Source organism: Peromyscus leucopus, chromosome 13, assembly GCF_004664715.2.
Source record: "Peromyscus leucopus breed LL Stock chromosome 13, UCI_PerLeu_2.1, whole genome shotgun sequence".
Taxonomy (NCBI): domain Eukaryota; kingdom Metazoa; phylum Chordata; class Mammalia; order Rodentia; family Cricetidae; genus Peromyscus; species Peromyscus leucopus.
The window spans coordinates 56755756-56827844 of NC_051074.1; the positions used below are offsets into that span (position 1 = coordinate 56755756).

At 43.2% G+C, this 72089-nt stretch overlaps 2 protein-coding genes and 1 pseudogene across 4 annotated transcripts in view; all 3 read right to left on the reverse strand.

Annotated features, from left to right (window-relative positions):
* Positions 1-13509: 13509 nt before the first annotated feature.
* LOC114704811 (MOB-like protein phocein) lies at positions 13510-42218 on the reverse strand. 3 transcript variants are annotated; one of them, XM_028886291.2, is made up of 9 exons: positions 42085-42216; positions 34978-35040; positions 25853-25953; positions 20342-20384; positions 20075-20161; positions 18417-18496; positions 16252-16363; positions 15336-15487; positions 13510-13978 (listed from the first exon to the last, which is right to left on the reverse strand). In XM_028886291.2, the coding sequence occupies exons 1-8, from the start codon at positions 42142-42144 to the stop codon at positions 15356-15358; spliced, it is 678 nt and encodes a 225-aa protein (XP_028742124.1). In that variant the 5' UTR covers positions 42145-42216; the 3' UTR covers positions 13510-13978; positions 15336-15355. The 3 variants fall into 3 exon arrangements, with proteins under 3 accessions (XP_028742124.1, XP_028742116.1, XP_037066303.1); XM_028886283.2 differs by having other exon boundaries at positions 13510-15487; XM_037210408.1 differs by lacking the exon at positions 34978-35040 and having other exon boundaries at positions 13510-15487; positions 42085-42218.
* Positions 42219-47716: 5498 nt separating this feature from the next.
* LOC114704840 lies at positions 47717-47946 on the reverse strand (annotated as a pseudogene).
* Positions 47947-70105: 22159 nt separating this feature from the next.
* Hspe1 (heat shock protein family E (Hsp10) member 1) overlaps positions 70106-72089 on the reverse strand; it is a 2669-nt gene continuing 685 nt past the window's right edge. Inside the window, exons 2-4 of the mRNA XM_028886311.1 lie at positions 71869-72033; positions 70616-70705; positions 70106-70347 (exon numbers count right to left, since the gene is read on the reverse strand). Of these exons, the coding sequence (XP_028742144.1) occupies positions 70297-70347; positions 70616-70705; positions 71869-72033 (306 nt within the window). The 3' untranslated portion in view covers positions 70106-70296. The remainder of the gene's footprint in view (positions 70348-70615; positions 70706-71868; positions 72034-72089) is intronic.

Below are 72089 nucleotides of genomic sequence, written 5' to 3' on the forward strand. Positions count from 1 at the left end.
CCTTCTACAACTGTTAGAAAAAATTGTGTTTTTATCTTGACATGGTAAACCTGGAAAATATTGCAACCCAGAATTCTCAGTTCTGCCGGAGCGGAGAGGGGTTCACAGCCCCCAAGATGTGTGGGGCACCGACCTACTCCAGGCCCGACACCAGGAGGGTCTTTATCTTGCACCAGTCTTTACCCAGTAAAGATTAATCTTCTAGAGAACAGGGGACTTTCATTTACATATGAAAAGCTAACCTCCAAAAGAATTACAGTCGACTATGCCATTAAGCAACTCACATATTATATATTTTTATTGGCTTGATGTGGACATTGTGAGTCATTTGAATAATAAACTATTTGTTATTAAGCTATTGTCTTAGTGAACACAAATACTCCCATATTTTGTTTTGCTTTACTTGGTTTTTTTTTTTTTGGGGGGGGGCGGCAGTGTTGAAACAGGGTTTCTCTGTGTAGCCCTGGTTGTCTTGGAACTCACAGATCCGCCTGCCTCTGCAGCCCAAGTACTGGGATTAAAGGTGTGCGCCACCCCCGCCTGGCCCGCACTTTGTTTTTTGAGATAGTGTCTTGCTACATGTAGCTCTGGAACTCATAGCAATCCTCCTGCCTCAGCTTCCTTAGTGCTGAGATTACAGGTCTTATGCCACCATACCTGGCTTTCATATGTTGTACATAGAGGACAGATACGTATTATGTGCTATCAAATATATAGTGTACGCAAACTAAGCCACTCTCCATGAGTTTCTGTGACGTCACAAGAATGACCGCACATCTGTTGTGTTGAAGCCTGACTGTACACAGGGCATGTTGCTTGGACTTCTCTGTAGACATATCTGTCAGTGCTATGTGTATGGGGTTGCCTTCTTTTTCAGATGAACCTGGGTCACATATCCAGATTGGCAGGTAGGGTACAGTGGTGCACACCTGCAATCTGAGCACTTGGGAAGCAGACACAGGAGGAGCCAAGCTTTTCGTTGTGTTTGTTTGTGAGGCTTGCCTGCGCTATAATGAACAGCTGGTGGACTTCTGAGGAAAACGCTCATTACTTCAAAACTCTGCAACGTGTCTGGAACTCGGAAACATAGGACATGCTCAGAAAGACAACGTGGCGGGAGAGAGGCTTTTATACTTCTGTTGGTGTACAGACACGATCCGAAGCATTAAGAACAGAACATGCAGCAAGCAGTGTGGATGGTGGAAGTGGAGGGCAGGAGAATAAGAATAAATAAACCGGGCAGTGGTGGCGCACACCTTTAATCCCAGCACTCAGGAGGCAGAGGCAGGTGGATCTATGAGTTCGGGGCCAGCCTGGTCTACAGAGAGAGTTCCAGGACAGGCAGAGCTGCTCAGAGAAACCCTGTCTTGGGGATTGTCGGGCAGGCATTCCCCAGCACTGGGAAAGTAAGAGACAGCAAGATCCTAAGTTTAAGGTCATCCTCTGCTACATAGCAAGTTAGAGGCTAGCCTAAACTACATAGGTCCCTGTCTCAAAAAAAGAAAAGAAAAAAGAAAAAGACCCAGGTGTAATTGGTGGCATACCTGTAATCCCAGAACTCCAAAGGCAGAGACGGGGATTCAGGAATCCAAGGTTGTCTTTAATTATTTGCTAAATTCAAGGCTGGCCAGCCTAGGCTATATAGCCTTGTCTTAAAACAAAAAAAAAAAAAAAAAAAACAAAAAAAAAGGAACAGAGAGATAGAAATTTACATATATAACTGAGGGAAAACTTAGAAATGTGTCAATTACTTTAAATTTTTTTTTAATTTGTTCAAGCAGCCAGCAGAGTGGCTCATGCCTTTAGTCCCAGAACTCAGAAGACCAAGGGAGGCAAGATCTCTGTGAGTTGGGGGGTAGCCTGGTCTACTCAGTGTAACCCTATCTTAAAAAGAAAACTGTACAAACACACATTGTTACTTTTTAAATTAAACTCAGGATCTTGCTTCTTAGCCCAGGGTGTCCTTTAACTTAAAATCCTCCTGCCTCTACTTCCAGATTTCTGGGACGACGGGAGGGCTCCATCACACCAGGCTTGCACACTTCTTTTCTGATTTGCTTTAAGGGCCAACAGGACGGCTCAGCAGGGAGAGGCGCCTGCTGGTGGCCTTGACAGCCTGAGTTCAGTTCACAGGACCCATGTAGCGGAAGCAGAGACCTGACTCTGGCAAGCTGTCCTCTGACTTGCACACATTATAGAGACTCTATGTAATAAGAAAGGAAGTAAGGAAGAAAGAAAGAGGAGGGGGCAAGCAAACTGGGCACAATGCCTCACACCTGTTATCCAACTACTTTGGTAATGGAATCAGAGGCATCTGGAGTTCAAGATTAACCTTCCCTACACAGAGAGTTCAAGGTCAGACTGTGCTACATGAAATGCTCTCTCACAAAACAAAACAGAAAAAGCACCCCACGTGCCAAGTGTTTTTGAAATGGACATAGTGGCCTAGGCCTGTAATCCCAGCTAGAAGAAGGCTGAATTGGAGAGACAATGAATTCCAGGTCAATCTGGGCTGCAGACAAAAACCTCCTTTTTTTAAAAGAAAATCTGCCATATTAATTAGAATGTCAATAATTTTGAAAACAAGTTGTTGAGCTTTTCTCATTTTAAAGGAACTTCCAAGAATATGTTATGATCAATGTCTGTAACAGAGTCCAATTCTTTCTTTCTTCTTTTTTTTGGGGGGGGGCAGTAAATTTATTTATTTGTTTGTTTGAGACAGGGTTTCTCTGGTAGTTTTGGTGCCTGTCCTGGATCTCACCCTGTAGGCCAAGCTGTCCTCAAACTCACAGAGATCCGCCTGCCTCTGCCTCCCGAGTGCTGGGATTAAGGATGTGTGCCACCACCACCCGGCTTAAATTTATTTATTTATTTATTTATTTATTTATTTATTTATTTATTTATTCATTTATTCATTTATTTATTTATTTATTTATTTTTATTTTCCCAGAGCTGAGGACTGAACCCAGGTCCTTGCGCTTGCTAGGCAAGCACTCTTACCACTGAGCTAAATCCCCAACCTCTTAAATTTATTTTTATGTGCATTGACATTTTTGTCTGCATGTATGTCTGTGCAAGGGTGCCAGATCCTTTGGAACTGGAGTCACAGACATTTGTGAGCTGCCATGTGGGTGCTGGGAATTGAACCTGGATCCTGTGGAAGAGTAGCCAGTATTCTTAACTGATAAGCCATCTCTCCAGCTCAATTCTTTTTTTGTTTGCTTGGTTGTTTTTGTTTTGTGACAGAGTCTCACTATGTAGCCCTGGCTGACCTAGAACTCACTATGTAGACCAGGCTGGTTTCAAACTCACAGAGATCCACCTACTTCTGCCTCTCTAGTGCTGGGATTAAAGATGTGAGCCACCAGAGATGGTTTAACATACAAAAATCTGTCCATGTAATCCACCATATAAACAAACTGAAAGAAAAAAAGCCACATGATCATCTCATTAGATGCTGAAAAATCCTTTGACAAATTCCAACACCCTTTCATGATAAAGGTGTTGGAGAGATCAGGGATACAGGGAACATACCTAAACAAGAAAAGCAATATACAGCAAGCTGACAGCCAATACCAAATTAAATGGAGAGAAACTCAAAGCAGTTCCACTAAAATCAGGAACAAGACAAAGCTGTCCACTCTCTCCACAGCTATTCAATGTATTATTTGAAGTTCTAGCTAGAGCAATAAGACAACTAAAGAAGATCAAGGGAACAGAAATTGGAAAGGAAAAAGTCGACGTATTCACAGATGATATGGTAGTATACATAAGCAACCAAAAAAAATCTACCAGGGAACTCCTACAGCCGATAAACACCTTTAGTCAAATGACTACGTATTTAAAAAACAAACAAACAACAAAAAAAAAACAGTAGCTTTCATATATACAAACGATAAATGGGCTGAGAAAGAAATCAGGGAATCAACACCCTTCACAATAGCTCAAATAATATAACTCTAACAAGCAATTGAAAGACCTGTATGACAAGAACTTTAAAACTTTGAAGAAAGAAATTGAAGAAGATATCAGAAGATGGAAAGATCATCCATGCTCTTGGATAGGTAGGATTAACATAGTAAAAATGGCAGTCTTACCAAAAGCAATCTACAGATTCAATGCAATCCCCATCAAAATGGCAACACAATTCTTCACAGACCTTGAAAGAACAATACTCAACTTCATGTGGAAAAACAAAAAACCCAGGATAGCTAAAACAATCCTGTACAATAAAAGAACTTGCAGAGTTATCAACATCCCACTGTCCTGTTGCCTTCTGGACTGACACCTTCTTACCATGGTGTCTCCATATCTGAGAACTGGTATTCAGTTAAAATAATGACTCAGTCTCTCCCCTGCCCTAAAAGTTGACATCTTATTCAGAAGCAGCAAACCCTGTTCATTCCATGCAAAATTCCCAGACCAATTTCTAACGACTGAATGTCCCCCCCCCACTCTAAAGCAGTGATTCTCAACCTGTGGGTCGTGACCCCCCAAAGAGCATCGGAAAACACAGATGTTTATATTACGATTTATAACAGTAGGAAAATTACAGTTATGAAGTAGCAACAAAAATAATTTTATGGCCGGGGTCACCACATGAGGGACCGTGTTAAAGGATGACAGCATTAGGAAGGTTGAGAACCACTGCTCTAAAACAGCGCTTGAAGAACCTCTTCAGCCAGGCAAATGCCTATACCCCTTGTGCCCTGGTGGTGAGGCAGGAAGTTCTGATGTTCAAAGCCGGCCTAGGCTACACAGCAGAGACCTCGCTCAGAAAAAGAAGAGGAAAAGGGGAGGAGGGGAATGGGGGGTTAGAGGAAGGGAAGAAAGGAAGAACAAAGGAAAAACACCTCCCGACTCCTCCAATCACTGTTAATGACTTGAAATCATATTGTATTAACATATTTAACTGTGTTCAATTATACAAAATAACCACACATAAATACAGTATTAAGCCAGGTGTGGTGGTGCTAGCCTGCAATCCAGTACTTGAGAGGTTAAGGAAGGATTGCCTCAGATTCAAGGCAACCTGGGCTGCAGTGGGGGACTGTCTTCAAAAAAACAAAACCCAAAACACCAGGCATTAATCCCAGCACTCAGGAGGCTGAGGCAAGTGGATCTCTATGAGATTAAGGCCAGCCTGCTCTATACATGGAGCTCCAGGACAGCCAGAGTTACATAGTAAGACCTTTCTAAAAACAAACAAAACACTGTAGGAAGATCTTCATTGACTTCTCAGTAGTCAAGCTGTGAAGACATCCATGGAAACCCTTGACTTGAGTCAGGGTCTCCCAGCATTGCTGCTTAACTCACCGTCTTCCTTCTCAGCTTTCTGAGCAGACAGAACTAGAGGCCCTCCAGGCAAACGCAGCACCAGGCTGGAAAACACCTTTGTTTTGTTGATCAAGGCAGGGTCTCACTAGGTAGCCCAGGCTGGCCTCAGACACAATCCTCTTGCGTGCTGGGATTCCAACATGGGCTTTCTGTGGAGAGAAGGACCTAACCCAGGGCATTGCTCACGCTAGGTAAATACTGCCTTGAGCTACGGCCCCAGCCCTGAAAAGGCTTTATTACAGATTATTGCCGAGAATTACAGCTTCTTTGTTTCTTGGCACGAGATACCAACATAAGCTACCACTGTAAAATACAACTTACAAGCCATTCAGTGAAACATCTTAACTTTATGGCCAAAAGTAACTAATCTGATGGGGGGAGGTTGTGGGGGGCTGGAAAGATGACTCGGATGCCTCTAGTTCAAAATCAACAAGACTTGGAGGGAGGGAAGGAGAGAGGCAGGAATCAGAGGACTCATGACTCGGTGGGTAAAGGCACTTGCCACCAAGCCTGATGGCCTGAGTTCAATCCCCAAGACTCACACGGAAGAAAGAATCGACTCTTGCAAGTTAACCTCTGACCTCTACATGTGCGCCCATGGCATGTGTATGCCCTCCCTCCACATGCAATAAGTAAATAAATACATGTTCTTCTTGGGATGGTGGGGTGGGGTTGTGTGCACATGTGAGCACAGGCACCCAGAGTCCAGAGGAAGGCATCAGACCCCCGGAGCTGGCGTGGCGGGTGGATGTGAGTCACCTGAAGTGCTCACTGGAATCTCCCTCTGGAAGAGAAGCAGACATTCCTAAACCCTTTGAGCCATCTCTCTAGCCCTTCTTCTTCTTCTTCTTGCTTTTTAATAACTTTATTATTTCGGGAGTGTGCGCGTGCATGTGTGCACATGCGTGTGCATGGGAGTCAGAAGATAAGTCACTGGAGTTGTCTCCTTCCATCCTAAGAATCTAGGGATTGAACTCAGGTCACCAGGTTGGCCATAGGTGCCTCCAGCCACTGAGTCACTGTTCTTTTTTAAAAAAGGGCCCCACTGACTTGAACTTGAGGGCCTTCCGCTTTGTTCTCCAGTGCAGGGATAAGAGGCACTCACCATCACACCTGACCCTCCTGTATCCTTTGGAAGTCACAGGCATCCTGTCCTATTTCTCCCCCGTGAGTCACAGCTGTGGCTTCAAGACTGCCGGGTCGTTTGCATTAGCTGCTTTCTGACACTTATTTTCAGATTTGGTTCTGAAGCCACAAATGTGGTCTTTAAGGTGTTTTGCATTCATTTACCTATCCTGATGGATGCAAATATGTTCTTACTGAGGGAAAAGCTTCTACCGTGAGAAATCATTCACGGAATACTATGCTCCCGCACTGAAATTACAATGGCTGATTCATTCCCTCGGTCGGATCCGGACCATTACAGACTGGATTTCTTTGGGGCAGTGAACTGAGGCTTCATCTTCATATGAAATCACTTGAGGCATAAACAGAAGGCCAAGTGATGAACAACTTCCATGCCCAGCTCTGACTCAGAAGCACATTTGGGTCCAACTTAAGGAATCACCCAGTCAGGGCTTGCCTGTGTAGGAAGCTCGGAGAAGAATGGCTACATTGTGAAGCTTCTGGCATCGTTAGAAACCAGCCAGTGTGAGCTAAAGGCAGATGGGACCACCGCCAGTTGAGGACTGGACTATTTTTAATTTAGAATTGTAAGCAAGAGAATGGAGCTGTTTATAATCAGCCAAAATCACAGTACGATTCAGATAGGCCCTGGAAGCAAATCTGGAGCTTTGGAAGTCCCGGACACCCTGGACACCCTAGCGCACTTCACTCTGCTGGACCGACCGCCGCGGCCGCCAAACTCTCACCTACTCCTGACTCAGAGTGACCCAATGTTATACTTTGGCCTCAAGGAACACACGGGGTCCAACTGGAGGATCATGTTGTTTCCTGTTGGGATTGCAGGATCTGGTAGAAATGCAAATTAGCTGGGTCTGTTTAAGATTTGAGACCGCCTTGATTTGTCTTTGCACTCCTGAGAGAGGTGAGGTCAGACCCTGCATTCTCAGTGTGGAACCCCTCCGAGTTCATGTCCATGCCTTGCAGGGATCTGCAGATCCAGCTCTGCTGCCCGTGCAGGGCAACTTGGTCTACACAGGGAGTTCCAGTCCAGCCAGGGCTACAGACACAGCGTGGCCCTGTCTCAAATAATAAGCAGATGAATAAATAAAATAATTTTCACAACGATGAGAAGAGGGAGGCTGAAGGGGCTGAGGCATGAACCACCACCTGTATTTTTATTTCATTTTTTTGGGATGGTGTCTCCTGTAGCCCAGGCTGGCCTAGATGATGATGACTTTGAACCGTTGGTCCTTGTGACCTACTTCCTGAATGCTGAGGTTATTCTAACTTCCCAATTTACATGGTGCTGGGATTGAATCAGGGTTCTGTGCATTCAGGAAATGGTGGCTCATGCCTTTAATCCCAGCAGGCAAGAGGCAGAGGCAGGCGGATCTCTGGAAGTTCGAGACCAGCCTGGTTTACAGAGTGAGATCCTGAACAGCTAGAGTGACACAGAGAAATCCTGTCTCCAAAAAACAAAAAACAAAGGAAAAAGAGAGAAAAATTCACTGAACACACACACACACACACACACAGAGTTTTCTTACCCTGCCATTAGGATTACTGAATACCAGCCGAACTAAGCCCTTTTAGCTACACTGAAAGTTACCAACACACAAATGAATGCCTGTTCAGGTTTTTTGTTTTGTTTTGTTTTGTTTCTGAGACAAGGTGAAGTCTCCCCACGCTGCTAAAGCTAGTCTCAGACTCCCAGACTCCCAAGCAGCTGGACTACAGGAGTGAGCCTCCACTCCCAGAACTGACTTCTGTTTTAGGTTCAGTTCCTCCCAAATAGGTAAATCTGGGAATTCAGTCAGTAATGGTGCTTGCTGCCAAGCCTGGTGACCTGAGTTCTAACCCCGGGAGCCTCACGGTGGGAGGGAACCACTCCCAAAAGTTGTTTCTGAACTGCCCGAGTGCACCGTGGCACGCATCCATTCACACACACAAACTAGCACCTTTTGTTTAAAGACTTATTTTGTGTGTATTTGGGTGTTTTGTCGACATGTGTTTCTGTGCCCCACGTGCATGCCTGGTGCCCACCCAGTCCAGAAGAGGGTGTTGGGTTCCCTGGAACTGCAGCTATGGATAGTTGAGTCATCATGTGGGTGCTGGGAATCAAACCCAGGTCCTCTCAAAAAGCAATCAGTGTTCTGAGTCAGTTCTCTAGCCCCACAAAAACTTTTATTTTTTAAAGAAAGACTTCTGCACAGCAAAGGAAGATAAAGACAACCCACAGAATGGCAAAAAAAATATTGGCAAACCCACACAGCTGATAAAAGGTTAATCTCCAAAATAGATAAATAAACATTTGTCTATAACCCAATGTTTTTTTTTCTTTAATAAACTAAGGAGTTGAATAGAATTTATCCAAAAACAACATAGAAACAACCAACAGGTATGTGAAAAATCGTTCAGTGTCATCAGGGAAATGCACCCTCACACTTGCCGGGGTGGCTGCTGTCCCCAGAATGGAGATGATGTGGAGACATTGGAGTCTCTGCCCAGACACTCTAGTATCTATGAAAACAGTATGGAGATGCCTCAAAAGTTAAAAATAGAGCCAGGTATGGTGGAATCCTAGCACTCAGAAGGCAGAAGGGCCAGTCTGGTCTACAAAGTGAGTTCTAGGACAGCCAGGGTTACATAGAGCAACTCTGTCTCAAAAAACATTTTAAAAAAATTAGAAGAGCCACAGGACTCAACATTCCCACTCTGGCACTTTTGTAAAATAAAATAAAATAACTGAAATGAGGACTGGAGAGATGGCTCAGTAGTTAAGAGCACTGGTTGCTCTTCTAAAGGACCCAGGTTCAATTCTCAGCACCCCCATGACGGTTCACAACTGTCTGTAACTCCAGTTCCAGGGGATCTGGCATCCTTACACAGACATCATGCAGGCAAAACCCCAATGCACATAAAAATAAATAAATAAATAAGTAAATAAATCTTAGGGGGAAAGAAAACCTGAAATGAAGATCTTGAAGAGAAGGACTGAAGAGATGGCTCAGGAGTTAAGGGAACTCTGCTCTTCTAGAAGACTGGGTTGTGTTCACACATTCACACGGTTTCTAACAACCACCCCTAACTCCAGGCCAAGGGATTGGGCACCCTCTTCTGGCCCACACAGGCACACGAAATACCCATACACATAAAAATAAAGTGTGTGGGGGGGACTAAAGGGAAAAGGGGGTTCCCCAGTGTACAGTAACATGGATGAGCCTGAAGGAGGCAATGTTGGCTGAAATGAACTAGTCCCAAATGCTGCATGGTTTCACTAAATGAGACACTGCTGTGGAGTCATCCTCTTGTACACTGTAAAGCTCTGTCACTCAAATCCGTTTAATAAAACGCTGTAGCCAGGCAGGAAGTATAGGTGGGGTGACCAAACTAAGAATGCTGGGAAGAGGAAGGGCAGAGTCAGGAGTCACCAGCCAGATGCAGAGGAAGCAAGATGAGAATGCTGCACTGAGAAAAGGTAACAAGTCACTAGATAAGAATTATGGGTAAAGTGTAAGAGCTAGTTAGTAATAAGGCTGAGCTACGGCCAAGCATTTATAATTAATGTAAGCCTCTGTGTGGTCATTTGGGAAGTGGCTGCTGGGTGTTTGGGAGTTGCTGGAAGGACAGAAACTTCTGTCTACAAGACACCTCGCTCTGGTATGAGGTATCTAAAACTTGATAGACTCTGAGCAGGACAGCAGTTACCAAGAGCCAGAGAAGGGGAACTGTGCAGTTACTCATCAATAGACAAAGTTCCAGACACATGAGATGAATATGCTCTGGAGGTCTGCTAACCTACAATGCACCTACAATCATCACGTTGTAGACTTCAAAGTTTAAGTGTTTCTTCTCACTGAACTGGGAATGCCCAAACTGTTCTGAGCTGGGGTCAGTTGGGATTCCACAATGCCAGGCCCACCTGTTGTGGAATATTAGTTGAAGACTTGTTACATTTTTTTTATGCTCTGGAACATTTGTTTAATGATGCAAAGATGTGTTGCATTCTTTTTTGTTGCATTTGTTAAACTCTGTGAAGCTGTGTTACTGAGCCTGTCTAAAACACCTAACTGGTCTAATAAAGAGCTGAATGGCCAATAGCTAGGCAGGAGAAAGAATAGGCAGGGCTGGTAGGCAGAGACGCTAAGTAGGAGGAGAAATCTGGGGAGAGAAGATGGGGGGCGGGGAGGAGGAGGCCAGGGGCCAGCCACCCAGCTACACAGCAAGCCACAGAATAAGAAGTAAAGAAAGATATACAGAAATAGAAAAGGTAAAGGCCCAGAGGCAAAAGGTAGATGCTATAATTTAAGAAAAGCTTACTAGAAACAAGTCAAGCTAAGGCCAGGCATTCATAAAAAAGAGTAAGTCTCTGTGTGATTATCCGGGAGCTGGGTGGCAGGCCCCACAAAGTAAAGAGGAAAAAAACAAAGCAAAAACCACCACCACCCACCAGTCCACAGCATTTCTTATGGAAAGAGACTGCATGCAGTCAGTCCTCTGCACAGACGTCAAGAAAGAATGGATGCCCCACTGAGGTCTGTCTACAGCTTGAGAGCCAAGTTATCAAGCTCCTCTGACAGTTTGCAGGATGGGGCCGATTTCTTTCACCATTTTGGGAAGTAACTTAAATGTTGCTCTCAGTGTCTGGGAATGCCCACGGACCAGGCTGGAGTTCAGACCTGCATCTGGCTGGGTTACAATGCAGACTAGGCATGCTAACTTTGGGTCAGAAAGCAAAACAGGAGCAGCTGTGTATGTGACAACAGTCAATAGCAATACAATCATGGATTTCTACTTCTATTTAGACATTAAAATGTTAAGTCACTAAGAATTTAACTGACAAAGCTGGGCGTGGTGGTGTAAGCCTCTCATCCCAGCACTTGGAGGCAGAGGCAGACAGATCTCTGTAAGTTCAAAGCCAGTGTGGTCTAAATAGCAAGTTCCAAGACTGCCAGGGCTAGAGACCATTTCAAAAAAAAAAGAGAGGGAGGGAGGGAAAAAGGGAGGGAGGGAAGGAGAGGGAGAGGGGGAGAGAGGGAGAGAGAGAGTGAGAGAGAGTGAGAGAGAGTGAGAGAGAGAGAGAGAGAGAGAGAGAGAGAGAGAGAGAGAGAGAGAGAACTGAACTGAGAATAGGAGAAAGAGAGAAACATGGAATTGCTAAATAGTGCTGTCATACAATCCCAGCACGTGGGAGGTGGAGGGCAGACGAAAGGAACTCAAGGCCAGCCTGGGCTACGTGAAATCATTCTCCAACTCCACCCCCCCCCCCCCAAATAATTTAACCAAGAAACTGTTCTAGCCAGTTAAAACAAAATGGACACACCCAAGTGTGTGCTGCTCATGGGAACACTAATGGTTAAACGAGCGGCTTTCCCAGAGGAGGGAGGGTGAGTTGTCTTTCTTATCCTGTTTTGCCTGCATGTATGTATGTGCGCCGTGTGTGCAGACTGGAAGAGGGCTCAGACCCCTCAGAACTGGAACTCTGGATGCTTTTGAGCTAAATGGGTGCTGGGAATCAATTTGGGTCCTCTTCAAGAACAAGTGTTTTTTCTTAACTCTCTCCTGCCCCATCAATATGGTCTATATAAAAAGAATATACAAAGCTTCTTTTCTCACTCTGTAAGCCGGGCTGGCCTAGAGCACACTATATATAGCCCAGGTTGGACTTGGATTTTCAGCTACATTCCTGCCTCAGCTTCTCAAGTTTCGAGATTAGAGGCATTGAGCCATCATACCCAGCAGGAGAATCCAACCTTCGGGATCTCTACATAGATCGTTAAAACACAACGAGCCTGACTTCCCTTGCACACGTAACCGTGACTTTGTACTTCTTTGTAAGATCCATGTTTGCCAGAGCCAGGCTTGATAACCCTGTGTGTGCACATGAAGGCCAGAGGACATCTCGGTAATGTTCCTCAGCAGCACTTCAGTGTGTGTGTGTGTGTGGGGGGGGTGCTGTTTGTAGGCGTCACCTGCCAGCAAGCCCATGCTGTGTCTGTTCTGCCTCCTCCACTAGAGGACTGCAAGCATACCATGTGTGCTGGGGACCCAACGCCCGTCCTCACGGTTGCAAGGCGTGGTAAGTATTTTATCAACTCAGCTATCTCCTCAATAATCTTTTCAAAAGTTTACATTTCCTTTCATTTATTTTGGGGCTAGCCCATGCCAACGTCTGTAGAAGGTGGAGAACAACCCACAGGAGTCCGTTTTCTCCTACTGCCTAACAAGTGGCTTCCGGGGACTGAATCGAGGCCATGAGGCCGGCAGAAGATCCTATACCCACTGAGCCATCTCCTCCGCCTCCCCTCCCATCCTAATTTTTCTTTTCTTTCTGACATTTACTTAGCTTCATTAATCATTTACTTTTTAAAAACTTGCGTTGGGGGGATATAGGTGCACGTACACCATGGCAAGCACTGAGGTTTGAGGACAACTTGCAGGAGCTGGATCTCTCCTTCATACACCCGGGTTCTGGGAACCCAACAGGTCATCAGGCTTGGCAGCAATCACTTTTACCAGCTCAGCTATCCTACCAGCCCTGTATTCTTGTTTTTAACGATTTATTTATTTGCATTGATGTTTCCCTACAGGTCACCTGTGTGAGGGCATCGGATCCCCTGGAACTGGAGTTAGAGACAGTTGTAAGCTGCCATGTGGGTGCTGGGAACTGAACCCAGGTCCTCTGGGAAAGCAGCCACCTCTCCAGACCTGTATTTTTGAGACAGGATCTCATGTAACCCAGGCTGACCTTAAGCTCAGAAACCTACCTGCCTCTGCCACCCAAATGCTGGGATTAAAAACGGGCCCCACCACTCTGGATCTAGCCACTTTAAAAATACTACTCATGTACATGTGCATTTTCAAAATTATGCAAACAGTATCAAAACACAGCTGTTTCCCTGAGATCTTACCTACTGTAACAATCAACAATGCAACAATAGTGAGTGTCCAAATGAACACAAAAGCAAGACTACAAACTGACGCTTTTGGAGATTATTTTTTCTTTTATGATCAGTTTCAAAACACACTACAGGGAGTAGTAGGGAATGAGTAGGAAAAAAACCATACTTTATTTTCCTGTTAACACTAAGCCATATATTCACAAAGTGTTCCAATTACTCAGTCAGATCTACAGCCCAGTCACTACCTTAAATGTTCACTGAGAAATAGTCAAGTGACAGAAATCACTATGAGGCTCCCAACTGGAGAACAGCAACATTGCTACATATAATTTATGACCTTATCCAGTCTCTCAGATATTTACCCCGTTTTTTTAAAAATTACTAACCCCAGTGGTTATGGTAACAGTAATATAAACACCTGATTTCAGTCGATGTTCTAGTCACTGTGAACATAAAACTTCAAGGACAGTTGCAGACTACGGTGCAGTGGTGACCGTGACTGCAGGCACAGGGCAGGCTGGGACAGGCATCAACTGTACACTCTCAGTATGCTGTCATTTCCCACACTGTTCTGTGCACACTTGTCTCATAATATAAACCATTTCTTCAAATAACTAGAAAAACAAACAAGATGAATGCATTTTTCAATTTCATTTGAAAATAACTTAAAAAAAGAAGTTCCTCGTTGTCAAGTCAGTAGAGATGGCTGGCTCCAACTGTCCCAACTGAGGCACAGTCCCATCCCGTCTTACTGCCATCACAGCGTGGCACTGAGACCCCAGCATGTTAGGAGAACTTCACCAAATACGTTGCACTAAATCTGCACTTAAATTTTTAAGACAGAAGAAATCAAAAAGTATGACAATTCATCAACACCACTGGAACCTGTGAATTATTGTAAATAATCTTATATGTGCATATAGTTCAAACAATAAGCTTCTGGAGGGAGAATAAAATAAATACACTCTTTTCCATATGTATTTAATGCTGCCTAGAGTTAGATGAAAAGATTAATATTACTAACAGGAAGAACCAAACTATATTCAGGACTATTTTCTAAGTAGTTACAACAATTTCCCAAAACAAAGGTAGGCAGGAGCCTCTGCAGTACAGACTTCCTGTAGTGTAGCGTCACTTGCTAGTATGAGGTATGCTCTGTAAGCAATTAATACGAATATAAATAGGGAGAAGCCACCACTAACCATAGGTTGGTAAATAAATGTCTTGACTAATATAGTTTAGGCAAAGGACCAAGGGAAACAAGAAGGGGTAGGTATCCATGGGAACATCATGTATGTGCCTTATTATCACCAGGGGCAGGTGTCCATGGGAACATCCTGTATGTGCCTTATCATCATCACCAGCTATTCGACAATCTACTGTCACAAAAAAAGATAATGTTTCCAAGTACACTGACCTAGAATATACTTTATGTAGCAGAGTGAGATTATTTAAGTATTACTAACACCTCCTTGCATTTCTCTGAACATATACATAATTGGTTATGCATATCAAAAATTATAAATAGACCTTTTAAACACTTTTATCTCATTTTGGAAAAGTTAGCAGTACAGATGGAATACTACTGAATTTTCTAAAATATCAAAACTTACAGGGTGAAACTAAAGAAAATATCTCTTTAGTAAATGGCTTGTGTGAAACCCAAGCTCACTCATAGATTTGAAAGGATTGTGATCCAATGATTGTTTAGCAGCAATTTTACCAAACTGTAAATTCTTTTATTAACAAGCATTATAAACAGATAATACTAAACTTATTTAAAAACCATGAGTGCCACACCAGTGAATATACAGCTCATGAATAACTTAAAATGTATTTCCCATTTTAAAAGGCAACACATAGCATACAAAAACCTATCCTAAACAAATAAGCTATACTATGGATACATGATTGACGTGTCTAAAATGATAGATATATACAGTACATAATTGTTAATTATGTGATCAGTACATTGTTCTACACGACTCCCTTCATGCTTCACTTTCTCCAGAAACTGAATTCTGAACTTCCTCTTCTAAAATTGGTACAATCAGGTTATCCTTTGACATCAAATTATATTTCATCACAAATTTAGTAAACCGATGACATAAAAATGTTTCATTCTGTAGAAAGAAAAAGAAAAAAGACATTTTACTATCAAAAAACAAAAGGCTAGAAACAGTACCAACACACTATCATCATCTTGACAAGAATGTATTAAGATAATTACTGACATACTGTGCTGGTTAGTTTTCGGTCAACTTGACCCAAGCTAGGGTCATTTTTGAAGAGGGAACCTCAACTAAGAAAATGCCCCACCAGATTAGCCTATAGGCAGGTCTGTGGGGCATGTGTATGTATATATATATTTTTTTTTTCTTGATTTATGTGCACAAATCCCAGAACTTGGGATTTCTAAGAATTCAAAGCCATCCTGGCCTACATAACGAGCTCCATGTCAGTCAAGGCTATATCTAGTCCCAAAACAACAAAACAAGCAGGGTAAGGCATGGTGGGGCACACCTTTGATCTTAGCGCTCAGGAGACAGAGGCAGGCAGATCTTTGTGAGTTTGAGGCCAGCCTGGTCTACAGAGAGAGTTCCAGCACATCCAAGGCTACACAGTGAAACCCTGTCTCAAACCAAAAGAAATAAATAAAGAGAAAGAAAGCAGGCAGAGCAAGCCATGAGGAGCAAGACAATAAGCCGTGTTCCTCCATGGCCTCTGCTCCAGTACTCCTCCTACCCCACCCCCACCCCCGTGAGTTCCCTCAGGGATGAAATGTAACCCAAGAGTTGTAAGAAGAACTAAACCTTTTCCTATTCAAGTTGCTTTTGGTCATGATCTTTATTGCAGCAATGTAAAGCAAGCTAAGATTTATACTTACTTCATATTCATCAAATATCTGCCGGTGATGAAAATAGGCATGTGAAAATATTCTATAAATCCTACGGCACACTGACCCTAGTTTTGCTACAGATGATTCTTTTATGCTAACCCTAAAAAGAGAAGAGAAACCAGAAGTTCACAGGCTGAATAAAACGTTAGACATATATAGTCCAATCTTCTCAATTCCCACGTGTGGAGACCAATACCCAGAGGGAAGAGTGTCTGGACCAAGGCTACAGCGCTGTAAGTGGGAAGAGCGGGCCGCTCCTTGGTCCTGGCCAGTGCCCTCTCCACTCAGCCACAGCACCTCAGTTAAACGCAGGGTTACACTTCTGAAATGTTGTTAAAGGATAATGCACTTAAAACGCATCATTGATACCTCAAACCTTACTAAAACAAACCCAAAACAACCAGACTTTAAAAAATATTTTACACTACACTATTAATATTTTGTCTAATGCAGGTAATTGAAACTACTAAGAGGACTCATTATTTTATCCATAGAACCTGCTTTTGCTTCCTTTGTATTTTTAAAAATCAAAATATGCATATTTCTAATTCACTTTTAAAATATGATAGAGAAAAATCAGATGTTTTCTGTGTTTTTTTACTCCCACATATTTTAGATGAGGTTTTTGCAGCTAATCATATTTTAAAGGGGGAAAAAAACTCGAATTCCGTCTACTTTGTAACAAATACCCAATTCCTTAGTAGAATAAAAGACCAAGCATGAGCCAGGCATGGTGCAGACACTTGTAACCCCCAGTCCTTACAAGAATTGGCAGGATGAACCAAGAACAGCTTAGGCTAGTTCAAGGCTAGCCTGGGCTACACAAACCCTGTCTCAAAACACCAGTCATGCTGGGTATGGTTGCACATGTCTTTAGTCCCAGGACTGGGGAGAAAGAAGCAGGAGGATCTGTGAGTTCAAGGTCAGCCTGATCTACAGAGTGAGTTGGATGCCACCCAAGGCTATAGAGTGGGACTCAAGTTTCAAAAACAATAATTTTTTTAAGAACTCATAAACCATGGGAGAAAAAAATCCATTTTCAGTTTTTAAAAAGTGGGGGAAGGGAGAACTCATAACCTCACCAGTAACACAATACATGCACAGTTTCCCCCCAGATCTTAGAAAAATCTACAAAACAAGACATGATATGATATGCCTGTCAAGTTGCCTTCTAAATAACCGTTTATACTGCCAAATCTGGTTTTGCAGGACTCAGGAGTAACTAGAGACTCACAGTGGTCAGAACACTGAGAAGAAATGACTGCTGACTGCACAGTCATAAGTGGTGCCTCTCTCACCGCCCCCTCAAAGCTCAGGGACTGTGGTGGAGGGGAAGTAGTAATACAAGTCAGAGGAAGGAGGAGAGGTGCAGATGCTGACTGACTCCAGGCGTGCGGTGGGCGATGCACTCTCGAACTCACAGCTCTGTGGCTCCCTGTCGTAATGGAGGAGGGAAGCCCCACGCCTCCCTGAGAACCCATCCACTCTGTTGACTGTTGTTGGGGAGGAGAACACACTAGGGTAAAGTGCACATGCTCTTGTAAACACACTCCTCCACATCCCTAATGAAACTCTCTGGGGGACACACAGGAGGGGGGGCAGGGGCCACAGAGGGAGAGGGAGAGAAATGAGGAGAGAGGGAGAAGAAAGCAAGGAAAGAGAGGGGGGATGGTTGGGGAAAAAAGGGACGAGAAAAGAGAGGGGCATGGAGTGAAGAGCATCAAAATATATTACGTATATAATAAAACATATGCTATACTTGTATGTCATAATATGTCCATTATTATGTGTAATTAAATATATTTAACAACTTTGCTTAAAACTGCTACAGGCAAAAATAAGCAAAAACAAGCAGCCTCGCTTAAGAAAGTCTGCTCTTGATCTCTCAGAGTTCATCCAACCACTGGTGCAGAGGCCTGGAGAAGGAACAGCACGCAGCAGCAGCAGCAGCAGGGACCAGCACTGACTAGACTGCTCTCTGAGCCCTGGGAAACAAGGTCTGACATTTAACCACAACCTTCACTGCAAACTCGAATAATCGGAGCAAGTCAACTTACACTTATAAAAAATTATAACCAAAACACTATTTTCAAACATCAATCTTGTGAACGAAACCCCAAAAGCTGAATATCATGTTTAAAAGTTTTGATTACCTGCTGGGAAAATATTTATTGCTATTCAGAAGACATGCAGCACCATCAAGCGTGTGTCTTGTGTAATCTATAGCAGGACACTAGAAAAGAGACAATTTTAATGCATTAACAAAGAGGTCTCCTCTTTTATTAGGTCTATATTCTAGCTTCCTTCCTATTGTAACCAAATTCCTGAAGAAGCAATATAAAGGAGGGTTGCTTCTAGCTCACTATGGTGGGAAGACTGCGTAGAGAGGACCATCACCTCATGGCAGCCAGGAATCACAGAAACAGCAGGAAGGGAGCAGGTAAGAAAATGCCCCTCAGAGATGAATTTCCAGTGTTCCGTTTCTTCTCACCAAATTCAAGCCTCCAGTTCCCACTGTCTCTCATCAAGGTATTAAGCCATTTACTGGGCCTGGGCTCTCACGCTTTCAGCCTCTGTGAACGCCCTCCACTACACCTGCTTACACTCTATTGTCTCCTACCTCTCCTCCAGGACAGCCAGGGCTGCTACACAGAGAAACCCTGCCTTGAAAAACCAAAAAAGAAAAAGCCCCTTCTGATTTCAGAATGACTATGAAATACAGCACTTGGGAGGCAGAGGCAGGCAGATCTCTGTGTGTTCGAGGCCAGCCTGGTCTACAGAGTAAGTTCCAGGACAGCCAAGGCTAGGATACACAGAAAAAGCAGTTTCTGTCTAAAAAAATAAAAATTAAAAAAATTTAAAAAAAAAGACTTGGTTATTGGTGAATTATATTGTCAGGCTTCTAGAAGACAAATTAACTACTTTCCCAATTTCATTCCCAACACTGAACCTAATGAACACATTTAGGAACAGAAGAACACTGGATTATCTACTCTAGTGCTCAGCAGAACTGGAGAACCAGAGGCTTTGAATGATCAGTAACTTACATGGGTTATAGTTAACATACAGAGAGAAGTCTGATCTCCAGACAGGCACACACATATACACACACACACAAATGAATAAATATATTTTTTAATTACGGTCAGTAGTTCTGGATGTCTGGGGAAATGATCAGTGGCTAAGTGTAAGTATGAGGACCTGAGTTCGAATCCCAAGCACCCACGTAAAATGCCAACATGACCAGACACCTAGAACCTAAGTATTGTTTGGGGGGCAAGGGGGAGAGAAGTGGGGCGGGGAGGGGGGGGGAGGGAAGAGAAAGAGGATCTCTGGGGCTTGCTGGTTGCCAGCCTAGCTCCAGGTTCAAGAGACCCTGCCTCGTAGAAGTAGGGTTATAGCATCCTCTAGTTTCCACAGACACACGTACACACCTGCATACACATATTAAATTCAGCAGTGTTATATATACTCATAAAATTATACAACTATGTCCACTATATTCTACAATGTCTCTGTCCCAATATGGATATGAAATGTCCCCCAAAGGCTCATCGGTTGAAGGTTTGGTTCCCATATGGTCTCTCAGGGGAGTGGTAGAAACTTTGGAGGTGGGGCCTAGATGGAGGAAGCAGCCATGGGGCAGCGTCCTTGAAGGGAATGCTGGGACCCTGGCCCCTTACTCTCTGTTCTCAGACGCCATGTAAGCAGACTTGCTTCACCAAATGCTCCCTTCTGAGAGCTCTGGCCTCACCTCAGGCCCAGAAAGGTGGTGTCAAGTGACCAGGTACTAAAACCTCCCAATCCTCACCTCTTTTGGAGTTTTATGAGCTGCACAAAGAAAAATCCACTGTTCAGTTGCTGTCATTTGAGTACACGTATCTGGATGGCATTCACTCTGTTAAAAATAATTGTATTGTTTAATATGTAGAATAATGAAAGGATTTGTCATTTGGGTTACTACATTTCTATATAAAAGGTAAAAAAATAATTAGAAACTTTGGGTAAATCTAAGCATACGAAATTACTTTCAAAAATCAGAACTTGAAACTATAGTTCTAACAACAACAAAAATTACCTGAAGTTTGACAGCAAGTCCATTTAGTTCAAGACAGAATTGCCTAAAAATGCAAAAATCACATTTATTATCCAGGCTTTGTTTATTTTCTTGTTTTATTTCATAAGGCTGCCAAGCTGGTTACCCTCTAGGAATTGGTTTAATTTTTTTGGAAAGTAGCTTAGAAATTTCACCAAGATTCTAGGAAAGCATGTACTTTTTGAGCAGTCAGTCCTCTGAGATTCAATCTACTGTAATGCAATTGTCAGCACTGTGCACAGTTCTGTTACAAAGACACTCACATTAACTGTGTACACATGAGAAAACTTCTGACCATGACTAACAACTGGAAGGTAGTAAGTTGTTGATATGCGTGATGAGACATGAAAGAAGTTTCATTTATGTAAAAAATGTATTTATTTTTATATACAGTTACACACACAAAAAGACTAAACATTTCTGCAAACTAAAATTTCTTTTTTTGTTTTTGGGCTTTTTCATTTGTTTGTTTTTTAGAGAGGGTTTCCCTGCGTTGCCCTGGCTATCCTGGAACTCGCTCTGTAGACCAGACTAGCCTCAAACTCAGAGATTCTCCTGCCTCTGCTGAGTGCTGGAATTAAAGGCATGAGTTACCACCACTGGGCTTAAACTAAAATTTTTAAACTTAGCCAGACATGACGGTCCACGCCTTTAATTTCAGTATTCCACACTGCTGTAGAATGTCGTTCTGTATGCTGTGAATGTGTGTTGCTCTGATTGGTTGATAAATAAAGCTGTTTGGCCAGTGGTGAGGCAGAATAAGGTTAGGCGGGACATTCCAACTAGAGAGAAGGGCAGGACAGAAGAGAAGCTGCCAGCCGCAGCCATAAGAAGCAAGATGTAAAGTACCAGTAAGCCACAAGCCACGTGGCAAAGTATAGATTTATAGAAATGGTGAGGCACATCTTTAGTCCCAGCTCTCGGGAGACAGAGCTAGGAGGATCTCTGTGAGTTTGAGGCCAGCCTGGTCTACAGAATGAGATCCAGGACAGGCACCAAAACTAGAAACCTTTTCTCAAAAAACTGAAAAAGATAAAAATAAAATAAGAAATGGGTTAATTTAAGATGTAAGAGCTAGGTAGTGAGAAGCCTGAGCCATGAGGCCATATAGTTTGAAAATAATATAAGCCTCTGTGTGTTTATTTGGGTCTGAGTGGCTGCAGGACCAGGCAGGACACAGGAAAATTTCCAGCTACACTACACCTTTAATCTCTGTACTCAGAAGGCAGAGGCAGGTGGATACCTGAGTTTTAGGCTACCCTGGCCTACAAAGTGAGTTCCAGGACAGCCTGGACTACACAGAAAACCAAAAGTGAATCTTTATACATACATACAGTTTCCTTGTTTTATTTTGTTTTGATTTTTTAAATGAATTATTTATTTTTTTAAAGATTATTTACTTAGTTTATGTTATGAGTGCTCTGTCTGCATGTACAACTTTATGCCAGAAGAAGGCATCAGCTCCCACTACAGATGATTGTGGGCCACCATGTGGGTGCTGGGAATTGACATGACCTCTGGAAGAAAAGCCAGTGCTCTTAACCACTGAGCCATCTCTCCAGCCCCTACATTAGTTATTTATTTTATGTACATTGGTGTTCTGCCTGTATGCATGTCTGTGTGAGGGTGTCAGGTCCCCTGGAACTGAAGTTACAGTTGTGAGCTGCCATGTGGGTGCTGGGAATCAAACCGGGGCCCTGTGAAAGAGCAGTCAATGCTCGTAACAGCTGAGCCCTCTCTCCAGACCTTTGTTTTGTTTGAGATAAAGTTTTGCTCTATAGTCTGGAGTAGCCTGAAAATCAGTCTTCCTGCATCAAGCTCCCAAGTGCTGGGACAATAAGCAGGCACCTCAAGGTCCACCACCAGCTTGTCCTAACTACAATCGTACACTTTTTTTTTTCAAGACTGGGTTTCTCCGTGTAGTTTTGGTGCCTGTTCTGGAACTTACTCCGTAGACCAGGCTGGTCTCAAACTCACAGAGATCTACCTGGCTCTGCCTCCTGAGTGCTGGGATTAAACGTGTGTGCCACCGCTGCCCAGCCTTACACTTTTTCTTAAAAAACAACAACAACAACAACAAAAAAAAAACCCATTTATTTTTATTTATGAGTATGTAAATAAATACGAGCAAAGTGCCTGCTATGAAGTGTGAAGACCTGAGTTGCAATCCCCAAAATTGCATGAGTAAATACCAGGGGAGCACGGCAGCCCACGTGCACTTCTAGCACTCAGAAGGTGGACGACAAAGGGGATCCCCTGAGCAAGGTCCAATTGAGAGACTCGGCCTCAACAAAGAAGGTGGAGAGAAATTCTTGATATCAACTTCAGCTCTCCACATGAATATGCATATCCAAACTCAAATACACATAAACATGCAAACAGGCATACACACATGAATGCACAACACACATGCAAAAAAAGGTAACAACAATAGATGGTTCCGTGTGTGTGTGTGTGTGTGTGTGTGTGTGTGTACACCCACAAGGGAACATACACCACTACAGAGAAAATAAACAGTCCAGTGGCCCCAGCAAGAATGAAACCTGGTCTGAGACAATAACTCAGAGGTAGAGCACTAGTGACCCTAGTGTGTGCGAGGCCCTCAGTTCAACTCCCAGCACAACAAACACAAAAAGAGCAGAGGAGCTTCAAGAGCTATCTGACACAGTGTACAAAAATTTAAATTCTCCATTTCATTACCTTCTCCAAAAAGACACTGCTTACATGAACAAATTAAAATATGCTAGGATCATAGCCCATGTAATTTCCTAACTTTTCTTAGAATTTGGGGATTTTTTTTTCATGATATTCTTTTCTCTGAAACTAAAAATTATAAGGTCTATACAATGCCTGAAATCCAATAAGTACTCTTTTTAAAAAACAATGTTTTTTGAGATCGTCTCATATAGCCCTTAAACTCGATATAGCTGAGGATGAGCTTGAGCTCTTCATCTCCTGTCTTCACTTCCCAAGTTCTGGGACTAATGATGTGCCAACTATGCCCAATTCTCAATATTTTTAATAGAGTGAAAATAAAGGAAATTATAATGACTGCCATACAGTTTTAGACAGACATGTGATATAAGACAACCCTTTGCAATAAAAATAAATTTATTTTACAGTTGTTAAAATATTGAATGGGTTCACTCTAAAAATCCTACCTAGGGCGAGGGGGGGGTGCACGGTGGCGCACACCTTTATTCTCAGCACTGGGAGGCAGAGGCAGGGGGATCTATGTAAATTCAAGGCTGGCCTGGTCTACAGAGTGTGATCCAGGACAGTCAAGACTACACAGAGAAACCCTGTCTTGAAAACAGCAACAACAACAAAAAAAAGATAAAAATCCTACCTAGTGATATGTATTCCACTATATCAAGGTAGATAACCCTGTTTCCTCATCAAACAGAAACACCTTGGTTCCCCCAAAAATACAGTACTAAAAAAAGCCTTATGTTTAGGAGATGAAACAGGTACCAGAAAGAAATAAAAAGGAAAAGGACACATATGAAACTAATTAACTAAAGACACTATTTATTTAAGTACACTTTCATTTACTGCTTTGCTGAGATAGATTCCTACTATGTAGTCCCAGCTGGCCTCAAACTCACAGAAACCTGGCTTTGCCAGCACAGAAGAAAACAAAAGGCAAAGGATAAACTTTCATTTTCCTGTGATCTACTTCCTTTCCACATGCTGGAGTACCACCACAACAGAGGAACTATTTCTGAATCACCTGCCACCTCCATTGCTCCAGGTCAGTAAACTATTTTATGCAATTCTGAGTGACTGTTCACAGAGAAGTAATAAAGGCTGGCGATGATAAGCAATGGCTTACCTATCCAACTAACTCATCTGACAGTGAGTGCTGCAGTTATAACATGGCAACTTCAAGTTCATCTACTACAGAGCTACATGTTGTGGAATAGTATTTTAACTGTGCAGACATGTTACAATTGTTTTGTGTGGAATAGTACTTTAACTATGTGAATATGTGTTACACTTGTTTCTTCTGCCTTTGTTAACAATGTAAAGGTGTTCTATTTGTTTGTTCTGCATGTGTTAGTTATGTAAAGATGGGTTGCATTTGTTTCACCTTGCCTGCCTAAGGCACCTGATTGGTCTAATAAAAAGCTGAAGAGCCAGTATCTATGCAGGAGAGGGATAGGTGGGGCTGGTGGGCAGAGATAAGGAGGAGGAGAAATTCAGGAGCGAGGTAGGGAAAGGAGAGAGAACAAGGGAGAAAAAGATGTCTGAGGCCAGCTAGCCAGGCAGGCGCCAGCCTATCTACTCATGGAGTAGGACATACAGAAGAAAGGTAAAAACCCCAAGAAAAAACGTAGATAAAAAGAAACAGGTTAAGTTATAAGAGCTAGGAAGAAATGAGCATTCATAACATAAGAAGTCTCCATGTCATGACTTGGGAGCTGGTTGGTGACCTAAAAGAAAAAGCCTGGTACAGCTATACAGTGAACAGACAATCCAGAGCTAAAATCCACACATCCTGCCATGGGATCCAGCCTTTCAAAGGGGCACTTTGTCTCCTAATCCCAAAGATTCAGTAGGAGCTATCAGAGATTTGAATCAACTTATGACTAAGTCAGAATGAACAGTATTTTCTTTTATTTATTTATTTATTTATTTATTTATTTATTTATTTTTTAAATTACACTCATGATATTCATTAATTACACTCATGATATTAATCACATTTGTGGTATTCATATATTACATTGGCAGTATTCATTCAAATATATATATATATATATATATATATATATATATATAAATTTTAAATGCCTAATGTCATTTCTTGAAGGGGGGAGGAGGTCTTAAATACAGGCTTAGAACACAATGGGAGGATCCCGGAGGGCAGAAGTTCACTACTGATGTTTTACAATCTTGCATCTAAGCTGTTAACGCCCATTATTCAGGATACACAGACAAGGAACTTCCCTTAAGCATTCAGGAGGGTGAAACCTGGCAAGGAATTAGCATAGGGAGGATATCAAGGTCAAGGTCCCCAAGCAAGGCAACAGTTACCCAAAACAGGGGCCAGGGCCCTACAGGTCCCCCTTTTTTTAAAAAAAAAAAAATGAGCTTCTGACTTGGGTCGCGTGGGACGTCAGCAGGTCACCTTACCTGTCATGGAGACGCCTACCCAGTGAACAGTATTTTCTAATCAATTGCACGCTTGTTAGTCTAGTTCTCAGGAGGCTGAGGCAGGAGAACTGAGAGCTTGAGATCAACGCTAGCTCTGATAATGCTTATCTCAACCCCAGCATTTAGGAGGTGGAGACAGGTGGATCAGGAATTGAAAGCCTGACCTACTACATAAGACCTCTTTTCAAAATAACCAAAAGACACAAAAGCTGTAAAACCTGGCATTCTGATTTACCCAAATTTAATTTGACTCATAATTATCATTAGGAGGTACTTATTAGTATATTCTTACTAGAACTGTTAGTACTATTCTGAAATTTCATAAAGACCTACCTTAAATGTTCATACTTCCATACACCTTCATCTTGGCCTTCAGGTGGTTCAAGAATTTTGTCAATATTGGAGCAGTCTGCCCTTATATTCTGCTGAATATACTATAAAGAAAGAAATCTTATGGTTACTTAAATTTTACTGGATGCTAAATATGTCTAATATTTTTGGTTTTTTTGAGACTATGTAGCTCTGGCTGCCCTGGCCTCCAATTCACAGAGATCAGTCTGCCTCTGCCTTCTGAGTGCTGGAATTAAAGGCATGCACCACCAAGGCTAGTTCAAACATCAATTCTTGGCCTTCTTAGTGATGGAATTATAGGCATGTGCCAAAACATTGGACTTGAATTCCTATTTAAGCCTCTTGTATTATGGTGGTTTCGGGGAAGGGAACGGGTTCTCACTGTGTTGCCCAAACTGGTCTGGCAATCAAGTCATCCCATCTACCCCAGCCTCTCAAGAGACTCTAATATAAGCACAAGATGACTGAAATTTTCTCACATTTTTTTTCCCCACCTCATCCTAATGATCTTAAGTTCTGATGTTCCCAAATAAATGCAACTAATCCTGAACCACTTCAAATTCCACATAACACATAACAATTCTTTCCAAATCACTCCCTCCACCAACATACTTATAACACATTTATTTTTTATTTTTTGATATTATAATTTCCCCAATCCCTTTCCACCCTCTAAGCCCTCCCATATGCCCCTCCTTGATCTCTTTCAATTTCATGGCTTCTTTTTTTAACTAATTGTTGTTATATACATACATGTATATTCATATATATTCCTAAATACACACATTCTGAATAACTCATTTTATTGTACTTTACATTATTACACTTTTCAGTGGGTTTATTGCTGCTGCTGCTGCTGCTGTTCTAACAAGTGAATGTGGCTAGCCTCACAGTGTATTGGCATCCTTTCTCTAACAGTAGTTATATACTTTACGTCTTGTCTCTGCATCCTGTTTTCATAGTCTCATATTTCAAATTTTTTCATTATTATGTCTGTTGCACTGACCTGTGATCAATGATCTTTTGGTGTTACTATTTTAATTGTTTGGGGAGACACAATGAATTATGCTCATATAAGATGGCAACTAAAATTAACAAATGTTTTATGTTCTGAATATTTCATTGGCCAGCCATTCCCCTATATCTCCCTCTCCTCAGGTCCCTAAAAGATAACAATATTAAAATGGAACAATTAATAATAGCCTCTAACTATTCAAGTAAAAGAGGAGTCAACAGTCCATCACTTTTAAATCAAAAGCTAGAAATTACTGAGTTTCCTGAGGAAATCTTTTGAGAAAGCTGAGGCAGACTAGATGTCAGGCCTCCTGTGCTGGTCGGAGCCCTATCACGAATGGAAGGAAAAGCTCTTGAAGGACTAAAATGCTGCCCAAGTGACTACATCAGTGACAGCAGTAAAATAAGCTGGGCATGCATTCAGTGGTAGAATGCTTGCACATGTAAGGCCATTCTAGAGTACACGACCACAGCCTATAGCATTCTAATGCATCCCTATTTAAATATATATCTATATATGTTCATTCTACCAGTCTGTTCTTTGGAAAACCTTGACTAATACAGTATGTGATGGCTAGTTTTACCTCAACTTGATATACCCTAGAGTCTTCAGAGAAGAAGCCTCAATTGAGAAAATGCCTCCATAAGATCAGGTTGTCAGCAAATTTGTAGGGTATTTTCTTAATCAGTGATTGATGGGGAGGGCCCAGCCCATTGTGGGTGGTGCCACCCTTGGGCTGGTGGTCCTGGGTTCTGTAAGAAAGCAGGCTGAGCAAGCCATTAGGAGCAAGCCTTATGAAAGCAGCTCCCCTCCATGGCCTCTGCATCAGCTCCTGCCTCCAGGTTCCTGCCCTGATTCAGTTCCTGTCCTGATTTCCTTCTTCTTCTTCGGTGACGTACTACAGATATGGAAGCATAAGCCAAATAAACCCTTTCCTCCCCCACTTCTGAATACGTGTTTCATCATTGCAACAGTAACTATAGTTAGGACAGTGACTGAGGGGGCTGAAGAAAGTATCAGGTTCCCCGGAACTGGAGTTACAACAGGTGGTTGAGCTACCTGATGTGGGTCCTGGAAACTGCACTCTGATCATCTGCAAGAACAGCAACTCTTAACCTCTAAGCCAGCTCTCCAACCCCAGGATTTAATACTCATTAAATATGCTACCAAAACATTGATTATTCTTGGTAAGCCACAAAGTCATTTGTTACTAATTCTTAAAGTTTATTATATTAATACTATGTAATTAATATAAGAAATTTATCTGCAATCAATAAAACCACTATTCTTAATATCAAGACAAAAACAGTCATCACAGTCAGGCATGATGGTATACACATGTAAACCTAGTACCCTGGAGGTAGAGTCAGGAGGATCAGAAGCTCAAGATCCTCCTCAGCTGTGTATCAAGTTTGAAGACAGCCTAGGCTACAGTGAGACCCTTACCCACCCCCCCAAAAAAAAGCAGGATGTGGTGGTAGTGTGTTCCCCAAAATATTGTGTACCTTAATAAACTTATCTGGGGCCAGAGAACAGAAAAGCCATTAGATACTTAAGATAGGCAGTGATAGCACACGCCTTTAATCCTAGCATTCCAGAGGCAGAAATCCATCTGTTCAAGGATATAGCCAAGCATCTCAAGAAAGTCTTTAATCTCAAGAAAGCGAGCCTTTAATCCCAGGGAGTGGTGGTAGAAAGCAGAAAGGTATATAAGGCGTAAGGACCAGAAACTAGAAGCATTTGGCTGGTTAAGCTTTTAGCTGGTTAAGCTTCAGGCTTTCGAGCAGCACAGTTCAGCTGAGAGCCATTCTGGATGAGGACACAGAAGCTTCCAGTCTGAGGAAACAAGACCAGCTGAGGATGTGGCGAGGTGAGGTAGCTGTGGCTTGTTCTCGTTCTCTGATCTTCCAGTTCACCCCAATAACTGGCCTCAGGTTTGATTTTATTGGTAAGAACTTTGTAAGATTCTTGCTACAAGGACCTGAAGATGTGACTGGACTGCTACAACATCATGATTAGAGATGAGTTTTGCTTCTTATGAATGAGCAAAGAAAACTGTTGGGGATCTTTACATTTTTCCCATTTACTAATGTACCATGGGTATGTGGAGGTCAGAGGACAATCTGTGGGAGTCAGTCTCTACTTCCACCACCACCAGGCAGGCTCGATGACAAGTGCCTTTACCCAGTGAGTCATCTCACCTGCCCTATTAATCTGTTTTGAGACAGTTTCTCCCTGCCTCCACCTCCTGAGATGCCGGATACCCTGAGGTCAGAAGACAGCATCCAATCCCCTGGAACCGTACTTTCAGACTGTTGCGACATGTGGGTGCTGGAAACTGAACCCAGGTCCTCTGCAAGAGCAGCAAGTGCTCTTGACTACTGAGCAATCTCTCCAGCACCAAGAGTTTTGGATTTTTTAAAAATTATTTTCATGTGTATGTGCCTAATTTATACAAACCATATGTGTGGAGGGGCTCTTGGAAGCCAGTGTCACAGATACCCAGGAACTGAATTACAGGTGGTTGTGAGCTCACACATGGGTCCTGGGAACCTAACCTGGGTCCCCCTACAAGAGCAGTAAGTGGTCTTTTCTTTTTTTTCTTTTTTTCCTTTTTTTCAGTTTTTTCTAAACTAGCTTTGGAGCCTGTCCTGGATCTCACTCTGTAGATCTCACTCTGGCTTCAAACTCACATAGATCCACCTGCCTCTGCCTCCCGAGTGCTGGGATCAAAGGCGTGCGCCACCACCGCCTGGCCATTAAGTGGTCTTAACCACTGAGTCATCTTTCCAGTCTCCATTGAGAGCTCTTTAAATGATGTAGTGGGAGCAGGGAGATGTGGTTAAGAGCACTGTCTGCTCTTTCAAAGGACCCAGGTTCAATTCCCAGTATCCACGTGGCAGCTCACAACTATCTGTAACTTCAGTTCCACTCTCACATACACACAGGCAAAACACCAATACAGATTTTAAAAAACACAGTAGAAAAAGGGGTAATGAGTAGGTCATTTAGGTAGTATTTAGGTAGTAATTTAGGGTATATAAATGACAAATTTGGTAGGAAATCAAATGGAGTTTTGTCTTTTTTTTTAAAGGCAGAACATCTTTCTTCTTGTGATATTTAACCTTCGAGCTATAATTATAATGACCTATACTCTATGTGAGACTTTCTAAAGAAGTTTTTAGAAGTAATGAGGCCACTAAGCACATAATCTAACTCATACAAAATTATTTTTACTGTTTCCAGTTGGGTGACGATGGAATGAAGGCGTACCACCTTCTCCCACTGAATGAAAATTAACTGGACAGACTAACTGGCTCTGCATCTGAGTTCTCTGAAACATGACAGAGCACCACTGAGCTGCAGTAAGCTTGCCAATGACTGCTCTTTCCAGTATCCCTCCCCAAAAACTGACAAACCCCAAAGGGAATACTACGATGCTGAAATCAGTCTAAGACAGCAGTTCTCAACCTGTGGGTCGTGACCCCTTTGGAGGTTGAATGATCCTTTCAGAGGGGTCACTTGAGACTGTCAGAAAACACAAATATTTACATTATAATTCATACCAGTAGCAAAATTGTAGTTATGAAGTTTTATAGTTTGGAGTCACCACACATGAGGAACTCTATTAAAGGGTCACACACAGTATAAGGAAGGCTGAGAACCACTAGTCTAAGGACTATTTCCAGTTCTGGCACAGGAGTGAAAAAAGCACTCCTTCCATGTGGGGGTAAATTCTCTTCTGGTTTGAATAGGAATAATGTCCTCAAGAAACTGAGTGGTGGGGTTGGGGATTTAGCTCAGAGGTAGAGTGCTTGCCTAGCAAGTGCAAGGCCCTGGGTTCGGTGCTCAGTTCTGGAAAAAAAGAAGAAACCGAGTGGTTTGGTGACCCAGCTGTCATCCAACACCTTCACTGAGGCACAAAGCAATAGGACCCTCCAATCTCAGACTCAAACCCGCAGAACCTCCAGGCGGTGGTGGCGCACGCCTTTGATCCCAGCACTCGGGAGGCAGAGGCAGGTGGATCTCTGTGAGTTCGAGGCCAACTTAGTCTACAAATTGAGCTTCAGGACAGTGAGGACTACACAGAGAAAAGCTGTCTGGAGAAAAAAATAAAAAATAAAGTAAGACCTCCAGAATTATGACCTAAATAAACCTTTTAGACTCTGAAGCATTTCATTGTGGCAATGTTGAGTAATAGAAAAACTAAAGGAAAAAAGACACATGACCTATAGGATTCAATTAGCCACTTCTTCCTCATCAAAAACTATGGAAGCGGACCAGAAAGATGGCTCATCCACCTGCCAAAACTGAGTCTGATCTCTAGGATCAACAAGTTGGAAAGAAAGAAACAATACCCTTCAAGCTGTCCTCTGACCTCCACTTGTACCCACACATCTCCCCCAATAAATGTGTTTTTACAAAATGAACGGAGTACTAAGAGAACTGTCAACCCAGAATTCTCTATCTATCAAAATACAAATAAAGATATTTTCAAATTAAAGAAAACTAAAGGCTGAGACCACAGTGTTTGATGGTATGTACAAAGTTCTGGATCCCTCCCAACATCAAAAGGCAAACAAGCAAGCAAGCAAGCAAGCAAAAAAAAAAAAAAAAAAACTAAGAGAACCCCTAGAGAGCAAACTCTGCTAAAACAAAAAATCACTAAAAAGTTTTTCAGAGAGAGAAAGAGAAATTTGAAACATCAGAAATAACAGAAATACAAGGCAGGGTGGTGAAAACCTTTAATCCAGAACTTAGAAGGCAGAGCAGGATGATGTCTTGTTTGAGATCAGCCTGGTCTACACAGTAAGCTCCAGACCAGCAAGGACTACATAGTGAGAACACATCTCATCTCAATAAAACAAAAGTAACACTGAAGTTGGGTATGGTGCCTCATGCCCCCAATTCTAGCACCTGGGAGTCAAGGCCAGACTACGCTACAGGATGAAACTGTCTCAACAAGCCAAAAGACACACTGTGTCAGTGAAATGGGTCCTGGGTAAAGGTGCCTGCTTCACAAATCTATACCGTGAGTTCAATCCCTGAAACCAAAAGAAGGTCAAAGGGGAGAACCAACTGTGCAAATGTGTCCTTCTGACCTCCATACATGAACCACAGTCTACATTGCCTTTACACACACACACACACACACACACACACACACACACACACACACACACAGTAAAATCATAATCTTTAAAAAAGAGTGAGTTAGGGATATACAGTTAAACGGTAGGGAAATGGCCTAGCATCTGTGAGGTCTTAAATTCAATGTTCAGTGTTACCAAAAGAAAATATCACTGTCTGACTGGGTTTCAATGACTGTCTACAGTTATATAAGGCAACAAGGAGGAAGTAAAATGGTTAAGGGTAAAGAGTCTTTCAACTCTAACAACAAAATACTGATTCTGCTTAAGTAGACTATGTAGCATAAGACTTTAGTAATCTCTGCAATCACCAAAAAATCATAGATACAGTCAAAACTATAATTAAAACACAATGCTAAAATGTTCCAACAACCCTTCAAAGGGAACAAAGGACTGACAAGAACAGAAAGACAGACACAACATCATGCATGTAACAGTTCAGAACCTAGCACTACGTAAACCAGACAGAGTTGCTGCATACCTCTAATGCTAGTACTAGGAAGGTGGAGGGTTGGTCATCCTCGGCTATATTTCAAGTTTGAGATCAGCCAGGCAAATGTGAGAGCGTATCTCAAAAAAGGGCCCCTAGTTCCCAACTCCAGCCCCATTAAGGAGTAGACTCAGTGGCTAAGAGCACTTGCTGCTCTTGCAGAAGAATGGTTCAGTTCCCAGCTCCCGCATGTGGCTGACAAGTGCCTATAACCCCATTTCCAGGGGATCTAATGTCCTCTTAAGACCTCTGCAGGCTGCTACACAACGCACATGGTACAATCACACACCCTCAGGCACACAAACACATACACACAAATAAATTGAAATTTTTAAAAGAGAGAACAAAAACAAGTAATAAAAGCTAACCTGTCTACTATATTAATCTTATATAATGTAATAAAGAAACAGACAGAGACGAGTAAAATGAAAGTGACCTGATTCTACGTTGGTTATAGGACATTGACTTCAGCTATGATGATGTGAGGAGGTCAGCTAGAAGTCTGGGGACAGCTCAGTAGAGAGTGCTTACTTAGCATGTGTGAGGCCCTGGGTTTCACCCCCAACACAGTGACCTCCCCAGGCCCCTAAAAAATAGTACAATAAAAATGTTCCTTACCCCATACCTAATCTAATCTACTATTTTACACCAACCTCTTTGGGTTTTGTTGCTGTGACTTTACACACATCTTTTTCTCTTTTTACTGCAGTGCTAAGGAATCAAATAGTTCCTCAGGCATACGACCCAAGTGCTCTACCCCTGAGCCACACCTCTTCCTCCTCTATATCCCAATTTCTGCCATTCTTTTATTATTTATTAGCTGAGAACTTCATACAGTATGTTTTGATTTTATTCACCCCAACTCTTCCCAGATACAACCCACCTCCTTACAACCCCCACTTCATGGCCTCTTTTTTTATTTAATAACCCATTAACTCCAATTTGTGCAGTCCATATACTTCTGGGTATGGGGCCATTCACTGGATATTGGCTGAACTACCTGAAGCCACAGCCTTAAAGAAAACTACAGCCTTAAAGAAAACTAACTTTTCTTCCCTAGAAGCTATCAATTATCAATAATACTTAAGTTAGGGGTAGGGTGCTCATGAACCCCTTCCCACTCCATGCTAGAGTACTGACTGGCTTGAACTTGTACCAGGCAAACACAATTAACCCCTCAATGTTGTTGTGGTTTGTTTTTGCTCTTTTTGGGGGGGCCGTCACCCAGCTTCCAAATAAATCACACATGGAAACTCATTCTTAATTATAAATGCTCAGCCGGGCTGGAGAGATGACTCAGAGGTTAAGAGCACTGGCTGCTCTTCCAGAGGTCCTGAGTTCAATTCCCAGCAACCGCATGGTGGCTTACAACCATCTGTAATGAGATCTGGTGCCCTCTTCTGGCGTGCAGGTGTACATGCAGGCAGAATACTGTATCCATAATAAATAAATAAATCTTTTAATAATAATAATAATAATAATAAATGCTCAACCTTAGCCTGACTTATTTCTTGCCAGCTTTCCTTAACTTAAGTTATCTTGTCTCTCTTTGGCTCCTGGGCTTTTCCTTTTCTATTCCTGTATATCTTTATTTGTGTCTTACTCCATTGCTTGCTGTGTAGCTGGGTGGCTGCCCCTGGGTCCTCCTCCTTCTCTGGCTCTAGAGCTTTCCTCCCAGATTCCTCCTTCTATTTATCCTCTCTGCCTGCCAGCCCCACCTATCCTTTCTCCTGCCTCACTACTGGCCGTTCAGATCTTTATTAGACCATCAAGTGTTTTAGACAGGCACAGTAACACAGCTTCACAGAGTTCACTTCACAAATGCAGCATAAACAAAAGTAACACACCTTAATTTGATCTTTAACAATTAACCATGAATATTATTATTTTCACCAAGTTTCTGATTCTATTCAATATGAAAGCACCACCATTTTTTTCATTGGGGTTGGAACATTGAACCTAACACAGTGTATTAAGTGATTCTCAACACAGTGTCTAACAACCTCCTAATGTGCTATCACACACACACGCCATGCTATGAAAGCCCCTCCTTGGAAATCTAATGCTGTCTGTAGTGAATTATGTGATAGTAGTAATGAGCTAAAGGGAAGCATCTCAGTTTTCACATGTACTGAAGGGTGTGAGTTATGAACTACAATCATTATAAAGGCATAAATCTTAAAAGCATGTTATCAAAGATTTAGTCACCAAATTAGCATTTTATTTCTATTTAGTTATTCTAAATTTGTCATTCAATTAATTTTAATTTTAATTCATTATACATTCAAATTCCATAACATACTAAAATAAGGTTTGATTACAATGTTAAACGAACATTCCATTAACCCAGGGGAATCTGGTTTGTGCTCCCTACACACATAAAATGGGACTGTTTAATACACTAAAGATATAGAATGCTTGTTATGAGGGTTGTAAAAGAAATTGTTATTACCTGTTGAACAGCAAGTGTACTGTCCATTTCATCAAATGATTCATCAGGCCAATTATAGAAATCCTATAAAAGTAAACTCATGGTTAAAGCACATACAAAGTTACAAGGATACAGTAATGCTACTATAAACATCAATCTTAATAAAGATCCAAAGCTTACACGAGAGTAGGAGAAAGACTTTACAATGTGATTACCAGCAAAATAATCTTAGCCAATATTCTTAAATGGATTCCAAGATTGTATTTAATTGAACTATACATTATTTTTTTTGCAACCACAAATCCCTCAAATACATTTCTCATTAATCTTTCATGGATTATTTAACTGGAAAGAAAAGTTCATCACCTTTTTTTGTTTGTTTGTTTACAATTGTGAGATAATACCCCTAAAAGTTGCACTGGAAAAATATGTCCAAACATAAAAAAAAAACTAAATCAAATTTTTGAAGAGCTAGCATTATTAGTAAGCAATTTCTAACTCCATAATATTATTTTAAACAAACAGCATAAATTACTATTCCAATTACAAATAAAGCTTTAAATTTCTAAATAGAAATATGACTCCCATCAAAAAGAATGTATCTAGGGGTTGGAGAGATGGCTCAATGGTTAAGAGCAACAACTGCCATTCCAGAGGCCCTGGGTTCTATTCCAAGCACCAACATGGCAGCTCACAACCGTCTAGTCCTCGGGGACCCAGTGCCCTCTTCTGGCCTCTGTGAGTACCACATGCACATGGTGCAGGCAGCTGCCCAAACACACAAAACTAATTAAAACTGTAAATGTTTCTATGCAGAACTGAATGAAATGGAACAGCAGGCATGTACTCCCTGGGAGTCATTCAATGTTTTCTTGTTGTTGTTTGTTTGTTTTTCAATACAGGGTTGGTGTGTGTGTGTGTGTGTGTGTGTGTGTGTGTGTGTGTGTGTCTATGTGTGTGTGTCCGTGTCCTAGCCGTCCTGGAACTCAGAGACCTGCCTGCCTCCTCCATCAAGTGCTGGGATTAAAGGTGTGATTAACCGGGATATTTCTGTGGAGCACCTTGCAATGGTCTCGAATACCCTTCTATCTGAAGCAGCAAGGTTTACTTACATATCCCACACCTTCCTTTTCCTTGTCAGTACTGGAATGAACCTAGGGTCTTACATATGCTAGGGAAACACTCTACCATTGAGCTGTATTTGTGGCCTTTTTTATACTTTTCATGTTCATTAAATGTTACTGACTGACCTTGAACTTGCAATCTTCCTACCTCAGACTCCTCCATAGCTGGAATTACAGGCCTGTGCCCAGACATGGCTCCTATGTATCTTTAATAAGCAGCACAGTTTCTGGCATAGAACTGTTCCTCAACCAATGTCTCTAGGCTAAAATGCAGGGGAGAGGGGAGTGTTATTAAGCCAATGACCTATTATAAACCTTTACTAACTAACAAAAGTTAGCAGAGGTTGGGGAAAAAAAGAAAACTCTAAGAATGCAGTGTATAACACCATGTGATTAAAGTTTCAGAAAATGAAAAGTGGCTAGGTAGCTCATGTCTGTAATCCCAGAACTCAGGAGGCTAAGGCAGGAGAACAACTGTTCAAGTTCAAGGCCAGCCTGGGCTACAAAGTGAATTCCAGGCCAGCCAGGACTACAGTGTGAAACCCTGTTTCAATTCCCTCCCTCCCTTCCCACCTACCCCTCAAAACAGGAAGAAAGAAGGATGGAGAAAATGACTTAGTCATTAAGAATACTGGCTGCTCTTTCAGAGGACCCAGGTCAGATTCCCAGCACCCACATGGTGGCTCACAACTGGCTGTGATTCCAATTCCAAAGGGTCCAATGCCCTCTTCGGGCCTCCTCAAGCCAGTACGGGAATGTGGTGTACAGGCAGAACACTCATCTACATAAAATAATTAACCTTTCTAAACTTAAGGAAGGGCCACTTGGTGGTGGCACATACCTTTGATCCCAGCACTCAGGGAGGCAGAGGCAGGCGGATCTCTGTAAATTCAAGGCCAGCCTGGTCTACAGAGCTAGTTCCAGGACAGCCAAGGCTACATGAAGAAACCCTGTGTGTTGGGGGAAGAGGGGAGATTAAGGAAGGAAGCACATTTATGGATATAATGCATATATTAAGCCATGTGTGGTAGTGAACATCTAAAATCCCTATACAGAAGAGGCTGAGACAAGAGACTGCCTCAAGTTGGAAAGCCAGCGTAATCTAGATCAAAGACCAGGCCAGCTGGGGCTACACAGCAAGACCCTGTCTCAAAAAAACAAACAATTCAGGCATGGTGGTACATGCCATAATCCCAGCACTTGGAAGGTGGAGGGCAGACGACCAGGAGTTCAAAATAATCTTCAGCTACACAGATAGTTCAAAGCCAGTCTGAGCTATGTAAGACTCCATCTCAAAAATGAGTTGGGGGATGAGGGAACACATATAGTAAAAAAAAAACAAAAGAACAAGTAAAAAAACAAAACAAAACAATTGCAACAGGCAGTAGTAATGGCAGAGACCCCTAAGTGATAAGAATAAACTGAATGCTCAGCCATAAATGGACATCTATCTATATAGACCCTCCAGTGCCATAAGTGGATACCTCTATCCTCCCTCCAGTGCCATAAGTGAACACCTCTATCCTCCCTCCAGTGCCATAAGTGAACACCTCTATCCTCCCTCCAGTGCCATAAGTGGGCATCTCTCCGTATCTCCCCCAATGCTGAGAAAACTTCATGGAAGAGGGAACAAAAAGAATCGTAACAACTAGCCAGGGGGTGGTAGCGCACACCTTTAATCACAATACTCAGAAGGAAGAGGCAGGTGGATCTCTGAGTTCTAGGATCTAAGAACTGGAGGAAGGAGTAGACTGTTGTGGGACACTGTCCTGGGCATGATATGGCCACTGCTCTCTTAAATTCAAAGCATACTGGGTCTGTCATGAAGGCTTCCAAGATTCTTCCTCAACCAAGCCCCAAGTCTACAGGCAGTTGTTGGGGTGAAGAGACATCATTATCTCAGTAGTATAACAACTGTTAAAGGTGTCCCCAACCAGTAAACAACCCTAATGAAACTCATCACACACACACACACACACACACACACACACACACACACACACAAGAATACAACTGAAAACTGAAGGTATGAAAGTAGAGGGGGGCTACTTGGGAATTAGAGTGGATGGAAGGCGAATAGGGAAATACATTATACATGTACGAAAATGTCATCAAGAAACACATTATTATGTACAATTAATATTTACTAATAAAAATGTAAGAGCTTGGGAGATGGTTCACTTGATAAAGTGCTTGTCATGAAATCGTCACAGAGTGAGTTCAGATCCCCAGTTCCCGTGTAATAAAACTGTGCACACTGCTTATAAGTGTGCATGTGTTAGGGACAGTAACATGAAGATCTCTGTAGACTGGTAGCCAGCCATTCTAGCAAAATCTGTGAGCTCCAGGTTTAATGACAGACTCTGTCTCAAAAAGGACGGGAGAAAGTGACTGAGGATCACAACGGAAGTTAGCCCTCTGGCCTCAACACACACATACACTCTCAAATCTTAAAATAACTTGAAGCAAATTAAGAATGTTACCATAATTTAAAGCAAATAAAAATCATTTTAAACATTCTAAAGGTTCTAGGGGCTGGAGAGGCTCAGTGCTAAGAGCCCTTACTGATCTTACAGAGGACCTGGGTTCAGTTCTGGCATCCCATGAAGTGGCTCACAACTGCCTCTGACGACAGTCCAAGGGATCAAATATCCTCTTCTGGCTTTCATGGGCACCTGCGTTCATGTGGTACACAAAAACTCACACACACATACACATACACATAAATAAAGAATAATTTTTAAAATTTAAAGATTATAGAGGACTTGAGTTGGAATCCCCAGCACCCAATTAAAAGGAGGGGGGGCATGATGGTACTGGAGGAAGGCAGAGGCAGGAAGATAGATCTGTGAGTTCAAGGCCAGTCTGATCTGCATACCAAGTTCTGAGTAAGCCAAGACTACATAAAAAGACCCAATCTAAAAACCACAAAACACTAGGCTTGATGGCCCACATCTTTAATCCCAACCCTGAGGAGGCAGAAGCAGGTAGAACTCTGTGAGTTCCAGGTCAGCCTGGTCTACAAGGTGACCTGTCAAAGAAGACAAAGAGAGACCACCAAAGACAGAGAAAGAGAGCAGAGAGCACATGGGCTAGCCAGCCAGCCACAAATGCCTGTAGTTCCAGCATGGGCAGAGGGAGGCAGTTCTGGGAGCTTCCTAGCTAGTCAGTCAGCCTTTCTAATGAAACCATAAGCTTTGGATTCAGAGAGACCCTGTCAAAAGCAATAGGCAGAGAGGGAGAGATAGCTTTCTCTGGTCTCCATGAACACATACAGAAGACACCCACTCATGCACACACAAAAAACTTTTAAAGGTTAAAATTATTAGCGAAAATGAAAATATTAGCAAACCAGGAGTGATGATACATGCCTGTAATCCCTTCATTGTGGAAGCTGGGGTAGGATTATCAAGAGTTCAAGGCTTACAGGAACTACATGGTGGTTTCCAGGACAACCAGGCTTCTTTCTATCTAAGGCCCTGCCTCAAAACAAAGTCAATAGTGTTGGCCCATAGAGGAAGGAGGACAGGGAATTCAAGGTCATCCTTGGATATACAGAGTTTCAGGCCAGCCAGGACCACATGAGACCCTAAATAAATAAATAAGCAAGCAAGCATGCATGGTGTGTTTTTATAGAGATAGATAGATAGATAGATAGATAGATAGATAGATAGATAGATAAAAATGGTGGGGAAGCTATGGCAGAAGAATCAAGAATTCAAAGCCAATATAGACTCCACAGAAAGTTTAGGCTGGCCCAAGATATAAAGCAAAATTGTCTCAAAAATAAAAATAAATTAGCTCATAATTAAATGTTTTGACACATAACTGTACATTCATTAGACACTTAGGGGGGAAACAAAATCTACCTTAATAAATGGACTCATTTAATTCAGTCAATGCATGCGAAAAACCAACCACGTATTGTCTATATTCTAGTCTAACCAATTTTAAAACATTCCACAGCACACGCCTATGACTAGCACTCAGGAAATGCAGACAGGATGAAAAGTTCAAGGTCATTCTCAGCCACTTAACTCTGTTCAACACAATATACATCATTTTGGAACAGATCTATTTCAATGAAGAAGAGTTGTGTGATAAACAGGGAAGGCTGCTTAAAAGCAGGGTTTTTTTCCTTTTAACCTCATTTTTCCTATTACATTTTACTTAATCTTAACTTATAATAAAGTGGGGAAATGTAAAATTGTTCACATGTGACCTACTCATAAAAGCACAGCCAAAGGACATGTTGCATTATTTATTCTAAATAATTTTTCAAATTTTTAAACTTTCATCTAAAGATAAAGCTGAGAGACAATGTGCATGCTTAATTTACCACAGGCAAAGTCCTGGATTTAATCCCAAGCACCAAGAATTTTTTTTTTAAGGAAGTGATCACTTAAGAATTAGAAAAAAAAAAATGTTGCCTATGTACAATAATAGTTATTTGAAAAAATAACTCTTAGAAAGAAAAGCTGTCAAATAGTAAAAAGTATACATAGTATACAAATTTCCAACAAAACGAAGACAAAATGTCAACAGAAGGAACTGACAATTCATGACTCCATAATGGCTTCCAAAGCAATTCTCTAGGGCTAGGGATGTAGCTCAGTTGGTAGAGAGCTTGTCTAGCAGGCACAAGGTCCTGGGTTCACCATTCCCCAACACTGCATAAGCCCTGCATGGTGGTATGTACTGTGGAATTCCAGCCCTGGAGAGGTGCAAACAGGACGACCTACGAGTCCAAAGTTATCTTCAACTACATAGTGAATTCGAGGGGAGCCTGACTTTGAGACCCTTCTCACAAACAACAAAGAACAACTCTCTAAACCGGACGTGGTGGCCGGTCGCAGAGGCAGGCGGATCTCTGAGTTCAAGCCAGCCTAGTCTACAGAGCTCCTACCAGGACAGCCAGAGTTACACAGGGAAACCCTGTCTTGAAAAACAAACAAACAAACAAAGGGTATAATTATCTAAAACTCAGTAGCATGAAGTACCTTGATTTTCACTTCTCTTAAAAATTACGTTTTTAACAGAAAAAGGTTTACTCAGTACACAATAAGAGGCAGCAGGCTAGGCAGCAAGAAGGCTGCTAAAATTACATTTTAAACGCATCTCTTCTGATTTTAGAACATCAACACTCCGTGACAGGCCGTTTCCGCTGGCCGATTAATCCTATCAAGTTCCAACGTCAATTCGTTGTTATACCGGGAAGCATCCCACATTTGCACTTCCTAAGCAGCACCAATTTACTCCCCAATACTGCCCTACTAAAAGGGCTATTAGGGTTTTTTTTGGGGGGGGGAGGGTTCGGTATATTATCGCTCGCTCCGACGACTATCCACACGCATTAGCAGGGAAATTCGCAAGGACCGACCTGTAACAAGTCGCAACCTGGTCGGTGAAAAAACTTGCTGGACCAGTGCAGGGGGGCAGGAGGGAGTGGTGGAAAAGACGAACCCCGGGAGGAGAAAGCAAACCCTCGCCACCTGCATCCGGCTAGACCAACTGGATGGAGCCGATCGGCAGGTACGTCACCGGGCAGTGTTTACAGCCCTCGACGCCGGCGGTCCGGACGCGGGCGCGGGCACGGCCCCCCGCCACCGCCACCGCCACCACCACCACCACCTCCTGGTCCCCAGCTGGCCCACTTGACGCCCCGGCGCCTTCAGCTGCCACTCACAGCAGGCAGCGCCGCCAGCGCCGCCGCCGCCGCCGGTGACAGGCTTCAGCCCTGGGCCTCGGAGGGCACGCCAGGGCCCGGCTCCTTGCAGGCCTCCCCCCCCCCCAACCAAATCCCGGGGAGGCCGCTGCCGGGGCCGCGCGGCTCCGGAAGCGCAGGCCGGGCCACCAACCACGGCCCCGGGCCACCAACCACGGCCCCGGCCGCCGCCACCACCACCACCCGCTCGCCGCCCCGGGCCCGGCCTCCCGCCAGCAAGGAGCGCCTCGGCTCGGCCCCGCGCGGAGCCGCGGGGCAGGGAAGCCCGGGAGACGATACCTGCGCCTTCGTGCCTGGCCTGTTCCGCCTCAGCACTGCCGTCCCCTCCGCCATGACCATAGTGCCAGCAGCGTCTGGGCGGCTGGCGTCGGGACCCGGATGTGAGGGGGGGGGGCCGGCGGCTTGCGCGGGGGGCGGGGCGCTCCGGGTGGCGGCGGCGGCGGCGGCGCTCCGTGCGGCGGCGGGGAGGGGCGGCGGCCTGCGCAACAGCCGTCGCGCACGCGCACGCGCACGCGGGGCACGACGGGAGGGGTCGCCTAGCAGGCCTCCCGCGGCGGCGGCGGCGGCGGCGGTGGGAGGGGCCCAGCAGGGAACGGCCGGGGAGCTTCCGCCCGCCCCGGGGCTGAAAAGGAAGGTGCGACCGGAAGCTGGGGTCCAGAGCCGCTGGCTAGGTCTGGGTCGCCGCCGGGTGGCCGGAGCCGGCGTCACCCGTGGGCGTTTGTCCTCCCCACGGCCTGGACGCTGGAAGGGCCGTGGGCACCGCAGTGGCCATCTCGGGAAAAGCTGTGTGTGAGAGCCAGGGCCTCCCCGGAGCACAGGGCTGCGACACCACCCCGGAAGTTCAGGGACAGTAGTCCATGCCAGACGGTCTGGGATGTTTGCACGGAGCCTTCGTGGAGTTAACCCCAAATCAGATGGGCTGGGGCCCGTTAAAGCGGGGGGGGGGGGGGGGGGGGGGGGGGGGGGGAGACAGGAGGCACTGATAAACGTTGCTTCTGTGGGCCTCTCGCTTAAAAGCCAAGGACTCTCTCAATGACAAGTTGGTGTCCGTAGATAAAAGACCCAGATTCTAAATTTAAAAAAAAAAATAAAATAAAATAAAGAGATGCCCATCATGAGCTAGAAAGTGCACATTTGTTATTGTGCTTTAGAAAGGGTTCAAGTCAGCTCGGAAGCAGGAGGCAATGGCTAGCCCGGCTTGATGGGTGTTATAAATTTTTATATATTAACAAAATTCCAATTCTGTTTTTAAGCATTGTGGGTTTTTTGTTTACTTGTTTTTGTTGTTGTTTGCTTTTTCTTTTTTGAGACACACGGGCTCATTATGTAGCCCTTGCTGTTCTCGAACTCTGAGATCTGCCTGCCTCTTCCTTGAGTGCTGTCCCACCACACACAGGCTTAAAGGTTCACACCTGTTGTCCACCTCTGGAGTTCCAGGTGATCTGACACCTTTTTCTGAACTCCTTGACACATGCAGATAAAAAAAAACTTGTACACATAAAATTAAATAAATAAGCAAGAAAAAGTTAAAAGAATTCTTTAGAATTCAAAACCAGCATGGTCTACATAGAGTTCTAGACCAGGCTGAAGAACCTCTGTCTTCTCTCACTCCTCTCCAAAATAATGAAAATAAAAAATCCACAGCACTTTTTACCAGAATCTTTTTTTTTTTTTTTCCAGAGAAGAAAGGTTTTGGCTTACAGTAGCAGGGGATTTCATTTAATCGTGCTGGGGAAGTTGTGGGCACTGGGGAGACTCCCTTTATAACTGCGAGAGCCTGAGGTAGCTCGGAAGCACGGGGCTGGAGCTGGAGCCAGAAACTGGTATCACCACCAAGGCCCATCCAAAGTGACCCACTCATTACACAACCTCCGAATAGCATCTCAAGCTGAAGACCAAGGGTTCAAACACAGGAACTGGCCAGGCATTATGGTGCACACCTTTAATCCCAACAGATGCAGGCAGATCTCTGTGAGTTCAAGGTAAGCCTGTTCTACAGAGAAGACACTATCTTTTAAAAATAAGACAAATCAGTGGAGGAACTGCCTCTCAGACTGTCCTATGTCTTAATTAATGACTGGTGTGGTGAAAGGACCAAGCAGACGCCATAACAGGCTGCTCAGTCCTCTCTCAGAGTCAGGCTTTAATTTCAGTTTCCTGAGACTTGAGTAAGCAGTTTCTGGGAGGGCCATGAACAAAAGACACAGTCCTTGCTGTAGCTCCCTTTCTGCACGTAAGCTGACCGCTCAAGGTTCAGCCAGTTGTTTACTGTCTGGGACCCCTCACCAACTTAGAGCTACGTGCATGAGTCAATGTGCTAGGCCAGCCAGCCCCCATGGCAGCTCAAGGACAAAGCCTGGGACTTGTCCAGGCTTGCCCCCAAAATGATAACTGTAACCCCCCCCCCCAACCAGTATATTCAAAGGTTACACACCCTCACCCAATCATATGACACCAAGGCTTGTACTACCCTGCTTGTGGTTTTTCCCTTTAAAAACCCCTCACCCTGAGAGCTCAGGGCCGTCCTCCTCCACCTGCTGTGTCGAGTGTTGGACGAGGACCAAGCCCGAGCTTGCTTGTTATCAATAAACCCCTGTGTGTTTTGCATCAGATATCAGCTCTGTGGTGGTCTTGCTTGGGGGTCTTAAGATGTGGCCACAACAGTAGGAGGGCCCAGCCCACTGTGGATAGTACTAGCCCTGGGCAAGTGGCCCAACATTGTTTGAGAAATTTTATAAGCTGAGCAAGCCATGGGAAGTGGCCAGAAAGCACTGTTCTTTCATGGGCTCTGCTTCAGTTCCTTCCTCCAGGTTCTCACCTTGAGTTCCTGCCCTGCCCTCCCTCAGTGATGGATTGTTACCTGGAAGTGTAATATGAAACATATTAAGTTGGTGTTGGTCACAGCAACAGAAAAGCAAGCTAGGAAGTGTGTCTGTGTGTGTGCCATGTGTGTGCATACAGGTGTCCTTGAAGGCCAGAGAAGGTGTCAGATCCTCTGGAGCTACAGTTGCAGGTGGTTGTGAGCTGCCTGGTGTGGATGCTGAGAACCAAACCCAGGTGCTCCAGAAGAACCAGGAATCACCAATTCTTACCACTGGTGCTTACACTCATGCACTGGGAACTTCGGACAAATAAAACTTAAATATTGTCTCTCTATCAGAGACAGAGGAGGGATCTATAAGACAGCAGAGGGCTGCAGATGTCTTCCATCTTTAGGCAATTCCATTTCACTCCTAGTATTAAGTTTAAAATTTTAGGATTTATCTGTACGTTCCCTGAGTATAGATAGCAATTAGCTTACAATTGAAGATCATCTTAATGTTTTTTCTCTCTCCCTCCCCCTCTATCTGTGTTTGTTTCTGTTTGTTTGTTTTATTTTGAGAAAAGGTTTCTCTGTGTAGCCCTGGCTATCTTTGAACTCACTCTGTAGACTAGGCTGGCCTCAAACTCACAGAGATCCATCTGCCTGCCTCTGCCTCCTAAGTGCTGGAATTAAAGGCGTGAGCCACCACCGCCCAGCATCTAAATGTTCTCTTAATTCCAAGTTTGTTAAATTATTTCAGTCCATTTAAAGACAGAAAGAGAAATAAAGGAAGGAAGGAAGGAAGGAGGGAGAGAGAGAGGAAGAGAGAGAGAGGAAGGAAGGAAGGAAGGTATATAGTAAATGTTAAATTCTGGAGCACATGCTATTTGGGAGGAAGAGGCAGGAAGATCAGGAGAAGTGCAAGGCCACCCTGGGCTAAAAGAGACTGTCTCAAGACAATAAATTCAGTTCATTCCCTTTGAAAAGTCCAACAAGTTTGCATGGTGATGTCAACCGTGACCTTTCTCACAGAAAGAGCCTTGCTCTTTGGAGTGGGCTGAAATGTTTCTACTTCATAACCTTCACATTTTCATTCCTGTCAGTCTACAGATAAGATCTCCACACAGGAAAAGTTGACAGCAGAGTAACTTGAGGGAAGGAGAGGAGAGAACTATAAAAAGAATGAAGTCAAGGGTACAGGTACAGCTCAGTGGAAAACCTGGGAGGCTGACTTGGGGTTGATCCTCAGCAATGAAGAGAGAGACAGGGAGACAGAGGAGAGAAGGGAGAGCGGGGGAGATAAAGTAAAAATTATCTTAATCATTCATCAAGCTAGAGAGACAGCTTAGTAGTTAAAAGTGCTTACTGCTCTTACAGAAGACTCAGCTTCAGTTCCCAGCACCCACAAGATGGCTCACAAGTGCTCATAACTCCAGCTCCAGAGGATCCAGTGCCCTCTTCTGGCCTTTATGAGCACCTGCACAAGCATGCCCATACACATACACACTGTCTTAGTGTTATTATTGCCATGATGAAATACAATGACCAAAAACAATACAGGCAGGAAAGGGTTTATTTGGCTTACATATCCTGAATCACAATCTACTGGGGGAAGCCAAGGCCAGAACTCAAACAGAGCAGAAACCTGGAGGCGGGAGCTGACGCAGAGGCCATGGAGGGGTGCTGCTTACTGACATGCTCCTTATGGATTGCTCCGCCTGTTTTCTTATGGAACCCAGGACCACCAGCCCAGGGGTGGCAGCAACCACAATGGGCTTGGCCCTCCTACATCAGTCACCAAAAAACAAAATTCCCTACAGATGTGCCTACAGCCCATCTTATGGAGGCATTTTCTCAATTGAGAGTCCCTTCTCTCAGACGACACTAACTTGTGTGAAGTTGGCATAAAAACTATCTGGAACATGCACACACACATGAATAAAAATAAAATAAAATCTTTTTAAAAAATCCTGATGTTTGCCAGGCGGTGGCGCACGCCTTTAATCCCAGCACTCAGGAGGCAGAGCCAGGCCGATCTCTGTGAGTTCGAGGCCAGCCTGGACTACAGAGTGAGTTCCAGGAAAGGCGCAAAGCTAAACAGGGAAACCCTGTTTCGAAGAAACAAAAACAAAACAAAAAAATCCTGGTGTTCATGCCTGTTAATAATAGTTTGAAGAAACTATTAAATGTTTCTTCATTTGAAATGAAGATTGTGTCCAGCAGTTCTCTTCCTCGTCTTGTGGAGTATGAAAGCAATAATTAAACATTAACAGAAATTTAGAAATGTTTATAACAAACCACACCTGCCAGAAAACCAGGGAGGCTGCCTATAGACCTCTCTCTGTTCCCCCAGATCCAATCCCCCTATTTCATCCCCTACTCTGCTGCCGAACACCCTTGGCATCATTCCCTGCTCCTCTGTTCCCATTTCCTGTTGTCTTAGGGTTTTCATTGCTGTGAAGAGAAATCATGACCACAGCAACTCCTACAAAGAAAACATTTGGTTTTTGTTGTTGTTGTTGTTGTTGTTTGTTTTGTTTTGTTTTTTCGAGACAGGGTTTCTCTGTGTAGCTTTGCACCTTTCCTGGAACTCACTTGGTAGCCCAGGCTGGCCTCGAACTCACAGAGATCCGCCTGGCTCTGCCTCCCGAGTGCTGGGGATTGAGGTAGCTCACTTACAGTTTCAGACGTTTAGTCCATTGTCATCATGAAGGGAACATGGCAGTGTGCAGACAGACAGATGGTAGCTGAGAGTCCTACATCTTGAAGGCAACAGGAAGTTGACTGAAACACTGGGTGGTATCCTGAGCACAGGAAACCTCAAAACCTGCCCCCACCGTGACATACTTCCTCCGTCAAGGCCATACCTGTTTCTTTTGGGGGATGGGGGGCTTCCCATTTTTAATTTATTTAAGACCACCTCCTTACAATTTCCAAAGAGAAAATACAAAAGAAACAGACCTGGTTTCAAACACACAAACAGTGGCTGGAGTGGAAAGCGTTCCTGGTGACACTGTCATAGGAGGTCAGCGCGCTCCAGGGCAGTCAGCGTTCCTGAGGAATAAACGTGGTTTCTCTTCCCTCCCACTGGGAGGTTCTCAGCGTGCGTCACTGCCCTTTGACATAGTTTCCACGTAGAAGATACGGGGCCTGCACGTCATCCTGACGGTGGGATAGGCCATCCCCAGTCCCACGCCGGAACCGAAGGCTAATGGCCACATTCTTCTTTTAAAGGAGGTGAGAGAGAAAACAACTCCTAATCCAAAGCCAGCACCGAGCTTCACCTCCACATCGGCCATGCAACGGTCCCACTTTCTGGCGAGGTCGGACTCTGACATGTTCCCCACCGGCAACTCCAGAGCTCCTCATGCCCGCACCACCACCACCCCAGCTGATCTCTTGGCCACACCTATTTCAACAAAGCCACACCTCCTAATAGTGCCACTCCCAGTGAGATTATGGGGGCCAATGACATTCGAACCACCACACCTGTGGATCCCGTAGCTCTTCTCCCCAACCTTCCTCTCCTCACTTGCTGCTTTGTCCCAGACCTGAACCAAAGCAGGCACCCCTGCTAACCCAATGGATGCTCCCCCCAGGACAACAGGTAGGCTGGAGATGGACCTACGCCTCTCCGACTGCTCCTGAGATCCAGTCCCCCCAGCTCTGGCACAGAAGCTTGCTGTGGTCTCCCTTCCCTCTCTGACCCCATCCCCAAGGGGTCACAAAGACCTTCTCCAACCTTCCCTCCCCCAACTCATCCCAGGATCCCAGCCTCCAACATCAGCAGTCGGTTCCTGTTCACACACCAGATAAGCAGGCCAGAAAACGGGCAACACACAGACATCACACTCTCCAAAGATCCAGAGAGAAAACAGAAACCAAGGAACAAAACACCCACCCGACAAAGACAATCCAGAAATCAGCATCTACACCAATAATCATCTCAAACCCAGTTGCCTAGACACCAGTGTAAAAACACAATAACAACCAAGGCAATGTCTCCACCAGAGCCCAGCTGTCCTACCACAGAAGGCCCTAAATATTCCGACATAACGGAAGCAAAAGAAAAAGACCTTAACACCAACTATATGAAGATGATAGAGGTCCTTAAAGAGGAAATGAATAAATCCAAGAAAATTACAAATAGTTGAAGGAATTGAATAAAACTGTTCAAAACCTAAAAATGGAAATAGAATCAATAAAGAAAACACAGAGAGAATTCTGGAAATGAAAAATTTAGAAATTCAAACAGGGACTATAGAGGATACAATAGATAGAAGAGAGATTCTCAGGAGTTGAAGACACTGTCTTCACTGGGCGTGACTTGAGCATGTATGAGACCGCAAAGCTCACCCCCACAGTGACACACTTCCTCCAACAAGACCACACCTCCTAATAGTGCCATTCCAAATGAGCTTATGGGGGCAAATTACATTCAAACTACCACAGATACAATAGGAAGAAGTGAATACATTGGTCAAAGAAAATGTTAAATCTAAAAACTCCTAACACAAAACATCCAGAAAATCTGGACACTATGAAAAGATGAAACCTAAGAATAATAGGAATAGAGGAAGGAGAAGAATCCCAGCTCAAAGGCCCAGAAAATATTAATAAAATCATAGAAGAAAATTTTTCTAACCTAAAGGAGATGCCTATCAAGGTACAAGAAGTATACAGAACACAAAACAGACTGGACCAGAAAAGAAAGTCCCCTCATCACGTAATAATCAAAACACTAAACATTCAGAACAAAGGAAGAATATTAAAAGCTACCAGGGAAAAAGGTCAAGTAACACATAAAGGCAGACCCTGTTAGGATTATACCTGACTTCTCAATGGAGACTCTAAAACCCAGGAGAACCTAGAAAGATAAGCTGCAGATTCTGAAAGACCACAGATGCCAGCCCAAACTACTATACCCAGCAAAACTTTCAATCACCATAGATGGAAAAAAACAAGATATTTCATGATAAAGTCAAATTTTAACAATATCTATCTACAAATCCAACCCTAGAAAAGGTGCTCAAAGGAAAACTCCAACCTAAGGAGGTTAACTACATCCGTGAAAAACAGGGAATATATAATCTCACACCAGCAAAATCAAAAGTAGGGACACACACACTACCAACCACCACCAACCAGCAGTACCAACAACAAAATAACAAGAATCAACAATCATTAGTCATTGATATCTCTCAATACCAATGGTCCCTAATAAAAAGACACAGACTAACAGAATGGATGTGAAAACAGGATCCATCCTTCTGCTGCATCCAAGAAACACACCTTAAACCAAGGATAGACATTACCTCAGGTTGGAAAAATGTAGCACAAATCCTAATTGATCTTAATAAAAATCCAGAGCCAGATATCAGGGTAAATGCTGAAAGATCAGAGAGACAAAGGAACAAGCCACAGCCACCTCTCACCTCACCAACTCCTCAGCCAAAAAGATTGAGCTCCTTTCTTCTCCTGCCTTATATTCTTTTCTCCACCCAGCCATATATATCACTCCCTGTCTCAACCTCCCTGCTTCTAGGATTAGGCATGTGTGCCTCCCGAGCACTGGGATCAAAGGTGTGTGCCACCACACCTGACTGACATTTCAATTTTTAGCATCTATGCCTCAAACACAAGGGCTCCCAAGTTTGTAAAAGAAACACTTTTACAGCCTAAATCATATATTGACCCTCACACGCTGATAGTGGGAGACTTTAATACCCCACTCTCACCCATGCAGAGGTCATCCAGAGAAAAACTAAACAGAGAAATGCTTCAGCTGACTTTATAAACCCAATGGACCTAACAGTTATTTACAGAACATTTCACCGAAACACATAAGAATATAACTTCTCCTCTGCACCTCTGCATGAAACGTTCTCAAAAACTGACCACATGCTTAGACACAAAGAAAGATCCAACAGATAAAAGAAAATTGAAATAACTCCCTGCATCCTATCAGACCATCATGGATTAAAGATAGATACCAGAAACAACAGAAATCTTTTTTTCTTTCTTTCTTTCTTTCTTTTTTTTTTTTTTTTTTTTTTGGTTTTTCGAGACAGGGTTTCTCTGTGTAGCTTTGTGCCTTTCCTGGAACTCACTTGGTAGCCCAGGCTGGCCTTGGACTCACAGAGATCCACCTGGCTCTGCCTCCCGAGTGCTGGGATTAAAGGCGTGTGCCACCACCGCCCGGCTACAACAGAAATCTTATAAACTCATGGAAACTGAACAATTCTCTACTGAATGAAAAATGGGTCAAGACATATAAAAAAAAAGAAATTAAAGACTTTCTGGAATTGAATGAAAATGAATACACAAAATACCAAAACTTGGGGGACACAATAAAAGTGTCGCTAAGAGACAAGTTCATAGCACTAAGTGCCTACAGAAAATAAATGGGGAGATCTCATACTAGCAACTTAATAGCACGCCTGAAAGCTCTCGAACAAAAAGAAGTAATCATACCTAAGAGGAGTAAATGGCCAGAAACAATCAAACTGAGGGCTAAAATCAATAAAATAGAAAAAAAAGAGAATAATACAATCAATAAAACAGAGTTAATTCTTTGAAAAAATCAACAAGATAGACAAACCCTTATCCAACTAACTAAAGGCCAAGAGAGAATATCCAAATTAACAAAATCAAACATGAAAAGGGGGACATAACAACAGACACCGAAAATCCAAAGAATCATACTTTAAAAATCTGTACTCCAAAAAATTGGTAAATTTAAAAGAAGTGGGTAATTTTCTTGTTACATTCCACTTACCAAAGTTAAGTCAGGGTCATATAAACAGTTTAAATAGACCTATAAACCCTAGTGAAATCGAAGAAGTCACTAAAAGCCTAGGGCCGGATGATTCTATCACAGAATTCTACCAGACTTTCAAAGAAGAGTTAACACCAATACTCCTCAAGATAGAAACAGAAGGAACATTGCCAAATTCATTTATGAGGCCACAGTTAGTTACCCTGATACCCAAACCACATAAAGATTCAACAAAGAAAGAGATTTACAGACCAATTTCCCTTACAAATCTGGATGTAAAACTACTCAATAAAATACTTGCAAACTGAATCCAAGAACACATCAAAAAGATCATCCATCATGATCAAGTAGGCTTCATCCCAGAGATGAAGGGATGGTTCAATATATGAAAATTAGTAAATGTAATCCACCACATAAACAAACTGAAAGAAAAAAAACACATGATCATCTCACTAGATGCAGAAAAGCCTATGACAAAATCTGTCATTCCTTCATGATAAAAATCATGGAAAGATTCTCTAATCTTTCTAATCTGATACAAGGGACATACCGCAACATACATAATAAAGGCAATTTACAGCAAGCATATAGCCAACATCAACTTAGAGAGAAACTCATATCAATTCCACTTAAATCAGGAAGAACACAAGACTGTCCCCTCTCTTCATATCTATTCAATATAGTACTTGAAGTTTTAGTTAGAGCAATAAGACAACTGAAGGAAATCAAGGGAATACAAATTGGAAAGGAAGAAGTCAAAGTATTGTTATTTGCAGAGGATATGATAGTCTACATAAGTGACCCTAAAAATTCACCATCAAATTCCCACAGCTGATAAACATTTTCAGTAAAATCACTAAATGCAAGATTAACTCAAAAATATCAGTAGCCCTCCTATATACTAATGACAGACTGAGAAAGAAATTAGGGAAACAACACCTTTCACATTAGCCTCAAACAATATAAAATATCTTGGGATAACTCTAACCAGGCAAGTGAAAGACATATATGATTAAAAACTTCAAGTCTTTGAAGAACATATATGTTCATGGATCGGTAGGATTAATATAGTAAAAATGGCCATCCTACCAAAAGCAATCTACAGATTCAATGCAATCAAAATTCCAAAAACAAAACAAAACAGGACAGCTAAAACAATCCCGAACAATAAAAGAATTGCTGGAGGTGTGATGGCTATTCTTGGTTGTCAACTTGATTATATCTGGAATGAACTACAATCCAGAAATGGAGTGCACACTTGTGATCTGGATCTTGAGGCTGGAAGACACAAGCTTTTGATCCGGATCTTGAGGTGGGATGACACACCTTTAATCTGGGCCACACCTTCTGCTAGAAGGACAATGGAAGAAGGAAAAGGGTGGATTCATTCTTCTGCTTGCCCTCACCTTGTCAGCACATCCATTCCTTCACTGGCATTGGAGCCTACTTTTCCAGGACTCCAGCATATACAAAAGACCAGCTGAGACACCCAGCTTCAGGGGACTGAGGAACTACTAGATTCTTGGACTTTCCATTCATGACTAGCCATTGTTGGACTGCACCCGGTAAATCATTCCAATAAGTTCATAGATAGATAGATAGATAGATAGATAGATAGATAGATAGATAGATAGGCAGGTAGGTAGGTAGAGATAGAGAGATTCATTCTATAAGTTCTGTGACTCTAGAGAATCCTAATACCGGAGGTCTCAAGTTGTACTCCAGTGCTATAGTAATAATAACTGCATAGTACTGGCACAAAAACAGACACATTAATCAATGGAATTGAATTGAAGACCCAGATATAAATCCACACACCTATGGACACCTGATTTTTGATAAAGAAGCCAGATACACTGTGTGTGTGTGGGGGGGGGGGAACCAGCATCTTCAACAAATGGTGCTGGTCAAACTAGATGTTCGCATGTAGAAGAATGCAAATAGATTCACAGTTATGAAGCTGCACAAAACTCAACGCTAAGTGGATCAAAGGCCTCCACATAAATCCAGTTACACTGAACCTGGAAGAAGAGAAAGTGAGGAATAGCCTTGAACACATTGGCATAGGAGACAACTTTCTGAACAGAACACTGATAGTCCAGGCTCTAAGATCAACAATTAATAAATGGGATTTCATGAAACTGAAAAGTTTCAGTGAGGCAAAGGACAACAGCAATAGGACAAAGTGTCAACCTACAGAACAGGAAAAGATTTTTACCAACCCCATATCTGATAGAGGGCTAATATCCAAAATATATAAAGAACTCAAGGAACTAAATATAAAAACCCTAAATAATCCAATTAAAAAATGGAGAGATCTATGGGGCTGGAAAGATGGCTCAGTGGTTAAGAGCATTGGCAACTCTTCCAGAGGTCTTGAGTTCAATTCCCAGCAACCACATGGTAGCTCACAGCTATCTATAATGGGATCTGATGTATTCTCCCGGCATGCAGATAGAACACCGTATACATAAAATAAATAAATCTTTTTAAAAAATGTTTTTTTTAAATAGAAACATCTAAACAGAATTCTCAATAGAGTAAACACATATGGCAGAGAAATATAAAGAAATGTTAACATCCTCAGCCATCAGGAAATGCAAATCAAACAACTCTAAGATTATATCTTACACCTGTCAGAATGGCTATGATCAAAAACACAAATGACAGCTCATGCTGGAGAGAATTTGTAGCAAGGGGGAACACCTCTCCATTGATGGTTAGAGTGCAAACTTGTACAGCCACTTTGGAAATCAATATGGCAGTTTCTCAGAAAACTGAGAATCAATCTACCTCAAGATCCAGTTATACCACTCTTGGGCATATGCCCAAAGGATGCTCAATCATAGCACAAGGACATATTGTAGATATTACTTAAACTAGGCAAAGATTGTTATATTTGTTTATGTTGCAGAATATTAGTCTAACTATGTAAAGGTGTGTTACATTTGTTTATGCTGCATTTGTTTAATGATGTAAAGATATGTTGCTTTGCCTGCCCAAGGCACCTGATTGGTCTAGTAAAAAGCTGAATGGCCAATAGCTGGGCAGCAGAGAGATAGGTGGGGATGGCAGGCAGAAAGAATAAGTAGGAGGAGGAACCTAGGCTATGGAGGAGAGAATGGAGAGAAAAAAGAATGAGGGGGAAAGTGAAGGAGACACCTGGGGCCAGCCAGGCAGGCAACCCCCAGCCAGTCAGACCCAGAAGAAGCAGGAAAAGTAGGACATAAAGAAGGAAAGAAAGGTAAAAAGTCCTGAGGCAAAACATGGATGAATAGAAACAGGTTAAATTAAGTTATAAGAGCTAGTGGGACAAACATAAGATAAGGCCGAGCATTCATAACTGATAATAAGTCTCTGTGTCATGATTTGGGAGCTGTTTGGTGGCCAAAAGAAAGCCTGATACAAGGACACTTGCTCAACTATGATCACAGCAGCTTTATTCATAATAGTCAGAACCTGGAAACAACATAGACGCCCCTCAACCAAAGACTGGATAAAGATAATGTGGTACATTTACACAATGGAGTATTACTCAGCTGTTTAAAAAATGACACCATGAAATTTGCAGACAAATGGATGGAACTAGAAAACAAAATCACCCTGAGTGAGGTAACGCAAACCCAGAAAGACATATATGGTAGGTATTCACTTTGAAGTGTATATTAGGAGTTAAGTAAATGATAACCAAGCTACAGCCCATAGATGTAGAGAGGTTAGGTAAAGAGGAGAAGTCTAGGGGACATACATGGATCTCTGTGGGAGGGGGAACTAGAATAGATTTTATGAGAAGACTGGAGATAGCTGGGGGTGAGAGTGGGGGAGGATCATGTGGGTGGGGAGATGATGCAGAAGGAGAGTGTGAGGAAAAATGGCTGGAATTGGGGGCTGTGGTGTTTGAAAGAAAATAGTACCCACAGGCCCATTGGGAATTGCTGTGGATATGTTCTGTATACTGTGAATGTGTTGCTCTGATTGGTTGATAAATAAAATGCTGACTGGCCAGTAGCCAGGCAGGAAGAATAGGCGTGACAAGCAGAGAAGAGAATTCTGGGAACAGGAAGGCTGAGTCAGGAGTCACCAGCCAGACACAGAGGAAGCGAGATGTAAAAGTACCGGTAAGCCACAAGCCACATGGCAGCTTATAGATTAATAGAAATGGGTTAATTTAAGATGTAAGAACAGATAGCAAAAAGCCTGCCATGGCCATACAGTTTATAAGTAATATAAGTCTCTGTGTGTTTACTTGGGTCTAAGCAGCTGGCCATGGAGTGAATGGCACTATTAAGAGGTATGGCCTTGCTGGAGTAGGTGAGGCCTTGCTGGAGTAGGTGAGGCCTTGCTGGAGTAGGTGTGGCCTTGCTGGAGTAGGTGTGGCCTTGTTGGAGGAAATGTGTCACTGTGGAGACAGGTTTCGAGGTCTCATATATGCTCAAGCCATGCCCAGTGACACAGTCTCCTTCTACTGTGAGCAGATCAAGATGTAGAACTCTCAGCCGCTCCTCCACTACCATGTCTGCCTGTACACTGCCATGTTTCCCACATGGAGATAATGGATAATTTACTAAGCCTCTGAAATTGTAAGCCAGATCCAATTAAATATTTCTTTTATAAGGGTTACCATGGTCATGGTGTCTTTCACAGCGATAAAACTCTAACTAAGACAGTGGCCTTTGAGGGGTGGTGTGGAAACATAGTGCCGTGGAAACTTCCTGGAATCAATGAAGGCAATCTGCAGTTGGAGTTTCTCTGTATCCCAGAAGATGCTCCCAAATAACCAGACTGAGACACAGATACTTTTTTTTTATATTTTTTTTATAATTTATTTAACTTTATTTTATGTGACTTGGTGTGAAGGTATCAGATCCCCCAGAACTGGAGTTACAGACAGTTGTAAGCTGCCATGTGGGAGCTGGGAATTGAACCCAGGTCCTCTAGAAGAACAGCCAGTGATCTAAACTGCTGAGCCATCCCTCCAGATTTCTGAGACTTATTAATTGTAAATGCTCAGCCAATAGCTCAGCCTTGTCACTAACTCTTGCATTTTAAATTAACCCATATTTCTTACCTATGCTCTGCCACATGGTTCAATACCTTTTCTCAGTACGACAAGTTCATCTCCTTCTCTCCTCCTTCAAGCTCTCTTTTTTCTGGAAGTCCTGCCTAACCTCTACCTGTCCAGCTATTGGTCAGTCAGCTTCTTTATTAACCCAATCACAGTGACACATATTTTTTTTTATTTTTATTTTATTTTTTTTGGTTTTTCGAGACAGGGTTTCTCTGTGTAGCTTTGCGCCTTTCCTGGAACTCACTTGGTAGCCCAGGCTGGCCTCAAACTCACAGAGATCCGCCTGGCTCTGCCTCCCGAGTGCTGGGATTAAAGGCGTGCGCCACCACCACCCGGCCACAGTGACACATATTAACACAGTATAAAGGAATATTCCACATTCCCCCTTTCTGTCTAATTAAAAAGGAAGGTTTTTAACTTTAACATAGTAAAATTATATACAACAAAAAACAGTCGTCAAGTAAGAATTACAGCTACAATATCCAGTCCATTTGTATTTGGCAAAATAGAGAAAATACTCTATCAGCTGTCCTCTCCTGAAGAGTCCAGAGTTTTGTATCTAATTTACTTTCTACCATTATTAGGGAGAATTGTAATTGTTATTTCCTAGTCTTCTACCTCATCAGAGACCTGAGAAGGACATACTATTACCTGAGTAAACCCGAAGTGCAGAGCAACAACTTCCAACATTAAGAGATGACAGAAACAGTTGGCTGCCTGGACAGTCACCCAAAATTCTTCTGTAATGTTGAGGCATCCAACTTTGGTCTACAGGCCTAGAATATCTGACAAACTTTTCTGTGAAGCAGGAAGTTTTGAAGGACTGTCCTACCCTGTCTATCTATCATATCTGTGTATGACCTTGAAAACATACCTAACATGACTATAAGTTTGACTATTATAGATGACTATTAATCTGTATTTTTTAATTATACATTACATTTTGTTGTTGTTGTTTGAGACAGAGTTTCTCCGTGAATTGGTCCTGGCTGTCATGGAACTCACTCTATAGACCAGGCTGGCCTTGAACTCACAGAGATCCATCTACCTCTGCCTCCTGAGGGCTGGGATTAAAGGTGTGTGCCATCATCACCTGACTACATTACATTTCAAATGAGCTGCATAAACACAATACCCCAAACAAGAATAGAAACATACCTACAAGTATAACAAAATTAACTTTAAATTTGTATCAATAAATCAAAATCCATACCAATGTAAAATATTTTGAAATTAATGGTTGTTATTTGGATTAAAGTAAATTTAATAATCTACCCTTCCCCCCCCCATCATTTCTATATAATATCCTCCTTTTTCCTTTAGAAAGAGGTCTTTGAATTTAACTCCTTTGTTTAGGTTTTTTTGGTTGTTTTTGTTTTGTTTTGTTTTGTTACTATGACCAATAACAACTTCTAACCAATCTCCCTTAAATGATAACAAGCATGCATAACCCATCTTTCGGGAATGTGGGCACTGTATTCTCTCAACTGCTTCCTGTTGTCTGGGGGTGCTGGAATCTTTGGGGAACCTTGAGGAAATCAGGATAATTGTTAAATCTTGACTGGAGTAGTCTGTGAGGCTGCATCATCTCAGCCAGCAGCCTTGAAGTTGTTCTGGATACTGGATCACCTGAGCCATTCATTTTTATTGGCGTCTGGTCCCCTTGCTCTGAAAATACATAAACTTTAAAAGGCAACGTACATACCAGCATTAATACAAGTATATACTATGTATTATACAAAAGTCAGCCAAAGATGATTTTTTTGTTCTATGTTTGAGCAGGTAAAATATACATCACGTGTTTCTTAGTTTTTCTAGGTATATTTCTTTATGTGTACAGTCAGGATTTTCAGGGTGTCTTCCCAGGTCAAACCTCATCCATATCAACCTGGAACAAATCCACAGCCTCTCATCTCCTGTGGAAATCAAAACATAACCTCTTCCCCAAAGTAACATATCTTTTGACTTCCATTTTGAAGTCATTTTAAAAATATATAGGTTGATTTAATCCAGCAGTTTTCATAATCTAGTGTGTCTTAACAGCTGTCATTCCTTCATTAGCAATCAGAAAATCAAAAGACAACACAATAACATACAGAATCTAGACTCTGTGTATTTCCTACCTTTAGGAATCTAAATGGAAGGTCTCCATCAAATTCCTCCTCCCCTCAGAGCTCAGGAAAAACTCAAGGAAGAGGGGATGGAAGAAAGATTGTAAGAGCCAAAGGAGGTGGAAGACACCAGAACAAGGCCCTCTGCATCAATGCAGAAGACACAGAGAACAGCAAGCACAGGGCCTACATGGGTCTGCACCAGGTCCTCTGTGTATATATTACAGCATCACTTAGTATTTTTATGGGAATACTGACTATGAGAACAAGTGGGCCTCTAACTCTTGTGCCCGCTCCTGGGACTCATCCTCCTATTGGTTGCCATGTACTTTGATATGATAGTTTTTGCTTCACCTCATTATTTTTTATTTTGACATGTTTGGTTGTTGTCTCTTGGAAGCCTATTATTTTTTTTGTTTTGTTTTGCTTTGTTTTTCAAGACAGGGTTTCTCTGTGTAGCTTTGCGCCTTTCCCAGAACTCACTTGGTAGCCCAGGCTGGCCTCAAACTCACAGAGATCCGCCTGGCTCTACATCTCGAGTGCTGGGATTAAAGGTGTGTGCCACCACTGCCCGGCTCCCTTTTGCATTCTCTTTACAAGCAGATTTTCTTTTAAATTTTACTTTAAGTTATATGATTGTGTGTGTGTGTGTGTGTGTGTGTGTTTATGTGTGTGTACATGAAGTGCAGGTAGCCACAGAGGCTAGAGGCATCGGATCCCCTTAGAACTGGAGTTCTAGTCAGTTGCAAGCCAACTGATGTGAGTGTTGGGAACTTAACTCTGGATCCCTACAAGAGCTGTATGTGCGCTCCTAATCACTAGCCTATGTCTCTAGCCCCACAAGCAGATTCTTACTTTGCTCATTTTCCATTTGTTCTTTTTTTTTTTTTGGTTTTTCGAGACAGGGTTTCTCTGTGTAGCTTTGCGCCTTTCCTGGAGCTCACTTGGTAGCCCAGGCTGGCCTCGAACTCACAGAGAACCGCCTGGCTCTGCCTCCCGAGTGCTGGGATTAAAGGCGTGCGCCACCAACGCCCGGCTCCATTTGTTCTTCTATGACCAATGTCTTAGTTACTTTTCTGTTGCTGTGATAAGACATCATGAATGAGCCAACTTATAGAAAACAGAGCTTATTTGGGGCTTGCAGTTTCAGAGGGTCAGCGTCTGTCTTAGTCAGTGATCCATTGCTGTGAAGAGACACCATGACCACAGCAACTCTTACAGAAGAAAGCATTTAACTGGGGCTGGCTTACAAATTAGAGGTTCAGTCCATTATCCTCATGGTGGGGAGCATGGTGGCATAGATGCAAACTTGGCAGCTGAGCGTTCTATATCCTGATCCATAAGCAGGAGGAGGCAAGAGCGCTACTGGGCCTGGCCTGGGCTTCTGAAACCTCAACACCCACCCCCAGTGACACACTTCCTCCAACAAGGCCACACTTCCTCCAACAAGGCCACACCTCCTCCAACAAGGCCACACCTCCTCCAACAAGGCCACACCTCCTCCAACAAGGCCACACCCCCTCCAACAAGGCCACACCTCCTCCAACAAGGCTACACCTCCTCCAACAAGGCCACACCTACTCCAACAAGGCCACACCTCCTCCAACAAGGCCACACCCACTCCAACAAGGCCACACCTCCTCCAACAAGGCCACACTTCCTAATCCTCTCAAGTAGTGCCATCCTCTATGAGCCTGTGGGGGCCATTTTCATTCAAACTATCATAGAGTACATGACCATCATGGCAGGGTGTATTGTCAGAACATGGTCCAAAGAATGACACATGGTGAACAGTGCCTTGGGGGACTGTGAGAGAAAAGGCAGGAAAAAAAAAAAAAAAAAAAAAAGGCGCCGGGTGTTGGTGGCGCACGCCTTTAATCCCAGCACTCGGGAGGCAGAGCCAGGCGGATCTCTGTGAGTTCGAGGCCAGCCTGGGCTACCAAGTGAGCTCCAGGAAAGGTGCAAAGCTACACAGAGAAACCCTGTCTCGAAAAACCAAAAAAAAAAAAAAAAAAAAAAAAAAAAAAAGGCAGGGGGCCTTTTACCTCAGGTGCATTTGTTCCCTGGATTGTTCTTGGACGTGATTTTATGCCTCCTGTGACAAATGTTTACATTCAATATATAAGACATGCTTATTCTTGTCTGGTGTCAGAATACAGCTATAGAACCCAGTCTGGTGAAAGGATATGCCGAGTGCTGTCCTCAGTGTACCCTGATTCTGGTTATCGTCTTCTGCTCACAGACTGATTTCATGCTCACAGATATATTCTATAGTAAGTACATCATGCCAGATAATTGTGTTTAAATTGGTCTGTCCTGAGAAAATTCTGGAAAGGGCTGTTAATATTTAGTTAAGTGTTAATTAAAATATCTGCCAATAGCTAGTATGTGCATTTATTGACATGTTTTTCTGGACTCAAACCACCTTCCTTGGCTCATTGCTTTCTTTGTTTCATTTGTGTATAAAAGTACACTGAAACTGAAGTGAAGCTGTCTGCAGCATTAGACTGTGGTCTGCCCCATTCTTTAAGGTCTTCAAATCCTAGGTCTCGAAGACATATCTGCATAGGTGGACAACAGTTAAGTATGGTGGCAGGCATGCTACTGGACAATTAGCTGAGAGGGGTTTTGTTGTTGTTGTTTGTTTTTGTTTTTTAAAACAGGGTTTCTCTGTAGCCCTGGCTGTCCCAAAACTCACTCTGTAGACCAGGCTGGTCTGGAACTCAGAGATCTGCCTGCCTCTGCCTCCCAGGTGTTAAAGGCATGGGCCACCATGCTCAGCCCGAAAGCTCACATCTTGAGACACAACCATAAGGCAGAGAGAGCTAACTGGGAATGTCATAGGCTTTTGAAACCTCAAAGTCTTCCCCCAGTGACATACCTCCTCCAACAAGGCCTCCTAACCCTTCCCAAACAGTTCCACCAACAGCAGACCAAGTATTCAAATACATTAGCCTATGAGGGCCGTTCTCATTCAAACCTACAACCAGGAAATCCATCTCTACAGCTAAGGGATAAATAAGTGTCTACCAGCCTAAGCCAATGATTACTTAGGAGGAGGTTTATGACCCCAATATAGCTCTGAAAAATATTAAGGGACATATGATCTGGACACTTTGGAGAAGGGTTTTCTTTCTGTTTCTTGAAACTCTATCCCTGTGCAGCCTTGGCTAGCCTGTATGTAGACCAAGATGGCCTGAAACACAGAGATCTATTTGACCTGTCTCTCAAGTGCTAAGATTAAAAGTGTATACCACCTACGTCTTTCTTTCATTCCTTTTTTAAAATTTATATTTGCTTATTTTTATTTAATGTGTATGAACATTTTGCCTACACATTTTTGTATGTGCAGCCCATGTTTGCCTGGTGACCACAGAAGTCACAAGAGGTGTCGGATCCCCTGGAACTAGATTTATGGATGGTTGTGAGCCACCATGTGGGTGCTGGTAATCAAACCTGAGTCCTCTGTAAGAGCAACAAATACTCTTGACACTGAGCCATCTCTCCAGCCTCCAAGAAGGATTTTCTTACTCTAAATGGAGGCACCAAGGGTTGAGGAGATGGCTCAGCAGTTAAGAGCACTTACTAATCTTCCAGAGGATATATGGGTTTGGTTCGCAGCACCCACATCAAGTGACTCAGAATTGCCTGAAACTCTGGTTCCAGGGGATCTGATGCCTTCTGGCTTCTTTGGACACCTTTTTGCAAGTGGTGCATATAAACAAATAAAAATGAATAAATGAGGGGCTGGCAAGATGGTTCAGTGGGTAAAAGGGCTTGTGCCAAGCCTGACCTTGGTTTGATCCTGGAACTCAATAGTAGGAGAGAACCCACACAAGCAAAATGTCCTTTGACCTCTACACAAGCACCATGGAACGTGAATACACAGACACACACCCGATGAAAAGATAATAAAGGAATAGTTAAAGGAGAGACCAAAAGAGAATGGCTCCATTTCCCTGTCACTAGCCATTACTGTCTGGTACTGCAATAACCACCTTGGCTTGACGGTGGCCAGGTGTTAAACTAAGTTTTCCTGGGGAGACAGGTGGGCAGATGTCTATTCCTGCTGATACAGCATCAACAACAGACCACAGAAACAGTTCTGGTTTGGTGAAGGAGTCTGGCTGGGATTCCCTCCAGGTACCTGCAGGAGAGATTACCTGCAGGAGTATGGGCACATGGCTATGCCACCACCATAAAGTAGAGCCACCTCGAGTGCTAACCAGGTATGTGTCCTTGGAGTGGGGCAGGGCCTTGTGTGTCCTCAGCCTCCACAGGAAACTGTTCATGGCCCAGTCCTGAGAAGGGTTTGTGCAGGTAATTTCAGCTGCTCCAATGGCAGCACAGCCATGGCCATGTTTCTCCTGGTTGCTAGAGTTCCACACTCCAGGCTTAGGAGCAGAGTAAACCTACTGTAAACAGTGCAGGAAGCTGGTGAATCGGAGGGAACATCAGTGCAGACTGAGCAGAACTGAAGAGGGGAAACATGGGAATGCACGTTCACAGTGAAACCTGTTAGGACCTAAAGGTGTTTATACAAACTCAACCAATGTTTCCTTTTTGTTGATGTTGTGGGAGACATAAGTGTGCATTTACAGAGTATGTAAATTTGACTGAAAATGAGTTATTGAACCCTCCTGGAAACTCTTATCACACTTAGCCACTGTGTTGGTTTGAATGAAAATGGCCCCATCGGCCCATAGGGAGTTGGTACTGTTAGGACGCGTGACCTTTTTGGAGAAAGCATGCCACTGAGGGTGGCTGCTGAGGTTTCAGAAGGCCAAGCCAGGCCCAGTGGCTCCCTCCCTCCTGCTGCCTGTGGATCTGGGTGTAGATCTCTCAGCTGCCATGTCTGCCCCTGTGCCACCTGCTTCTCATGAGGATAATGGACTAAACCTCTGAAACTGTACGCAAGCCTCAATTAAATGCTTTCCTTTATAAGAGTTGCCATGGCCATGGTGTCTCTTCACAGCAATAGAACACCGACTGAGACAGCAACAGTCTACAAGATTTGATGTTAGTGCTATGGGAGCCAGGCTCCAAGTTGGTCGCAGTGATGCTCATCTTCTAGTATATATGCCCTTTTGTGATTATTTTCCATGCTGACTAGAACCAATAGGATAGTGTGGAAGTAACTGTGTCTTGGTTTTGTTTGTATTGACACATGGGCTGACATGTAGCCCAGGCTGGCCCTGACCTCTCAGCAATCCTGTTTCAGCCTCCCAGCCTCTGAGCTTGCAGGCCTGGGGTTCCATGTGTGATCTGTAGTGTCAGATCCTAAGAGAGAGACAGTGTAGCTTCATCTCTTCCTGTGTGAAAAGCTGACAAGAAGGACATTCAAGTGGCCTTAAGGGGAATATGTGTAATAAGAACCGAGGCTTGCCCAGAGGTGACAGTGCATTCCTTAAATCCCAGCACTGGAGAGGCAGAGACAAGTGGATCAGAGGCCAGCCTGGGCTACAGAGCAAGTTCCAGGACAGCCAAGGCTACACCGAGTAAATCCTGTCTCGAAAAAAACAAAAAAGAAAAACAAGAATTTAGGCTTTTACTCCTTTAATATCAGAACTCAAGGCAGAGGCAGGTGGATATCTATGAATTCAAGGGTCAGCCTGGTCTACACAGCAAATTCCAGGATGGCCAGGACTGCAAAGAGAGACCCTGTCTCAAAAACAAAACAACAAAAACAAACAAACAAACAAAAAACCAAAACAAAACTGAGGCTTTCTCCTCAATACAAGTATCAACATCTCATCATTAAGAATACACCTTATTTTTTCTGTGCCTGAAAATGTACACTTTTAATCTAGGGAAGTAGAGGCAGGAAGTCATCTCATCTGTGAGTTCAAGTGCAGCCTAATCTATATAGTGAGGTCCAGACTAGACCAGCTGCATAGTGAGACCCGGCCTTAAAAAAAGAATATTTAGCCGGGCGGTGGTGGCGCACGCCTTTAATCCCAGCACTCAGGAGGCAGAGGCAGGCGGATCTCTGTGAGTTCGAGGCCAGCCTGGTCTACAAAGCGAGTTCCAGGAAAAGCGCAAAGCTACACAGAGAAACCCTGTCTCGAAAAACAAAACAAAACAAAAACAAAACAAAAAAAAGAATATTTAAGAATAATATCTTCCAATTCGAGTGATGGCTTCGCAAAAGAGCACCAAATTATGACTATCCAGTGAAACTGCTACTAACTTCTGACTTAGGTTTTCCTAATTTTTGTGCTGGATAGTTTTGTGTCAACTTGACACAAGCTGAAGTCATCTGGGAGGAGGAAACCTCAACTGAGAAAATGCCTCCACCATATCAGGCTGCAGGCAAGCCTGTAGGGCATTTTCTTCCTTTCTTTTTTAAATTTATTTATGTATCAGTGCTCTATCTGCACGTACGCCTGCATGCCAGAGAGGGCATCAGACCCTATTACAGATGGTTGGGAGCTGCCATGTGGGTGCTGGGATTTGAACTCAGGTCCTCTGGAAGAAGAGCCAGTGCTCTTAACCACTGGACCATCTCTCCAGCCCTGTAGGGCATTTTCTTACTTAGTGATTGATAGTGGGGAGCAGCCCATTGTACGTGGTTCCATCCCTGGGCTGGTGGTCCTGGGTTCCACAAGAAAGCAGGCTGAGCAAGCTAGGAATTAGCATCCCTCCATGTCCTCTGTATCAGCTCCTGACTCCAGGTTCCTGCCCTGTTGGAGTTTCTGTCCTGACTTCCTTTGACAATGAACAGTGATATGGAAGTGTAAGTTAAATAAACCCTTTCCTCCCCAAGTTGCTTTTTGGTCATGGTGTTTTTTGGTAGCAATAGAAATCTAAGACAATTTTTAACTTTTGTATTTAATGCGTGTGCATGTGTAGGCACGTATGTGTCATGGTGCATGTGTAGAAGTCAGAGGGTAATTTGAGGCAGTCAGTTCTCTCCTTCCACTGTGTGGATCAGCAGGAACTGAACTCAGACCACGAGGCTTGTTGGCAAGCTCCTTTACCTGCTGAGACATCTCAGCAGCCTCCTGACCTATGTATGTATTCTTTGTGAAATGTTTACTGTCTTGTGGTTCAAGACAGGGTCATCCTGTACAGCCCATGCTGGCCTCACTCTGGGCCTTTTGCCTGAGCCTCCAGAGAACGGGGATTACAGGCATACCACCACAGCTGGGCTCACTTTCCTGTTAGAATACACCGGAGGCTGGAGATGAAGCTCTGTGGTAAAAGCCTAGGTTCAATCCCTTGCACCAGGAAGAAAAATGAACAAATAAGGGAATGGATCCAACTCCTCTATCCTTTTACAGATTAAGTTAAATTTAAATCTCATAAAGAATTAAACTTTAGCTGGACATGGTAGAGGACTCCTGTGATCCCAGGACTTAGGAGATGGAGGTAGGAGGATCGGGTTTCAAGGCCAGGAATGACTGCTTAGTTTGAGGCCAGTCTGTGCTACCTGAGAGCTTCTTAAACAAAACACCACCACCACCCTGCCCCCCCACACACACACAAAGAAAGAAAGGAAGGAAGGAAGGAAGGAAGGAAGGAAAGAAGGAAGGAAGGAAGGAAGAAAAGAACAAATGAAAAGAGGCTTTGAGTGTTACGAAATACTTTCAGTTTTATTTAACTTTAAGATATGATTTGGAAGCCGGGTACAGAGGCCCATGCCTGTAAAGCCAGCACTCTGGAGGTAGAGGCAGGAAGATCACTCACATTCAAGTCTAGCCAGAATGGCCAGGGCTACAGAAACCATATTTCTCAAACAAAAAGGAAGGGAGGGAGAAGGGCTGGAGAGTTGGTTGAATGGTTAAGAGCACTTGTTATTCTCATAGACGACCAAGGTTCAGTCCCGTCCCATCCTGTGTCTTCCCCCCCATCTGTAACTCCATGTCTAGGTATCTGAGGCTCTGTTCTGACCTCTGAGGGCACCAGGCATGCAGGCAAACACTCATACACATAAGCTTTAAGAATCACTTTTTTAAAAGCCCTGGAAGGGGCTGGAGAGATGGCTCAGTGGTTGAGAGCACTGGCTGCTCTTCCAGAGGTCCTGAGTTCAATTCCCAGCAACCACATGGTGGCTCACAACCATCTGTAATGAGATCTGGTGCCCTCTTCTGTCCTGCAGGGATGCGTGCAGGCAGAACACTGTATATATAATAAATAAAAGTCTTTAAAAAAAAAAAAAAAAAAAAAAAAGCCCTGGAAAAATATCAATAGGTATTACTTGGAGAGCTGGAGAAATGGCTCAGTAGTTAAGAGCACTGGCTGCTCTTCCTAAGGACCCATATTCTATTCCCAGCACCCACATGGCAGCTCGTAACTGTCTGTAACTTGTCTCAGAAGATCTAATGCTGTCTTCTGACCTCATAAGGCACTAGGCATACATGTGTACAGACATACAGCCTGGCAGAACACATATACACATGCCGGGCAGTGGTGGTGCACGCCTTTAATCCCAGCACTCAGGAAGCAGAGGTAGGCAGATCTCTGAGTTCGAGGCCAGCCTGGGCTACAGAGTGAGATCCAGGAAAGGCTCCAAAGCTACACAGAGAAACCCTGTCTCAAAAAACAAACAAACAAACAAACAAAAAAACCACAGAGGAAGCCAACATAAATTATCAGATCCCCTGGAACTATAGTTAATAATAATAAGCTAGCATGCTGGTGCTAGGAACTGATTCTAGGTCATCTATAAAAACAGCAAGTACTCTTAACCATTAAGCTATCTCTGCAGTCCCTAAAACCATTTTTAAAACACATGCCAATCACTGTTTTAAGCAGTGGTAACATAAAGTTGATAAAATGAGAAAACACAGAAACAATATTATGAAACTACCATAAAAAAGGCCTGGTGTGCTAGCGTAAGCCTTTGATTCCACAACTTGGGAGGCAGAGGCATGTGGATTTCATACTGTGAGGTTTGAGGTCAGCCTGGTGTACATAGCAAGTTCCAGGACACCCAGGGCTACTTAATAGAGACTCTGTCTCAAAACAAACAAACAAACCAAATCAACCAACCAAACAACAAAATCTGTAAGAGCTGGGTGGTGGTGGCATATATCTTTAATCCCAGCACTTGGGAGGCAGAGGCAGGCGGATCTGAGTTTGAGGCCAGCCTGGTCTACAATGCAAGTTCCAGGACAGCCAGTGCTGTTAGAGACACCCTGCCTTGAAAAACAAACCAAAAACCCCAGAACATACCATAGTATTAGGTGCCCCATTGAAAAGAGAAATGGTGTCACTGTATTGTTGACGTGTCTCTTCTGATCACATCCTTCCTCTCAGAAAGTATTATCTACTAATGCATACAATTCTACCCAAACACGATGGCTTAAAGACTGTTGAGATGACTCAGCAGGTAAAATCTCTTGCTGCCAAGCCAGATGACCAGAGTTCAAGCTGAAGGACCCAACTGGTAGGAGAATCAACTCTCCGAAGTTGTCCTCTGACCTCCACATGAGCACTATGGCACAAACACATACACAAACATGGAAATAATAAAAACAGCAAGAGTCAAGCACCATAGCACGTGCCTGTAGTCTATCTCAGTCACCCAGAGAATGAGGCAGAGGGAAGCTCAAGGCCAAACTGGGCAATGTTGCAAGAGAATTTGAAAATAAAAAATTTCAAGGGTCTGGAGCCAGACATGGTGGTGGCGCAAGCCTACATGTAATTCCAGCACTCGGGAGGCAGAGGCAAGGCTGCTGAGTTTGAGCAAGCCTGGGCCACGGTTTAAAATTGAAATTCCCAGCAGGCCTTTCGCTGTGGGACCGAGATAGGAGTGCTAGCCAGCGTGTAGCTCCAGGTTCAGTGAGCCCCTGCTCAGAGCACAAGGCAGTGCTCACAGCCTAGACCCCATCGTCCTCCTGTGGCCTGAGTGTGCATATACACAAAAGTGTATCACAAAGCAAAAACTGACTTAGGTGTGATTTGCTCACGGTGGTGACTAGTAACTACAAACTCAGGAGCCCAGCCCACATCGAAGCTTTCCTACTACTGCTATTAGTAAACGTTTTGAGATCCAAGGTTCCGTTCTAAAGCTTTGATTTCATTCCCAGAATGACTCGGTACACTTCAAGACCCCAACCACGCCTACCAAAAGTGTTGGGCCCCTTGTGATACTTGCCTAGAATAACTGCTAAAAAAGCAATTTTATGAGGTTATATTGGTAGTAGAGAAAGAACTGTCATGAGTGTAGGTTGAGCCCAGTGTATAACACCTATAACCCAAGCACTCAAGGAGACCAAAGCAGCAGGCCCTGTGTGTATCTGCAGAGTGAACCACCGAAAAAACAGGGCATTGAGAACATGGGCCAGCATTGCAGATGGCATGTTGCTGTTTATCTTTGTCCCAGAGGAAAATAAAAACAGAACTAAACAAAAGCAGCTAAACAGAAGTACACAGCTTTAATTCTAGCACTCAAAACACACACAGCTGACTTGGGTCCCACCTGGTCTACACAGCAAATTCCAGGCCAGCTAGGATTGTGCTAACAAAATTATTTTGCAAGTACATTGTTAGCTACATCTCAAGTAGAATATAAACACTGATGACCCAACTGGATACTCTAAGAACTAAAGTCTTTTTTCTTTCTTCTAAGAGTTTTATTTTGTCTGCATTGGTGTTTTGCCTGTATGTATGTTTAAGGGTGCCTGATTCTCTGAACTGGAATTATAGTCAATTGTGAGCTGCCCCATGGGTGCTGGGAATTGAACCCAGGGGCCCCTGGAAGAGCAGCCAGTGCTCTTAATCACAGAGCCATCTCTCCAGCTCCCAAAACTTCCTATTTTTTGTATCTAAATTTGATAATTAGGCCTTGGCATATCAAAAGCAATAAATATGTAAGCATCAATACTCATACACATGGAAAGCACACACGACCTTATGATGGGGGTGGTGACCATTTTTCACCCTTGTTCTGAAATCAACTGCACTCAAATTATGGAAAGTTAGAGTCTACTGTAGTGGCAGAAAGCTTCCCTAGCACACAAGAGGCCATGTTAGATCCCTTGGGAACCACAAAGAAATGAACCCCTGGAGTGTGCTACCACCCAGGTTCTGTGAACCAAATCTGGTAGAACAGCCAGTGCTTTTAACCGCTGAGCCATCTATCTGGCTTCCTGTGTTGTTTTGTCAAAACAAACCTAACTAATTTTGGTGTGAGATTTGGAAATTAAGACACACTGAGGAAATAAATGAAGAGGGTGAGAACCACACACCTTTGTAACAGAGGACTGGAACCACGGTTATACTTTACAATGTTGCTAACTTTTGTCAACCTCACACCAGCTAGCGTCACCTTCGAAGAGGAACCGCAACTGAGAAGTTGCCTTCATTAGGAAAGTCTATGGTGCATTATCTTAATGATTGATGTGGGAGGGTCAGCCCACTGCGGTCCTCCCACCCCTGGGCAGGTGGCCCCAAGCTGTGTAAGAAAGCAGCCTAAGGAGGGGAGCAAGCCAGTAACATCACTCACATATGTAATAATGCCAAATTCGTCCAGAAAACTCAGTTACCTAGAAACACCTTATTTCTCAGGACTCTAAATTACTAAAGAATGCCCATTCATTTACATATTTTATTTGGAAATGCTTATAACAGTACAGTGAAACTAAACTCCAGAGACAGTGGCTGTCATTAGTTTGGGCATCATCAGTTTATTATAAAAGGGAGGCACAGAAATTATTTACATGATGAATAGTTCAGACCATCAGCGGAATGGGCAGCTTCATGTGACACCATTTCAACAGTGATTTCATTCCACATACTTTCCAAGAATGTCACCATCTCTAAATAAGAAGTAATCCTGTGAATAAAGAAACCACTGGTTAAGACAGTAAAAGCAAATACACACAATTTTTCTATTTATTTATTTATTTATTTATTTATTTATTTTTTGTTTTTTCAAGACAGTTTCTCCATGTAGCTTTGGTGCCTGTCCTGGATCTCACCCTGTAGACCAGGTTGGCCTCGAACTCACAGAGATCCGCCTGGCTCTGCCTCCCAAGTTCTGCGATTAGAGGCATGTACCACCACCGCCCAGCTAATTTATTTAAAATCACAGCCTTACTCACCTTGTCGTCTAGAACTACTTTGGTGCCTCCGTACTCTGGGAGAAGAACTTTGTCTCCGACCTTCACACTGACTGGCTGAATCTCTCCACCCTTAGGAAAACAGTAGCTGGTTAGCCAGGGCATCTTGTTCACTAGATACACAGTGGACTCTTTGTCTCAGTATGTACACCAGGAGCCTCCTGCCTCAGCTTTTCAAGTGTTGATAATTATAGGCATGCATCAACCACACTCCGCTCTACAGACAACTTATAAGTCACCAAATGAAATGTGCTCACTCAGATCCAGTATGTTGTTAGGTACCACTTTAGTGGTTAAGCAATATAATTTACATTAGATGTAGGTCATCGCAATATAAGCATTACTAGTTACAAGGTGAAATAAACACTGTGGCTTACACTAAAACCACACTTCAGGGAACAACAGCGAAGGCTGGCTAACTTTTTAATTGTTAAATATTAACACATCCTGTAGACCATGTGAAGTAAAGCAGCTTTTCATACCAAACAGTATATGGTCATGTATAACTTCCTTCAATGAACGAAAACTTGGTATTCGTTTCAATATACATTTATTGATTTACTGTCCTTGTCCTGAAGGCACAGACTTGGTCAGGTTACAACACAGCTACCGAAGAACTCATTTTGTGAGGTTTGGTTTTTCCTTTTTTATGATACAGTCTCACCCTGATCTTTCTGCTAGCCTAGAAGGCTCTACAATCCTCCTGCCTCGGCCTCCAAAGCACCAGGGCCACTGGGCATGAGCCACCATCATGGCAGGCACGTTTTGCTCTCTGGAGTGCATGGCACCGCAGAGAAAGCCCATGGGTAAACGGACTTGCTGAGGAAGTGCGGGAATCCCAACACTAACTAGTAAAATGGCTGTCACCCCCGACATACCGAGGGCTGGAAACCAGGCTCGTTCAAATCAGAGACCTTGTCCCCAAGGGGTAAGGTGATGACTCTGCAAGCTAGCAGACTATACATACACACACACACACACACACACACACACACACACACACACAAAATACCCGTGTGTACTTTTTGCCTTTTTTAAGAGTCCCTCTCCATTTCTTATAAAAATAAAAAATTCTACAATCCTTTTCCTTAATTCGAGGTTCTCCGAGAGCTGAAATTATTTCAAAGACGACACCCACTATTTAAAAAGCCCCTTCGGATAACCTAGGACCGACTTCTCCTTTCCTTCCACATCACACATTAATCCTCGGCACCCCTGTCGCAGCTCCAAGTTACCTTGCCTTTGGCGCCTGATCCCACAGCCACCACTGTGGCTTGCAATACTTTTCCTTGAGACTTTTCCGGAAGCATGATGCCACCTTTGGTCACGGTTTCGGCGGCACTCCTTTCAACCAGTACTCTGTCAAAGAGCGGGAGAAACTTTCTGAAAGCCTGTCCAGCCTGCGGAGAGAAACGTGTGTTCAAACAGTGAGTACCACGTAACACGCTTAAACGCC

Coding starts and splice junctions, on each gene's coding strand:
- LOC114704811 (XM_028886291.2), bottom strand. CDS start 42,144: ATGGTCATGGCGGAGGGGACGGCAGTGCTGAGGCGGAACAGGCCAGGC. Junction 20,385..25,852: donor TGGAAGTATGAACATTTAAG/GTAGGTCTTTAT, acceptor TTGCATTTTTAG/GCAATTCTGTCTTGAACTAA. Junction 18,497..20,074: donor CTCATAAAACTCCAAAAGAG/GTGAGGATTGGG, acceptor TCTCTTTTCTAG/TGTCCTGCTATAGATTACAC.